The sequence below is a fragment of the Microchirus variegatus genome, assembly GCF_963457635.1.
Source record: "Microchirus variegatus genome assembly, chromosome: 6".
In the NCBI taxonomy this organism is placed as follows: domain Eukaryota; kingdom Metazoa; phylum Chordata; class Actinopteri; order Pleuronectiformes; family Soleidae; genus Microchirus; species Microchirus variegatus.
In genome coordinates, this window is record NC_139807.1 from 9909204 (window position 1) to 9970151 (window position 60948).

The 60948-nt window shown below is 40.7% G+C and overlaps 2 protein-coding genes across 2 annotated transcripts; both read right to left on the reverse strand.

Moving 5' to 3' along the window:
- Positions 1-6184: 6184 nt before the first annotated feature.
- Positions 6185-51068, reverse strand: ccdc88b (coiled-coil domain containing 88B; the record flags this gene model as incomplete). Its single annotated transcript, XM_083891442.1, has 28 exons — positions 6185-6222; positions 7493-7831; positions 9467-9618; positions 11224-11331; positions 14802-14947; positions 17974-18160; positions 19463-19606; positions 19767-20044; positions 21010-21171; positions 22402-22803; positions 23810-23969; positions 24135-24475; positions 26981-27160; positions 27946-28641; positions 29177-29245; positions 29551-29687; positions 29915-30101; positions 30457-30603; positions 33326-33484; positions 37541-37622; positions 38012-38157; positions 39954-40094; positions 40836-40919; positions 41521-41579; positions 41744-41813; positions 47695-47803; positions 49827-49963; positions 51009-51068. The coding sequence occupies 28 exons, from the start codon at positions 51066-51068 to the stop codon at positions 6185-6187; spliced, it is 4920 nt and encodes a 1639-aa protein (XP_083747568.1).
- Positions 51069-53322: 2254 nt separating this feature from the next.
- On the reverse strand, positions 53323-58309 carry rom1b (retinal outer segment membrane protein 1b; the record flags this gene model as incomplete). Its single annotated transcript, XM_083891772.1, has 5 exons — positions 53323-53565; positions 54645-54891; positions 55371-55558; positions 55975-56217; positions 58163-58309. The coding sequence occupies 5 exons, from the start codon at positions 58307-58309 to the stop codon at positions 53323-53325; spliced, it is 1068 nt and encodes a 355-aa protein (XP_083747898.1).
- Positions 58310-60948: the final 2639 nt, after the last annotated feature.

Below are 60948 nucleotides of genomic sequence, written 5' to 3' on the forward strand. Positions count from 1 at the left end.
AGACAACCCAACCATGATGTCAGCCATCCATCATCCATCGCTTCTGGAATCAGGAGTGGAGATGGCACTTAATCACTCAGTTTGTGCAAAGACTTTTCTCTCACTTCATTTCCTTCCAAGGTTTTTTTTGTCTGCGCTGATTTCGTTCCTGCTGCTTATTATGCACGCGGGGACAACGCCATCCTTCAGAATACAGTGAGGGATTGTACTGAATAAACAAGGGTCATTTTGCAATCACACACTCCTGCTTTTTTATTCATCCCTCTTTTTAAGTGGTACAATAGCTTGTGAATGTGCTCATCTGCCGAGAATTTAAAGCCTTCCCCTTCACTGTTTGTCTGTGGGGGCCGTCTGTCTGTGTGCCAGAGGGCTTGTGATTGTTGCGTCGCACTCATAATCAGCCTCTGAGTGACTGGCAGAACCAATATCTTGCTATCGCTGTGCCCTGCGCTCACTCAGGCGGCTCGGTGTGCAGTCCCCATCATGCATCTCAATTCCACATACACAGTGTTCTGAGCCGGGAGAGAAGGGCCGGCATTTTGATTAATGTCACCATGACAACTATATAATTCATGACTTGTATTAGGGATCCATTTGTCTTTTGCAAATCATAATTCGGGATATGTGTTTGGGGAGGGCTGGCTGCAGAGAATGAGCTACGGCCTGTGTTTATCCTTTGTGTCGTCATCTGCTGTCCCACATTCAAACAAAACAACTCCTACCACAAATTCTGATGCACCTTATTTGAGGCGGAGGCTCTTCAGAAGCCGTCTTGTGTCATGAGCGGGCTCTTTAAGCATCACCACCAACTCTCAGGTCTGCTCTTTTGGGACGCTGCATGCTAATGATCCCTCCTCTTCATCCATCTGCCTGTCTCTTGGTTGACAGGGGCCTGGCCAGTGCTACAATGGCACCATTTGGTGCAACGGTGATAAGAGTTAAGGAGGATTCTCATTAAAGCACAGCTCCATTTTCTATTGGATAAATGCCTGGATTTACACAGGAACCCTGAAGTGGAAGAGGTTTTGCAACCATATGTCAGTCACAGAAATTTGACTCACATACACTACTGTTCAAAAGTTTGGTGTCATTTAGAAATGTCCTTATAAGGAAAAGCAATTTTATATTCAATGAATATAACATTAAATGAATCAGAAATACACTCTATACATTGTTAATGTGGTAAACGACTATTCTAGCTGCAAACGTCTGGTTTTTAATGGAATATGTACATAGGTGTATAGAGGCCCATTTCCAGTGTTCTAATGGTACATTGTGTTTGCTAATCACGTTAGAAGGCTATTGGATGATTAGAAAACCCTGGTGCAATGATGTTAGCACAGCTGAAAACAGTTTTGCTGGTTCTTTTACCAATCTTTTCAATGTCTTTATATTTTCTATTCATTTTGCAACTCTTTCGATGAATAAAAGTGAGTTTTAATGGAAAACACAAAACAACTGTATATATGTGACCCCAAACTTGTGTTTAGAAAAAGGTAATTTTGGTTATAGGTCAACAAATCCAATCCAAATGAATAAATAAAGCACATTTAAAGGTGCATTGTGTAATAAATCTAAAGCAACTGGCCATAAAATCCTCCTTATATGTCACAGAGACTCAGGAATAATGTTCATATAACAAACTGAACTCACCAACAACAACAGTACAGACAAAATATTTGCATTAAAAAAATATTTTTCGGACCGCAAATCATGTTTTGGCATGTGGCGCCACCTACCGCCGTCTACCAATCATTGCAGTCAGTAGAGTCTCAGCTGCCGAGGAACCACGGGTTGCCAGTTACGTCAGAAAACGTTTTTGGCCACATTCTTACATATGGCACCTTTAAAAACAACAAAGTTGACCAAAGTGCTGTACAGTTAGACATATAGACAACACTGAGGCCCACTTAAAAGAAACAGGACATTAAAATAATAAAATCGTTAAGACCATTAAGAAAGAAAAAAGGATTAGAAGATGCAACTCTCACGCCGAGCCAAAAGCCAAGGAATAAAAGTCTCAACAAGGACATTCCGTGTTGTCCTATACTACGTCCGCTAACTGAAAATCCTTATGTCTGGTTTTAGGCATGTAATATATTGGCATTATGTTATAATTTGATTTAGAATGTATTTGTATACATCTGTTTATTTTCTGTCATGCACACAAAAAAACCAAGCTCACAAAAGAACCCATATGTGAGCCAGATGGCTGCTCTTTCCTTTTATGCTTCTCCCACCGATCAGATCCGGGGGTTTATCTTTACACTAATGCATTTATTTTTGCTTTCTGTGTAAATCCAAGTGTGAGAGAGATAATCTCAAAAATTGACTGGCATTGTGTCTTAAATAGACAATTCCAGGAATTATTAAGGAAATCATTCCGCCCTACATTTCCTCAGTACCTGCTTCATACTTCAACTTTTACTTTGAAGCAAGTCTCACAAAACTTTTTTTTTTTTTTTGGACTTGGAGTGAGCCAACTCAAAGAAGCCCCGATCAGAGGGAACAGCAGGGACACCGAACATTTTAGGTTAATCCTCTGAAGGTTTACAGAAGCTGTGCTGCACTGGCAACCTGTCCAAGGTGTACCCCCCTCCATGACCCTCAAGTGGAGGATAAAAATGGACGGTTTATGAAAGACAAGATGAGCCACCGCACTTTGATGCTGAAGTTAAAATTTACATACGCGGGTGTCGTCTTGTTCTTCTACCTGCTCTGTTCGTCTCTTCCAGCTGAAACTACATTCACATTCAGCCATTTGTCAGACGCTTTTATCCAAAGTAACTTACTACTGAGAAAAAAAACACTCAAGCTCCGAGGAAGCAATAAGTGCAGAATCTGTTCAGTAAGACAAAGTATAGGAGATCAGGTGAAGAGCTGTGCTCAAAGTGCAGCATAAGTGCTGGTTAGGTGTGTGTGGGTGTGTGTGTCCAGGTGTTACTAATGTTGTGGGGACCTAAATCTGTTTACAAAGTCACATTATGGGGACAAAAAGCAAGTCCCCATAATGTAGATGAATACATTTTTTTAAGGTTAGGGTTAGGAGGTTAAGACTGTTGTACAGGCTTACTGAGCTGGCGTGTGGTGATGGTGGTTCAGTCCAGGTAGTCACATTATGGAGACTTTTTTGTTAGTAAATTACTAGATTTTACGATGAAGATGTGTTTTATGGTTAGGATTAGGATTGGGCCAGTCGTAATTATGGTTAAGGTTAGAGTAAGTCCCCAGGAAATGAATGTAAGTCAATGCAATGTCCCCTGAAGTGATGTAAACCGAACGTGTGTGTGTGAGAGAGAGAGAGAGGAGATGCTCTTGGACGGTGAGTCGTCATTGAAATCTCAGATAATCTCTCAGATAAAGACTGATAACGCTGCTAGAGTCTGACCATCAGGTGTGCAGGGACAGCAAATCCTGAGAGAAACTGATTTTGGTGGCCAGAGGTAAAACATGTCTTTGACAGCTTGTCCTAGTCCAGAATGTACTCTGCATAAAAGGACGCCTGCTCAAAGAGAGCTTTGTAGGACTGTAGTACAGAGCAAAGCAGCATGACTGAAAGAAAGGTACGACATAGTCAGAATATAGACCGTATATAAGGGTGCTTTCTGGTCTACAGAAGCTTGTTGCTCTGAAACCAGGGGCGTTTGTCCCCTAGATCGCAGAGAGGGTAAACTCTCAGCTGTGAGTGCTCAATTTACCAGTCGTATCCAGCTGCATTTACCTACGAACCGGTGTAACCAACAGTGCGACTGCCAAAAACAGCATTGGTGGACAGTTCGAGCTACACATTGAAAAGAGACTAGGTTTATATATATATAGGCTATATAAGCTAACAGCTTATCTGATGCTTCTTTGGAATACAAACTGTCCTGTGAATAGGTCGGCAGTGTGTTTTCTTATCATCATCAGATATGTGGTATTGTTTTCTCAGTCGCTTGCTCAAATTGGAAATAATGGTATATCACCATCCAGAGAACAGAAAACTTCCCCACAAAATTCTAACCAAATCACAAAAATATTTTATAAGGACGTCGTGTTGAGGGCATGTCGAGTCTAGACAGCAGTGTGAAAACGAATTCAACTAAGGTTCAGAGCAACATTGTGACATTATTACTGCCTGAATCGGAATGAAATACAGGTATGAAAGCGCCATAAAAATGGAGGCTGTCTATCTATCATTTCTGCTCAGGAAGTAGGATGCTTTTGAATGGGTCTATGGGAAAATGGCTCCACTTCTTTTCTCTAAATTATATCGGTAAAAAGTTACGTTTAAGGTCTAAGAAGAGAACATGATGGCCCTTTTTATAAATGATGTTCTCATTTAGAGGAAAAAACACCAGTGTTATTGACAGCTGCTGTCTGATCTCAGGTGACGTCTGCAAGGTTTCACAATGGGGGTTATATACTACTATTTTTATAGTTTATACACTACACTCTTTAGAAATAAAAGTGCTAAGTAGAACCATAATAAGGTGCTTTGGCCTAGAAGAAGCCTTGACTCCAGGTAAAACCTTTTTTATAAAGGTTCCTCCTGGAACCGTTTTGGAGGGTTCCACCAAGACTGCTTTTAAAACCCTTTATTCAGGAAAGGGGTTTTAAAGGGTTCTCTGGATCAAAATGGTTCTTACTGGAACCATTAGTGTGACCAAGAAAGGGTTTTTCAAAAGCAAATGGTTCCAGAACCTCAGCCCTTGTAGAAGGATCATTTTGGAACCCTTATTTCTAAGAATGTACTATTGATAACTTATATATACAGTCTGTGTCAGAATAGCTTGTCCGATGCCCAGATCACCTGCAAACTTGTTTAGAATGGTAAACCCTGGCTTTTCCACCATGGGTCGTGTCGGCTGAATGACATCGTCATACCTGGCCGTCACAGTTTAGCCCGATAAATACAACAAAGAGAGCGAACATGACACAGAAAACAATGTGTAACAACTGAGGACATCCAGCATTATGTGTTCTTCCGCTCTCCGTCTCAACACACGGTTGATTTTATTCCATTTCCCGTTGTCTGGAACTTTTGACAAAACGCAAACACGTAACAGACCGGACCAATCTGACTTCAGAGACGTTCTCTTGACGGCGCCTGTTCCTTATTTGAGTGCATATGACTGATAGATAACCTCAGGCTCATTCCGGCACCCTGGGGTTTCCTGGCGGTAACGACAGGTATCATTGACTTAGCAAGCGATACGACGAGCCGCGCGATCCGATAATTGGACCTAAGTATGTCGTGCACATCACAAAGTAGTGCCTTGGGCTCTCCCTGCAGAGAGGAAATGAAATAAATATGTTTGTCCTTGCGATGACACATTGTAGTGAGAAAAGACTCAGGGGGAGAAGATGCAGTTAGAGAGGAGACACAGCAGGACGTACAGGAGAGGAACTTCATGTCGAGTGTGCTGCATATACAGTGTGATCGTGTCTGCTCTTCTTAGTCCTTTTAAATTTGACTAAATATAAGGTTGAGTCAAAAACAACAGGATTATATCAATAAATACCTTTTTTAATGGATTGTAGAAAAAAGAAGAAGCATTGTGCCTTTTCTTTGACATCTTAACAGTTGGTCCTTGAAGGAGACATTTACTTGAAGATAAACAGTGTCTTTAGATGCTACAGCAGTAATACATCATACAGTATGTGGATAGTTAACATAATGTTATTGTCATAATTAAAAAGCTATACAACTATTATTTTACGCAGGAAAAAACCCTGACTGATGCTTTATGACAACTTTAATGACAAATTTCAAAATAAATGTTTTTTTCTCACCTGCCACATCTACAGTACTGTTAAAGTTAAGTAAAGTTACGTCAAGGGGAAACAAAAAGGACAAGATAATGACTTAATAACTAAAATCACTGATGTTCCTAAATTGTGACTAAAAATAAAATCTGCTAAGAACAAAAAAGACGTTAATTTATCAACAAATATGTGGCAAAAGCAAAAAAAAAAGAAATCAAATTGACACTTTAATTTACTGCATTTTACCAGATTGGAGGCGCCACACTTGGTGGTTAATTGATTCACAACAAAGTGACACTTGTGTTTTTTGATTTATTCATTTTTATATTTTAAAAAAAGTAACTTGTGCTTAAAATAGTTGGACATATAAAAATGAGTATCAAAAAGATTTGTCTTTCTTTGTTCTTTATGTTTTCTACACGACTGTAAGTCTTTGTCAGGTTGTCGCAGTGTCATCGCTGGAGAGTAGTTTGTCTGCAAAGAACAGAGAGAACACATTAACTCTGCAGTCCAATTTGTTTGTGACATAACATTTAACTTGTTGACACCTTTGTTGTCCATCCATCCACACAAGTCTTTTATGACATCAGTGGACGACCTCTCCCACAGATAAAACACTAATCTGTTACCGTCAGTAACAGTAACAGTGATAATCCCAGATATATTGCACTCAGGTTGACTCCTCTTTATTTATTTTCCCTTTCTGGGTTTGTTAATTTTGCAGTACTGGTTTTTAACCCTTAGTGCTCATGTGGCACAAATTGCCATGGGAATAATACATAAGTCCTTATATGGACATCGTGGAGGTGTGTGTTTATAGGTAATGTATTCTTATGTGTTGTCGAGTCAAAATTATGATTAATCTGATATATTACACGTACATTTTGTCATTCTTGTTTTAAATGAGGGTTTTGTGCTATTTTAATTTTAATTTTTTTTTTTTGCGCTCTTTTTGGTGCTCTTTAATTGTATTTTAGTTTGTGTGCCTCTGCTCTTCTTCTGGAAGATATTGAGTCTGATATGGAGCAACTGTAATAAAACAATTTCCTCCGGGATAATAAAAGGATTCTCAGTAACATAGTTGGTGAAAATGAAAATAATAATGAATTTTATCAGATTGCCTATACACTCTTAGAAATAAGGGTTCCAAAAGGGTCCTTCAACAAGGGCTGAGGTTCTACCTGGAACCATTTTCTTCTTTCCTGAAGAAAGGGTTTTTCAAGGGTTCTTGGTAACACTAATGGTTCCAGTAAGAACCAGAGAACCCTTTAAAACTCCTTTCCTGAATAAAGGGTTCTTGGTGGAACCCTCCAAAAGGTTCCACCTGGAGCCAAAAAGGGTTCTCCTATGAGGACAAGTCGAAGAACCTTATATGGTTCTACGACTGGCGAGCTGTCCAGGGTGTACCCCGCCTACCGCCCAATGTCAGCTGAGACAGGCCCAGCACCCACCACGAACCCTCCAGTGGAGGATAAAGATAGATAATGGATGGATGGAAGACACTTTATATCACATGTTCTTATAGGCTCTGTATTTCTGTTTTAACATAGTAATGGAAAGTGTTGTCAGGGTTAATGATAATCATGTGTCTGCTCTGGTGTTGTTTGTCAGCGGCTCCACAGCCTCGTTGAACTCTTGTATCCGTCTCATAATGTGATTGGCTGAGTTGGGGCTCAGGGTTCAACATGTTTTAAGTGCTTCAACAGAGAACGACGTCTTCATCGCTGTACTCTCTCTTCCTCACCTTTCCCTTCATCCTCCTCGACACTCTCCTGATTGGTCAGAGGTGTGTCTGCTGCCTGGGATGCGTTTGTGTCGCCCTTCTCTTTCTCCCAGAGGACAGTGGAGGTGTTTTGACTGGAGCGCAGCCTTTGGCGGGGAGGTGTTTTTTTGTCACCAGGACTGAAGGATTGGGAAACTGCGGCGCCTCCTCTGGCTAAGCCCAGCCCCCAGCCATGACGGGAGCCCAACTTACGGCGGCCCCCGGAGACAGAATGCAAGGCTGGAGTCCCGGGAACTGAAATGTCTGTCTGTGACGGAGCTTTTCTCATGGCAGCGGGAGAGACTGGAGCGCTGCGAGGATCTGAAACAGTCAGAGGTTGAGAGAAAAAAGCTTATCGTTACTTCAATACCATATCTGTGTTAAATTGTAGATGATGTTGCCATTTTGACCTTCGGTTAATCATGTGTGATTTCATTCTTAGATATGAGTATAACCTGCTTGACTTCTCCACAGCAGAACATACTGAGCATAAAGAAGAAGTTGTTCTCGCTGTGCTAACACATTTTCAGCGAGTCTCACAATGGCAGGTGCAAGAATTAATTAAGGAAATGTGCGTGACTGTGGCTCAGATGGTGGAGCTCATGACCATTAATCATAGAGTTAGTGGTTTGAATCCTGGCTCCTCCTGACCACATGTCAAAACATCTTTGAGCAACACATTAGAACCTGAAAACTGTCCCTGACGACCGAGCGGCTCCACCAACATTATCAAGCACTTAAAGCCTTCACTTTAAAGATAACAGAGTGGAAACCCTTCAGATACTTCAGCTCTGCTGTGTTTGTTTTTATTTGTAAAGTATTCATGGTCTGGGTCAATAAGGTCTTTCTAAATAAGTCAACATTGCACATCTCCTTCAAAAATGCCTTTATTTTACCGGGAAATACATTTATAATGACCCTGGAAAAGAACCTGTGCCGTCACAAGAGAATGAATCCTTCACAAATGATTAGTGTGCCTTATAAAATATTAAACTGAGCCCCTCAGTAGGCTTATATTTATATATTTAAATGCAGAAATACAATAATGCAATATAAATGGAAGTAAACAGAGAACATTTATTTTAATTAAACTGTAATTAACATATTTAACCGCAAATTACTGCGAAATGAAAAACATTAATTGTCATTAATGTTTTTCATTTAATGACAATTAAACTAAAAAAATAAAATAAATAATTCATAGCCTGCAGTCTTAGTTCAATGAAATAGAAAATTGCTGTATTAACACTTGTTCTATTCTGATGAAACCAATCAGCTAAAAACTGACCAGAGAGCAGCGCTTAATGTCACGTCAGTGTGATGAATCAGGTCAGCGTCACGGGGGAAAAATCTTCTTTCTTAAAAACAATTTTAGGGTTTGAATTATTTTTCACTTTTACTTATTGTGTTATTACGCAATGAATCCATTTAAATAAATAAAGACATTTTACGTCAATTCAGAGATTGAATGTCCCTCTGGGACACGGCACTAATAAAAACCTCCAGGAACCAAAAGAGCCGGGGGAAAGCAGGGATGGTGTGGTGGTGTGGGGGTCAATGAAAAGGAAAAATAAAATTTCACCGTGCGCACTAATAGTATGTCAAAAAGAGAGATGAGCATGTCGTGAACGCAGGTTAGGGTTTAAATCCTGGCTTTGAAAACATCTCCTTCTCTGTCTCTTTCTCTGCCTGGAGAATTGTGGTTTAGCAGACAAATCCAGACCATGAGTAAAGTCTCTGCAGCGCCAGATCCAAGGAGACGAGCGGCGCTATCAACGCAGAGCGCACTTGGTAGTCATGAGATGATTTGTATGCATGCCTGTAGCCTTGCTTTGGCAGTTTGAGCATGTGAGAGCATATCTGTGTGAAAACCATCGCGCTTGTGTTTGTGAGAGAAAGTGAGAGAAAGTGAAAGGCAGGGCCGATGTGTGTGTGTGTGTGTGTGTGAGGTCTCACCAGGATGAGGTGAGTGTGTGTCTGATGTAAATTCACTGCTGTCAGCCAGGTTTTCCACACTGCCCACGGCGGTAAAGAGGGCGCGTCCCTCTCTTCCTCCTCCACGGGGTTTGATTAGCTTCTTCATCCTGTCTGCAATCCAGTTAGATTTCCTGGGAGGACACAGTGGACAGGGACCATTTACAAAGACGGATGAGACAACAGAGTGTGTGTCATTGTTTGTGTGTGTGTGTGTGTGTGTGTGTGTATGTGAGCCTCAGAGATAAACAAGTATCACTAGTTTCTTTTATGTTGTTTATAACACGTAAGGCTGAATCGATTAGTAATCGATTACTAAATTAATCGTCAACTATTTTGATAATCGATTCATGGGTTTGAAGCTTTTTTCATGATTAAAACAAATATTTCTGATTCTTTAAGCTTCTTAAATGTGAATATTTTCTCAGTTTCTTTGCTCCATGTAACAAAAGTGACTAAACATCATCATTTCCAGGTTAACATTTTCTGACATTTTATTACTCGATTAATGAAGTGAAAATAATCAACAGATTTATCACTTAATCGTTATTTGCAGCTTTAAAAATATATTTCTTTTAATTTACATTTATTTGTGCTCATCTTCTTTATAGCACCAACTTACGGAAGCAGCAATTTTAATGTTGCCGTATTTGTGCAATGACGATTCTATAATTCATTATAGTAGAATAGTAATCCTACAGCATGCGGTCAAGGAAATCCCTTTAAATATGTCATGAGTATAATGTTATTGCATAAAGCACGTTTAGAACACAGCAATGTCACGTGCAACACAGACCAGCGTCCACTCCAGTGAACCGGACTTTCTGTTAAAGGAGTCTTTGTGAGAGGATCGTCCTTCAAATGTCACTCTAAAGCTCAGTCTTACGTTGAATAATCCATTCTTTTTTTTGCATAATAAAATATACAATGCAAGGTAGAATGTGAGAGGAAAAACATCACCTTAAAGTCTCTATTCTATTCTTATGTGGAGAATAAGATCATAACATTCGTGACCGTGATGAGGCTGCGTTTCACACAATAGACTCACAGTAACTCTATGAAACATCAAGGGTTGAGGGTTAAACTTCAGACGCCTTCAGACAACAACGTGCATTTGAGTCGGTCCATTACAAGATAACTCTGAGATATATTTATCTCAGAGCTGATATTTGTTCCAGCTCAACAAAACATGAGGGAGAATGAGAAGAAAAATAAAGAGCTACGGTGATGGTCAGAATATCAATATTCTATGTGTTCTTTCAAAGTGCAGCATCTCACTTTATGGCTGCTTCACATCAGAATGTACAATTTAAGCTGTTTTTCTTGTTGTTGGTGGTTATTTGTTTGGTTCTTATTGTTCATCTTAGTGCTCGTGTGTAATTGTAAAAGTAATTCCCTCGTTTGAACGCGCAAAATTGGGTGATTTAAAGATTTTAGGGCTCAGAGCGGCGTTCCTGGTTTTAGTCTTACTGTTATTGCGGTTGGTTGTTGAGTGTTTAAACTTCTAGTAACACATTTAAAATCTAAAATAACAATTAAAATGACTTGCAATAACAGAACAAACACAGAACATCTGCCAAAATGTGACTAGAATCTTTCTCTTTACCTGTCATTATTCATCTTGCACGTGCAAAAACATCAGAAGATCCTTTATAAATACTGTGTACTAAAGTAACTGTTATAATTCTTTACTCAACTCTCTCTCCTTCCATATACAGTGTATAAAATATGTGTAGTACTTAGTCTTGGTGGGTGTGGGAAGCATGCTCGGCTCAAGGACTCGATACTGATCCATAATCTTCTCCACTAACTTCTGCTTCTCCCGACGAAGTTCGCTCAGCTTCTCCCTGAAAGACAAAAAAAACCAGAAGAAGCATGAGAATAAAAACTGAGAGGAGGATGAATCTGCAAAGGAGATTTGATTCATTTTCTACATTCAGTGTGTCTCAGGAGCAAGCAAATGTTTCAAGGTTTCATTCAGAGAATAAAAATCCCAGTCAGTTACTGGTTAGCGCAGAGAGAAAATCTCTGATGTGGGTATTGAACGTGTAATTGTAGAATCTGAACCAGGAACCTACACGATGATACCATACTCAGATATGATGTGCTCATCTATTTTCCTCTAAATGGGAACATCATTTATTGACATTTTCTCATGGAGAGAGAGAGATCTGAGATCTTTCTTGCAACCAGCAGTTGCCCCCTGGTGGCTATTAGAATATTTTCTTACTTCGGGGTTAGCTTCAACCGGCAAACACGTATTATACGATCTCTGGTGCAGAGAGCAAAGGTCAGGAAAGGGAAATGAAACATTTAGGTTATTATTAAGAGCCTCCATCACTGCAGAGTTCATTTTCAGAAGTGATCTGGTAGCTGCAGATCGGTATCAAACTTCTGAAATGACACTGATGTCAGACTTTGTTGAGCCCTGAGGGCCAGTTCCATTTATGTTTCCTCAGAGGCTTCCCCACATTTGATTAGAGAAGTAAAGTCACTTCATCATTTCAAGAGCAAAAGTCATTTTTATATTTTTGATAAACCAAAAAATTATGTTTATATGCCTCTGACCAGACTAATATATGTATTTAAAACTTAAAATGATGCCATGTGATGGACCTGAGACCCTCATGTGGAGGATAAAGAAGTAGAAAATGGATGGCCTTAAATTAATTTAATAAAAGGTATTACTGGAAAATTTTTGGCTGCATTTGTCCGGCTGCGAGCAGCATAACACGAACACTAAAGGATGGATTTTGATCCAATTTACCGAGGACGTAGGTCAAGGCCCAGGGAAGAAATGATTAGATTGTGGTGGTGACCTGGAAAAGGTATCGTCACTAGAATGTATAGACAAACTGGGGGAACTGAGCAGTCTTGGCAGAGGTTTGAGCTCTCTGTGTGCTTCATTTTAAAAGATATATCCAGAGTGAAGAGCAGGTGAAGCTCATCCATGCTTTCATCTCCAGTAGGTTTGACTATTGTGATGATCTTCTGAAAGGTCTCAACAAAAGAGCATTTCACAGCTGCAGGTCACGAAGAACGCTGTGACTCACTTTACTGCTGCTTTAAAGTCTTGACACTGACTCACAGTCAGATATAGGCCTCTGAGATCTACTCAATCAGGTCAGATAGTCGAGCCCGGAGTTTGCGGGGGACACTGGTGCCAATCTCAGCTGACATGGGGTGAAAGGTGGGGTCAAACCCTGGACAGATCGTCAGTCCATCACAGGGACACAGAGACAAATAACCATCCTCTCTCACACTCGCACCTACAGTCGTTTACAGACGTCGTTACAGACGTATAGTGTCCAATTTGCCTTAACCCCAAATCTGCATGTGTTTGTGTAGGAGGAAATTGGAGAACCTGGAGAAAACATGTGGGTTATACGTGAAGCACACTGCGTTGTAGCTGTGTATGAAATGTGCGACACAAACTAAAGCTGCCTCGCCTTGAGTTTCCCCTTCTCGTAGTTTCATTCTTGAGTTTCAGCCAAAAACATGATTTATGAAGTCACAAATACGCTGACCTTTACACCTAAACTGCCAGAAAGTGTAACTAGTTCATCTCTGAATTAAGGCGAAGGCTTGTGCCAAATTTAAAGAAAGTCCCTCGAGGCGTTCCCGAGACGTCGCGTCCACGAGAGTGGGGCAGACAGATGGACAACCAGTAAACACAGCGCCTCTGGCCACAGCTGTCACTGGTGCAGAGGCCTGAGAATATAAGACTCGTCTGAAACTGCTGAGTGTGTGGAGTCTTAAAATCTGCCTCAACTAAATAAAGTGTTTACGAGGCGTCTTTATCTTAAATATACACTTACAACTGTAAGCTATTAAAAAAAATCTGAACCAGATTGAGAATGTAATATTTGATGGAGTTTTGTGATTAATGTGAGTAATTTTATCTTCCCATAATGCACTTGTCTTTGCACACATAAAGAAAAAGCAGAATATCAGCCTCAGCCCAGGGCTCTGATTTGCACTGACTTCCCTCTTCGGTCTGGTGTTAGTTTGGATCCTCACTCCTAATGAGCCACAACAGTTTGAACTTTACACCCAGGATTCTGATCTTCAGGCCCTGGGATGATAATAACATGACGATTCAGAGGGAAAATAAGTGATCAGGGAATGCGGTGAAGTTTGGTTTAAAGCATTACAAACAGTGCATGAAACACTTGTGGGTTTTTCTTTGTATTTTTACTCTGAATACAATAATTTTTCATGCTGTAATGTTAAAAAATCTGTATTTTTTTGTTTCATACGTTTCTGCTCTGTCTCTTTTCATTGAGGTTTTTATATAAAAAAACAAAACTGACATCTCTTATGGATATATTTAGTAATAATCACATAACCGCAACCGTGCACAAAGCGGAAGGAGGAACAGTATGTTCTCCCTCTACCTGTACATTAGGCATGCACAAAATTGGACTTTTTGACTTATTTTTCATATTCCTGTCGCAGCAGATGTGGATATAAATTGTCTTCATTGTGGAAAAATAAATAAACAGGAAATAAATAAACAGGAAAAATAATAATAGCCAATTCAGCCTCCAGTTGTAGTCATCAGTCATATCCACAGATGATCTTGGTGTGTTTTCCAATATCCGATAATCCATTTCAAAGCCAATATCTGCCAATAATAATAATAACATCTTGCGTCCCCACGTAACATCTGACCTTTGATTGAATCTTTCTGCATCCTCCAGCCGCCTGTATTCTAATATCACAAAGTGAAGGATCAAGTCATTGGAAAACAAATAAGATGCAGCCTTGAAGGAGCAAATAAAAGCTGTGTGTGTGTCTTGTGTTTGTCAAGAAAAAAACTACCAGTGTGTGCCGGGGTGTGACGGACTACACAGATCTGTGAGTGTGTTAACCTCAAATGGATAATGTCAACAGTGATATTTAAATGTGTAATTCGAGGAGAGGGGAGGGGCGGGGGAAGCTCGGCAGATCAAATGTTGTTTTCAAGAATTGAAGATTAAAATGTTAAGCTGTTAAAAGATTTCGTGAAACACTGGACTCATTACTTGAAGGGTGAAGCCGACTCTGCATGTTCACCTCTATTTCTGGATTTATTTCGCTACCAGACGTTTAGTCATTTAAAAGGACGAGGGCTCTACCACTGTGAAACTGTAAACAGTAAAAAACCCTTAAACAAGCATCATATTATTTCCTTCCAGGCAACAATATGATGCTCGATTTGTCCTGACTGATCCTTAAACCTTTACGATGCTCTGGTGTGAAACCTGCTTTTGTTTGTGACACCACCAACACACTCTGTGCTAAACAAATCATCAGCTTTGATGTGTATACTGACTGGTACTCCTTCTGCTGTGAGTAGTGCTGGTCGCGGCGCTCCAGGCTCTGCTCCAGTAAGGCACGGTTCTCCTTCAGCAGACTCTGGTTCTGCTCCGCCAAGTGTCGGTTCTCCTCCTCCATGTTCCCCTTCAGCTGCGTCAACAGCTGTGAACACAGGACCACAAATGTCAGTCAGTCAGACATGAACAGCCTGGTAAAATCAATATATGCCTGTGAATGAATTGCCAACATAGTGTGTGTGTGTTGGACCTAGAACGGAAGTTCCAATTAACGCAGTTTTTTTTTTAGTGTGTATCTGCGACATTTACCTCGTTTACGAAGCCCTGAAGGTTCGAAACGTTAAGTTCAGCCACTGCTGAGAACGCTGTGTTTTATTGTAATCTCAGGCTCAGCGAGATCTCTGAAAAAGCTGGTCCGGTTATGTAAACAGCGGTTCTCCTGAACAGCAGATCCTCCTGCTCCGGGCACTAGTCCGGGCACATCCGGTTGCGGACATTGAAGCGCAGAAGAAGAATAACGTGCGTTGTGGAGGTGTTTCACGAGCGACAGTGTCTTCTGACTCTGGGTCTGACTCCCGGTCAAAGTCATAAAAGGGACTGTGGCGGGGAGTCGTGACGAAGCTATTTTTACACATTGTTAAAACAATGTTTTGATAATGGGTTGCAGTGCATCCACCGTTCCAGAGGGGGGAGCTGCGCTTCTGAGAGCTGGCATGCTGATTAAGTCACTTCCAGGTATTGGCCAATCACAAGACATTTGGGAAATCTCTCGCTGGCTGACCAATCACAACACACTCTCCCAGACTCACAGTTTTCTCGGGTGAGATTTCGGTCTGAAACGGCGCGACTAACGAGAGCTTCAGTGAGGAGAGATTTCTATCGGCTCATTTACAGCAACTAGGAGGTTTTTGACCATAAAAACAAGTTAATGTATGTGAGTAGACCTCCATAACTCACATAAATGTGCAACAGGACCACTGTATGGGAGCTATGTGAGTCCTTTTAAAGGATAGCTGTGTGTGTTTTATAACGTGTTCATGCTCACACACATTCACGGAAAACATTGAGAACTCAAGGGGGCAAAAAAAAAGAAAGATTAATCGAAGTGATTAGCAGTAACAAGTGTTTTATTATGTGCTTGGTTTTGAAAATGTCTCAAAACCCGAGACTTTATAATGCGCTAAGACCCAACCTCCACTAAAACAGAATTTAAGGCATGCGGAGCTCGAGCTAGTGTCGACATAACCTGGGTGTTCGTCACAAAGACCTTTGTCTTTTTTAAGAGGCTTGAGTTCAGCAACACTCGCTGACAAGTACAAACTATGGCCTCGCAAATGGCCGCACAAGTCATTCAGCTGCGCTCTGAATAAAAAAACGGTGCATTAAAAGGTTTATAGCGCTGCTTTTTCACAGACAAGGACACATGATTGGGTGCATGAATAGTCAGTGAATACACCGTAAGAAATGGCTGATCTTTGAGGCCTTTTATGCCTCTGAAAAAAAACAAAACCTCTAAATGCTTTAAACTTCTTTATAAAAACCTAAAAACCAGACTCATAATGACACTCATTACAAGGAGGGCAAAAACACACCTTTTTGAGAAAAGAAAAAAGTGTTTTTATAAGTTTGTACAGTTTAATAAGAAGCCTGTGTGACTGATAGCTTCACTACAGAACTGTAGGAGTCGATTCAGGATTAGCTATGAATACATTGTCTAAGGGGGAAGTTTGGAAAAGGTTGTAATAGCAGGCGACACTGCAACTGATACGGTGACTACATCACACCTGCTCTTATCTGCTCTCTGCGTAGACTCTGTATTTTTATTATTCATATTTTTAGGTATATGAGAGAAATCAGTGGACAAGTAATAGCTGGGCCAGGATCATAGATACCAATGTTGATATATTTAATTGTTAAAATTAGATCAAATTATTCATTTCTGTGGGAAAATGTAAATGATGTTTTGGGGTAAATGTAATATTATATGCCAGGAGTCAGAACTCTAAAGTAGGACTGAGGCGATAGCCTTTGTCATGTTTTGATTAAACCATAATGCTTTGGTGCAGGCGCTGTAAGAAAATATAAAATGCTGGGTGAGAATGACTCGAGCCTCAGCACAAAAAATGTGAGACTTAAAATTACCATGCTGCAAATATAGAGGCAAAAATAATACCGAAAAACACAACTTCAAATATTCTTTGAGGTTATTTGACAACTGCTCATTTGAGCTGTTTCCTGTTAATCAAGCTTAAAGAAATATCCCAGTTATGGGGGAGAAAACACACCAAATCAAAACACACAATCATTCAGTTGTTGTTTTTTTCTAAATCTCACACTTAATCATTTTGTTCTTCTTCAATCCAAACTAAAGTGAAGTGTAAAAATGTGATGTGTGTTGTTATTTATGGTCGTGAGCTGAACTATTTCTTGGCCAGGTGCAGTTACTTGATGGTGTCTCTGCTGGTTGCCATGCAACAGCTCCCTGACAAAAAAACAAAAAAAAACCTACATAAGTGTGATGGAGGTGCAAATAGGTGGATTTTGTCACATGTGGCTAACCTGGCTCCAGCCAACACAGACTTATGTGACTGAGAATGAGGAAACTCATTATTTTACATGTTAGTATTGTCTTTAATTTAAGATGTGGTCACAGTCCGACCACTTGACGAGGATCCAGAGAAACCAAAAGAGGCTGAACTGCACGTGTCTTGAGTTCACACTCAAGTTCTACACAAACAACACAACTACACAAGTTGAAATGTGCATCACCCTCTTTGACAGGATCAGGAGAATGAGCAGTGGTTTCATGAGATAAAGAGCAAAATCTGTTTCAGCCGTCAAATACTTGAAAACACTTTCTATAGTCAGTGTTTGACTGACAGCGTTACACAGATGTCCATGTGCCTTATCGGCTACTGTGTCTTCATTTTCAGTTTGGACCAGTACATTATTTTTTCACGTCAGAGTGAAACTGCTAAAAAAAAAACCTGCAATGAAATCCTAATAAAAATACAATTTTAAATTTTAAACCATGTAAAAAGTATGTTTTTAAGAGGGAAGAAGTGTATGCAAATGTTTCCACTGCAAAGCAGTAAATCCTTTTTTTTTTGCATGTAAACTGCAGCATGAATACAAAACACCTGTGTGTGTGTGTGTGTGCCTGGTTAATACCTGGTACTGGCTGGTGAGGCGGGCGTTGCTGAGGTCCAGGCTCTGGTTGGTTTCCCTCAGTGTGCTGAGCTCCCCCTCCAGTCGAGTCCGTTCCAGCTGGGAGGTGCTCAGCTCCCCCCTCAGCACCAAGCCCTGAGCCAACAGCTCCGTCTGCAGTGCCAACCACTCCTTCTGGTGGGCCTGAAGCCTGTGACACCCACATGCAAAGGCTTTTACTCACCACTGTCTCTGTTATGGTAAGCGGGCTGCATTCACGGAGCTGCTGCTTGTGTGTCACTCAAACATCAAACACTGACGGCACTGAGTGAGTGAGTGAGCAGCTCGGTGTGTGTTGTTCAAGGACACTTGAGAACGCACAGACTGTACGAGCCGAGGATCAAACGGCCGACATTGAGCGTAGTGAACAGCCCGCTCTGCTTTATGAGCCAAACGATAAACAATAGATGCATCAAACATCAGGCAAAATGCTTTAGAAAGACTGCGGCGCATCATTGTCACTGCGGTTTCAGGCTATTGCTTACAAATGAGTCACATTTTTTTGAAGTAAGCAATCATCTTTGTCTTATTTTGTAATTAGAACTGTAATGAGATGAGATGAAACTCGTAATGATCACTGAGGGGGGAAAATGTGCTAATATTCAGCAGCAATAAATTTCCTTTAATTTTCCCAGCCAGGATTCAAAGTGTTTCGGAATAAACTGTGAGTTCAAATGATGAGAAGATATAATGAGTCTTTGTTTACTATATCAGAATCTGTCTATATATTATTGAAGGCTGCATTTTAATATCATATTCTTTATCGATTAATCCAGAAAAATTATTTTAAGCATTTAGTGTATACTTTATTGTCAGAAATCTAAGAGGATTAAGGCCAAATGTAAAAAAAAATATCCGACTTCTGAGAATAAAGTCAGAATTTCTGAGATGATTCTGAGATTATTTGTTATTTTGAAATCAGCAGAATCTGTCAGGTTCCGAGAGAAAAGCGATTTTTCTCTATTGTCTTGTTTTGTATGAACAACAAGCTTACAATTAGAGAAGCTGGAGGGCTGTAAACACAACTCCAACATTATCGGATCTATCCTGATGGATGTTGTTTGGAAAGATTCTTATGAACCTACTTTGAGATAATGTCACTGAATATCTGATGAAGGCAAGACAATAAATTCACTCTCTTGTACCTTTTGTTGTTGGTTTTAGCTGATGTCGTACAGGAAACTGCTCTTAAATGAATGGACTTGAATGCGGATGCCTTCGGTTTCGGAATATTTTCCAAAATACTCTTTGAAAAGTTTCAAGAAAAGTTTTCCTGCACTGTGGCTTCCCTGCATCAAGCAGTTCTGTACATCACACGGATGCCTGTGTGTTGCTCATCATAATTCACATGTAGTCGACAGGTTAATGCTGCTGTTCCCTGTATTCAAGTCAACACGCCGGCAGTGAGCGGAAACCTCGTAAATGTGACGCCGAGGACGCCGGGATTCTTTACCTCTCGTTGTCTTCTTTCAGCCTCTCCAGCTCTCGTTCTCTCTCCAGCATCTTCTGGGCGCCTGCCTCCATTTCCTCTCTCTGCACCTTCATCTCCTGCTCCCTCTCCTCCATCTGGGTTTTACCATTGAGAAGCTCCTTGTGCCTTGAGATTGAGAAAGACAACATTCTGTGTGTGTTAGTTTTGTTAGTTATTTTTATATGTATTTCTGTGCTCAGGTCGTCACAAATACAGACATAAAAAAAGGCCTGGATAGTGATGATTTGATGTGTGTCTTGTTTAATGCAGTGAGTGAGTGTTATACCTGGCCTCCAGCTCCCTGTGCTGGGCCTCCAGGCTACGGTTATTGCTCCTCAGCTGAGAGTGCTTGTCCAGCAGCTCCTCCAGCTCCGCCTCCTGCTGCTGCTGCAGCGCCGTCATCCGCTCGTGGTCCCGCCTCAGCGCCTCCACCCTCGCCACCGACTCCTCCCGCTCCCGCACCCACACTTTGGACTCGGCCTCGAGAGTCGCACAACGAGCGTCGCACTGGCTGCAGCGCGCTAGCGCCGCTGAATGCTGGGAGCTCAGTGATGCTTGGTCCATCTTTTTTGTTGTTGTTGTTGTTTTCGTACAGAAGAGAGAATAGATAAGAATATTATTACCCACTGATGGGCAATTTGTTGTGCAGTCAGCAGTATTCACACACATCCAACAGACAGGAAACAACAAAGGATTAAAAAAAACATGAAAACACACTACAATTCAACCAGGCAAAGAATGAAGAAATTGAATAAAATACTTAAATAAATAGCAGTATGATCCGTATTAGGATAAAACACTACATTTGTGGGGGGGGGGGGAAAGCCAATAAAAGAACAATGATGAAATCACATGGAATTATTTAAGAAGCCAGTGGCAGTGGGAATAAAAGACACTCTCTTACAATCTTGTAATTCTTTGCTTAAATCTCAAATGAATCTTCAATTTAAACTGCTCTTTTTTTTTCTTTTTTTTTTACATAATATTGTCTGTAAGGCAAGGCAAGTTTATTTGTATAGCACTATTCATACACGGGACAACTCAAAGTGCTTAACAAAGGCAGAGAAATACATTAAAATTAAAATAGACATTAAAATCATGAGCGATAAAAATGGGATTTGCCAATAAAAGTGAATTTAAAAGACAAGAATTTAAGAAAAAGCTGCAGGAAACAATAATGTTTTGGGGCCTGATTTAAATGAGCAGATTGTCTGTCGTTAGTTTGAGTCTGATGACTGAAATAGCCCATATACTTTTACTATTTATTTATACATATAGGTTTATTTAGTATCTCATACAGTAGATGATAAACTGCTTTGTGCTTTTGAGGTGCTGGTTAATGACTATTGCTGAACCAAAAACACTAATTTATCATGCAGACATGAGAGTGGTACTGATTTTCTCCAATTTACAAAACATCCCCATTTCTTACATTCCTATAATGTAACAGGTCTTTCAAACAGATCTGATGTGGATTGTGTGAAGGGAATTCTCAAGTGTGCTGTGCTGCATGATCCTGCTGTGGTCACCTGCAGCTGAGTGTTGAGCGTCTGCAGTCGAGTGCAGGAGTCCTGCAGGCTGAGGGAGTGTCGATGCAGCGCCTCCAGCTGCTCTTTAAGGTGCTCGCTCATCTTCTGAGACTGAGACAAACGCGACAGCAGTGCCTCTTGTCCGTCGACCGCCACCGCTTTCTGCACGGACGGAAACATTCACAGCCACATTACAAGTGAATTTTGCAGCTGAACAATTACAGTACTGTGATTAAAAATGCATGAGATGAAATTGATCGTCTGTAGGTGAATATGGAGAAATATAAAATCTAATGAAGATTAGAAATGATGATGAGGGGGGTAAAAATGGTACTTTATAAATGAGCTGAAGGTGTTTTATCTTAAATTAAAAAGTCCTAGCAGCACAGCGCAAACTCGGCTCTCCTCCTGTTTATACAGCGTGAACTTGCTTATTTGAATATTTTTAGTAATGGCAGTGTGACAACACATTTCACAACACGTGTGCGTGGTTGAGGGGCTTCGTGGCTCGGCTCAGGTGTGTGATCGCGCACACTTTGAATTCCTTCACATGTTTCACGAGCACCTGGACAAATCACGCCGCTTCACAGGGGATTTTCGCTCCTATCACTCCATCTTTTTGATTTGCACTTTTTTTTTTGTCAGTATTTCACCATTTTTCCCAGCTTATGGTATGGTGTAAATTTGAAATGGTAATGCTTCAGTATTTCCGTTTGGTGCTACAAAAAAAACAAAGGAGTCAGACAAAGAAAAAGAGTCTGGATGCCACTGGGGGTTTCTTGATTAACAGCTCAAGGCCAAAAGAGGTAAAATAATCTAATATTTATTTATAAAAAAATAAAATAAAATTTGAGTGTGGCACTGGAGGAATTGAAGCATAAAGGTGACAGTTGTCATCTTATGTCATCATTCCTAATCTAAAACTTTAAATCCTGACAGCGTTAATGCAGGCTCATACTGAGCAATGCAGTCAATGAAATACCTGACCTTGGCACCGCTGGAGCCGCCCCTTACTGCCTGACGTAAGACATGAGACATAATGTGTGTGTGTGTGTGTGTGTGTGAGAGAGAGAGAGAATAAGAGCTAAAGCACGAGAGCAGCCGCGGAGATAAGGAAGATTAACAGTCGCCGAGGTGACATTATAAAAACTGATGAGCAGAGATAAAGCAGTAGCTTTAGAAATAAAGTGCTGCACTTGTGGGAGTCGACTGTGGGCTTATAGTCGTCAAACATCCCCAGAGCAAGAATTTCAACATACAACAGATACCTGGCTCTCTCACGGACGTCACACAGAGCGACAGAGACGCACCGGAGATGAGACTCAAAGTCTGACACAAGCACGTGTGTCTTATTATTCACATAAATGTATGTGTTAAAATACGGCTACACACCTCTTTCTCCAGCTCTGTCAACCTCTCACTCAGTTGCTTCTCTGTCTCTTTTGTGGCATAATCATGACTCATGGGAAGGTCATGACCTTTGTTTGCTTCAAGGGATTCGTGTCCCGGAGGCGACATGTCCTGGTTGTGTGTCTGACGAATGTGCGTGTTGTTTGACACGTCTGCATTTAAATCCGACACAGTGTCCACACCAGTGCTTGTTCTTCGCTTTTCCAACAGGAGGAGAGACTCGCTCTCCTTCAGGCACCGGGACAGCGACTCTGTCCTCTCCTGTGATTGGCTGAGGGACTCTGTGGCTACCTTTAGCTCAGCATCGGCTTTTTGTAGCTTCTTGCTCAGGCGTTTTACGTCAGCGGAGAGTTCCTGAGAGTGTGCACGCTCACTGGAAAGGTCCTGATAAGAGATATCGGTTGAAATACAGTGTTTAGAGATTTATTTATCCTGTGGAAAATAAACGGAATGTAAAGCACAAATCTAAACACCATGTTATGTTATGACCCAGTTCCACACTGCATACTAATTATATACTATACTAATATACACTACCATTCAAAAGTTTGGGGTCACTGAGAAATGTCCTTATTTTGGAAGGAAAAGCTCTTTTTTTCAATGAATATAACATTAAATGAATCAGAAATACACTCTATACAACAACTATTCTAGCTGCAAACATCTGTTTTTTAATGGAATATGTACATAGGTGTATAGAGGCCCATGTCCAGTGTTCTAATGGTACATTGTGTTTGCTAATCGCTTTAGAAAGCTATTGGATGATTAGAAAACCTTTGAAAACCCTTGTGCAATGATGTTAGCACAGCTGAAAACAGTCTTGCTGGTTAGTAGAAAACATTGTGGGAACGTTTCATAAATTTCACACTAAGAATTCAAACACTTCAGGTAGTGATAATAAACTCACTTCACATGTGATCTGTGACAGAACTGTTTTGATTCTTTCTTTCTTTCTTTCCTTTTTCCACCTGAGCAGATACTTTATTTCCCATGTGCTCTGCATTGTGGAACAACGCTGTTCGTCCTTTTCAAATGTGAACACACTAAATTAGTGCATGCTCTGTGATCTAAAGGCATTATATTACTGAGGAAAAATAGAAAAATGCATAGAAACATAATCAAATTGAATTGTTTTTGTGACTTTATGTGCACTTTGTCACAAACTGACTCTTTGTTTGCATAGTAAGCTTCTGCAAAAACATGGCAGCGCAAGATGACGGCCTCTGTAAAGCAAGGCCCCTGAGTATATTCCACGTCTGCCAATAAAACCTTCGAAATGTTACACACTGGACCTTCAATTTAAATTCCCACCATCTAAATCGGGAAGAAAGAAAACCAGATTCCTGCAGCCGTGATTACTGTCAGTGACTTAACTACCAACCGTGCTCACCTGGGACAGTGAGATAATCTTGGCCTGAGCGTCTGTGTGCTGCTCCTCCAGCTGCTGTTTACCCTCCTCCGTGCTGCTCAATCGAGTGCTGAGTTCTTTCTCCAGGTCGTGCAGCCGAGTGCAGAGCTCCTTAGACTCCGACAGCTGCTGACACACACGTCTGCACACCAGAGGGTTGAAATGAAATGACGACAGAATTGACATTGCAGATAAATGCATGATGCAGCACAGAGCACTCCCTCGTGCCTTGTGAACTTAACCGTGCACCTCCCCTCTTGATAAAGGTTAAATGTGTCTACAGGAATGTGTGTGTGTGTGTGTGTACCTGTGCTCAGCATCCAGGGCACAAGCTCTTTGGTTGCTGTGCTCCAGGGCCAGGGTGGTGCTCTCTAGCTGCTGCCTCAGTCTCGCCACCTCCCTCTCTCTCTGCCTCCCCTCCTTCCGTTGGCCATCCAGCTCCAGCTGACACGTATCTTTCTCCTGCTCCAGCCGCGTGGCCTCCAGCAGCGCCTGGTCTCGCGCTCTGGCCAGTGATTCGGCCTCCAGGTTCGCCTCACGGAGCTCTGCCTCCAGCACTTCTTCCCGACGGCGAGAAGTGTCCAAACTGCGTCCGTGTCGTTGTAGCTCTGCTTTGAGAGTCTGGATGGTGTGATCCAACTGGTCAGTCTGAGCAAGGGGGAAAGATGGATAATTTGTTTTTTTAATCCTCAGTTTAAAATAGACACATACTAATGCCCTGAATGGAAACCAGTTGGGTTGTGATATGTTGCAATACATTTTTACTATTTCTGTTTTCCTTACCTTTAGTTTTCTGTTCCTTCCTGTTTTATTTTGAAGCTTTTCCTTCCTGTGTGTACCTTGTCGAGTTTTGCTTCCTGTTCCGTCTTTCCCTTTTGATCGTCTGTCCTGCCATAATGTGTTTCACCTGTGTCTTATTATCCTTGCCTCCCTCGTGTATTTAGTCTCTTGTGCTCCCCTGTGATTTTGATTCAGTTCAGTTTGTTGCTGCAGTTTTTCCCCATGTGTTTCCTGGTCTTGTTGCCTGTGTTTCTACTCCCTGTCTTTTATTAAACACTTGTTTTGTTCATTTTTGCAACCTGCTTTTAGGTCCTACATTTTTTTTTGCACACTGTCAATATTTGGATAGTACAAGCAGGGTGAAATATGTAATTTTATTCCTCAAACAATAGTACTTCAGAAAATAATGCTATTTCCAAAAACAACATATGGTTTTCTTTGTCTAGCGAGAGGAGTGGAAGTAGGGTGAAAGTCAAATGGCTAAAAATCTGCTGCCAACTAGTAGTTGAATATTTATATACAGCATAAAACAAATAATAGTCAATAATATTTCCATGTTGATACTAACACCCCTACTCTATGCACAGGTAAAAAATAATGGACAATTAAGGAACATCTATTCACCATTAACTAGGTGCTTACGAACATGCATATATATAAGTAGCAAACTAGCCCTTTATTAGTAAATATTAAGCACATATTAACACCTTATTTAGGAAAAATCTGTACGATGTCAACAAGTGGCAAAAAAATTATGAAATAGAGACACAAAACAGACCAAATGTGTAGAACAATTGACTAAAAAAACTTACTTGTTCTATTATTGTTGCTATATTTCAAAATCATCACAGGGACGTGTCTGTGTTTAGTAGTTTGGTAAAGCTAAACAACAGCAAGCAAGCAAAGGGGCTAAAGTGGATATGTTTCAGCCAAAGTAAAGTTTACTCATGTCCTCATGCTCAGAATTTTCAAACGTAAGAGAAATATTACAGGAAACAGGTTTATAATTAACATTTCTGCTCGGCTATGCTGATAAACAACTTAAATGACAACAGTGTTGACTGGACGGGCGGATGGACCTGTGTGTTGAGTCTTTGTGGTTGCCAGTCCTCTTTGTTAAGTTTGTTCATGTCGTTGGTTTTGCTTGTGCTCGAGTTTGTCTCAGTCAGTTTTGCGTCTGTTTTGTTCAGCAGTGTTTCTGTGATGTTTGTCTACTTTAGTTCCCCTGTTCTACCCCCGGTTATCCCCCATGTCTCTATTTTGCTCTGGGCTTTCTGTTTGCCTGTCGACCTGCCAGCCTGCCTTTTGCCAACCTGAGACTCCAGGCCTGTTTATTTATGAAATATTCCTTACTACACATGGACCTTGGCTTTTCCAGAGGGCCCTGTAAAGCATAACCGCTACACTTGATCTTTCTCTTGCCCTTTCAACTCTCACAGTCCGTGGATACAGACAGCCTGATTCTACTGCAAGTTTTTTGGAGTTAAATGAACATTTCCTCGCCACTGTTGCCAAGTTGCTGCTTCTGGAGAAATGTTAGGTCTCAGTAAATGATATTGTAAAGGATAGATATAACTATAACTAAAAATATACGTACAGTGAATTTTGAGAGAGGGTTTTGGTTCGTAGACACATGGTGTGAATACAACTTCCACAGTAAAGGTGGAAAACACAGTAGCATTGGAGGCAGGGTTATGTACGACTCACTTGCAGTGGAGATATTCATGAAAACCCTTTATGCTATTTATTTAACGCTGACTTAGCGCTATTCTTCTCCTTAGCTTGCAATTTCTGTGATGTCTCACGCTCTTACTGTAACTAGCACATTAAACACAGTGTTTCCAAAGACCTGCAGTGGAGTGTTATGGTTAGATTTTTACTGAAACTACGTTTGGAAAAATACCCTAAATACGTAAATATTCTCAGGCTGCGACGTCTCCTCCGAGTGTGGAATTGTATCAATATGTAAATAGTGAAGTTTCAAAACTGACTTTGTTTAGTCCACACTGGGGTGTGTAAAGACATCCAATTCACTTCATACTGTCAGTTCCTCCTCCAGCTGAACAGTCCCTCTCTCTGTGGTTTAAAGAGAAATCTATCTGTCAAATAAAATCCCCGCCTAATGCAAGGAAGTGTGTTGTTGTTTTTGCTGTTGTTTTTTCAGAAAAACTAACATTATGCTCTGTCTTCTGAATTAATGAGTCAAGTTTTCCCTTAAAAAAATGTATTTCTATGTTGTTTTTTTCCTGAATTAAGGGGATACAAAGAAACCTATTCCCTTTTCTGGTTAGTTTAATCCAGTTTAACCTTAGTCTGTCCTAAAGTAAAGAGACAAAAAAAAGTTTGTGTATGTGTGTTTTTGGACTCGCCAACCTTGCGCTGGGTGGTGCGCAGTGCGTCCACCGTGCTGCGCAGCGTCTCCTTGTCTCTCTCCAGTGCTGCGCGCTCCCCCTCCAGAGTGGCGATGACCGTGGTCTGGATCCTGTGGAGCTCTGCTTGGCTCCGCAGGCGGCACAGCTCCTCCTCCATGGCCAGACCCTCAGACTGAAGAACCTGAGACACAAACAAACAAATGAATTGATTCGTCCAAAACACTCACACACGTCTGTACATACACACGGTTATCACTTTATTAGGTGCTGCCACTTGTTGACTTTGTTGCGCTGCTGAACTGTATTGCATCATACAGACGTAGGTTGTGTGTGTATCTCCACTCGTACTTGAAATAAACTTTCCCAGCAAAATATCTGACACTTATAGACAGTAAATGTTCTAGATTTAAATAAATTGTAAACTCCTGATTATAACTCCTGAGGAGAAGATCAGATGATTCTCAAACCACACTAAGAATCTACAATGACTCATTTCTAAACCATGATGATGCATGTTTAAAATCCTTGTATGAAACCCATTTATGCCGTATGTATATATATGTATATATATATATATATAGAGGGAATTATAGAGGGAAAATTGTATATATATGTATATATGTATATATATATACATATATATACAATTTTCCCTCTATAATGATGGTTGAAATTATAAGCTCCTGGCAAAGTGGTGAAATTAGTCCATGCTGTGGCAACCTGTATAATTGTATGAATCAATACCTTCATATATTTCTCATATAATTTCCAAAGCTGTTATAAAACCATGTTGAGAACATGTTATTTAACTTGATGAGAGACATTTCTTGGCTCCCTCAAAGCATGCTGGGTGTTTTCTTTTTCTCCCCTCATCCATTCATCACCTGCTGCATGCACCAGGTCTTTGACATCCACCACCTTAACTCCTCTATTAGCATATAATAAAATGTGTCCATCCATCCATACCTGTATTTGCCTGCGGGCCTCTGCCAGATTGTCTGCAGCTCTCCTGAGGCGCTGCAGCTCAGCCTCCAGCACCACCAGCCTCTGCTCAGCCTCCCACGTTTTCTTGCTCTGCTCTCCCAGGTTGGACTGCAGGTCCTGGGCCACAGTCGCCTGCCTGTCAGCCTCCTCCTGGGCCTTCTGGAGCTGCGTTACCAGAAGCTCCACATCAGGAGCAGGCAAAGGACATGCAGCCTGGTCTACTGCCTCCGTCTCTGGGTTCTCGTCTACACTTTGTGGATGCTTTGGGGACTCCGAGCTTGTTGATAGTGCGAGCTGGTCTTCCTCTTGCTTGCTTACTTTCCGCTGTCTCTCCCTGTCTTTATGTCCTCCCTCTGCCTCTTCCCTTCTTTTGGGCTTGAGCTCTCCATCACACATTTCATCCTGAATGCGGAGAATTTCCTCACCAACTCCTGCCTCCCTCTGTGTCCCAATGATTTCCCCTCTTCTCTCCCTCCCCTCTGTCACCTTCACCCTGCCTTCCCCCTCTCCCCGGCAGGACTCCGAGCCTTGGACTCCTCTCCCCTCCCTCTCCTCCTCCTCCTTTCTGACTGCCTTCATTCCTTCGATGTTTGTCTCGTCTTCAGAGTGTTGCAGTTTGCTCACAAATTGTTCAAGGTTCCGTTTCAAAGTAGCATTTTCATTCTTCAAGTTGTAGAACTGAAAAGTATAATGGGAGAAACATTTTAATGTCTTTCTTTTAATAAAAAAGTATTGAAGAAAACTGAACTTTAAGGCATCGTGAGAAAAAGCAAAACCCTTCCTTTCACAATTGATACAATAAAGAAGAATCTGACAAAAGAATATGAAAAAGCAAATTATTAACTGATTTGAATAGTTTTAAATTGGTCGATTATAAAGAACATGAAGTTGCGGCTCTCACTTTTCCAGTAAACTTATCCCTTATTCCAATTTGAGGTTCAAAGATGTTGCTGGTGTTGGAATGTTTGATTTGATTTTGTGTTTAATTGATGATGTTGTTTGATTTAAAGTAAAATTTGATGAGTGTAAGGACACTAAGCAATTTCAAGGCTTTTATGATTACTCAGTATTTATGTTTTGATGATATACTTTGTTTTTATTTTGTGAGTTTCTTAGCAAAGTAGCATGATGAACACGATGTATAACAAAAGGCCCACGGCGACCTTGAGTGTTTTGAAAGGCGCCTTCAAATATAATGCATTATTATTATTACCTCTGTGAGTATGTTCTGATGCTCCATCTCCAACCAAGCCAGCTCATCCTTAGTATCTGGTGAACCAGCCTGCATTGGACAGGAGATTCACACTTCACTCCAACAGCTCAGGGAGACTTATGGATGTCATATACTAGTATCACCATGAAAAGGATGCTACTGGTCAATGTATTTTATATACATGTGTATACAGTACATATAAATATATATATATATTATGTTCTAGTCTAACAGTAGATGTTCTGTTGAGTTAAACATTGTTTTCCAAAAGCTCTGAGTTTCTTCTTTCTGTATCGCTATTTATAAGCTGCTTTGACCTCAAACCTGTAGCAAGCGAGAGATAAACGGTTATAGATTTTCTTGAGAGTCATGACCTTCAAGGGCTGATCCTTGACCTCCTGCAGCGCCTGAAGCTCCTCCAGTTGCCGCCTCAGCTCGGCGTTCTCCTGCTCCGCTCCGAGCAGCCTCAGCGTTGACGCCTCACCCACTTCCACGCTCAGTGGCTGTTGATCTGAGACAGGGGAAGGAGTAAAAGAATTATTATTAAAAAAGAAAAAGAGCAGTGAAGAGAGGAAAAGGCAGAGAGATGGGAAAAGAAAGAGAAATGAATACATTAAGGGATTGACTTGATTATTGATAAGTGATCACCTGAGGGCCAGTAAAACCTCAGCACATTTTCTCTTATCAGTTAATTAAAATGTCTTAAATGGCAATGTGCAGAGAGGCAGGTGCTCTGACCAATCAATCCGCTCAGCTCCTCGTCAGAGTCCAGTTCTGATTGGAAGAAAATTCGGTGAACTGCAGCGACGGGGGCATGAACGCTGCCACCAATGCCGCTGCCGCCGCTGCAGAGCCTCAGGTCTGCCTCCAGGCTCATGTTCAGCTCCAGCAGTTCATCAACTCGCTGCCTCTCAGTGTCGCGATCCTACACACACACACAAACACACACAAACAGGGAAAAAAACTCTCATTAATACAAGGGCTAGTGTCTACAATTTTGAATTGTGAAAACTAATATGCAGCACATTCTTATAAAATGTGGAATACAATTACCAAAGATATTAAATCTGCCCAATCTTTAAACATTTTTCTTCAAGCTGTATTTTAATTTATCAGATAAAACAAATCAGTGAATCAAAACATATACACAACATGCATAAATATTTAATAAAAAAATATTTAACTGTTACTGTAATCAAACGTCTACATACACACAGCATCATATACACCAGAAAGCAACAGGACAAGCAAATAAATATTCCACACGTGTCAACGCTCACCGCTTCCACGTCCATGATTTTCTGGCGCAAGAAAAGATTGTCCCTCTCCAGCTCCCTTACAGACGAACAACGCGCCCGCGCTCCGGCCAGCTGCTCTTCCAGGAGAGCTTTGGTCTCCTGCAGAGCCGCACACAGCTGCTGCTGCTCCTGCAGGGGGCGCAAGGGCACAGGGACAGGAAACATGAAACTGAACGATGGCTGAACAGTACATCGAAATTTTAGCTAAATAGCGCAAAACCATTCCCTCTGATATTGTGATTCGCGTCGCAATTTCCTGTCAAAATAATGGCAATTAGATATTTATTCAGAATCGCCCATTGTGTTTGTATACATTATACAAAAGAGCTGCAACAGTGAATTGATTATTAATCAGTGAGCAACTTAATGGTCAACTAATAATCAGTTCATTGGTTTGAGTGCTCTGGTTTTTCAGCTTCATGAATGGGAATATTTTCTGGTTTCTTTGCTTCATGTAACAAATGCCATGTTTCCACTGACTCGACTCGCCTCAGCATGGCACGGTTAAGTTCTTAAATGAGCTGAGTAGGTACTATGCATGGCGCACATTCCAAACTTATTCTATTCATTTTAGTTTTTTAATCATACCTGTTTGTACCTGCAGGAGAATTAAATATATATATATATATATATATTCTGTACTAGCATCAAAGATAACCGTAATATCTTGTAATATCAACCAATTTAAGGGACTTTTCAGTGAAATCTCTTCGTCTTCTTGAAGTAAGGGTTGCTCCAATCTCTAAAACTTGATATTTGATGGTTTCATCAGCTCAAATTCAGTATAACTCTGGTCTTATTATGTCATTTCTCTCCCTTGTGTCGCTCAGTAATCATCGCAACCTCACAGGCACAGAGTAACTGCTGTGATCTAAACACACTAAAATAATAAAACAATAATAATAATAAACACAAGCAATCAGACGGTAAACAATTTCCCCCTGATCTTTTTAAGTGCTTAATTTGATTTTAATAAAAAAAACAACAACACACCAAAGACTATAAATGTCAATGTGTGTGAATGATTACATCTAATAATTACCAGAACTATTAAAACGAGGCTTAAATGTCACGATCTGGTGTTTTCATCTGCATATTAAGATGTAACGTTGGCTCGTCTGCAAAACTTTACTGTGAGTTTGTCAAAAATGAATTATGAATCCAAACACAACAGAAATTCCACCTGTCTTACACCTCTGGCTGTCACAGGGACACAAAGTAAATCATAAAAGACGGAGAAGGTGACAAAGAGGACACTGAGGAGTTTTACAAGAATATGAGCACATTCCCCCCCCCCCCTTCAGAAGAGTTATACTGCCACAGAATAAATCTCATTTGAGTGTAAAAGTTCCAATAACTGAAGCCATACTCCTGCTGTTTGTCAGAGAAGCCACTCCAGGCTGTAAATCCTGATGACATCACTCAATATAATCTCATTCTCCGACTTTGATCATAAACTCACTCTTGACTGAAACGCTCACAGCCGTGACATGGAATGTGCAGCTTTTCAGATTAAGTGGTGCTACGGACACAACGGCATATTTTTGTGAGAAACCTGGAACATTTTTTTTTTGTTCAGCATGTGCACTGCTCAAAAATGGAACACTGAGAGGGTAAATACTGTACAGTATGTTCAGTATTGAGAATAAACACATTATATTGACAGCATGCTGTGCTTTCAAATAATGTCCAAAAACAGACAGTGTTAAGGTCTTTATACTTTGACATAGCATTTGAAATGAATTCGAGATGTGAAAAGTCTTTTGGATTTAGTTGGCAGTGGAAAGATGAATAAATTGGTGTTTGGAAGCGAAAGCTTTAGGGATTTAAAAGTTTTTTTTTAGAGATGTAAGGTCTGCAGTTTGTATATATATATATATATATGTATATACTTTTTCTGTATTATTATTATTATTATTTATGGGACGATGCATATTGATAAACATTAAAATGTAAAATATGCCAGGTTGTAGCCTGAGGCTAATTTCCACCTGTAGTCCGTTGGCAGGTGGGATACAGGGGATAAAAATGAAAATACATTCAGGGAAACCAAAAAATTTGGACATGAGAGCTCACAAAAATACAAAGGTTACATAAAGGAAGAAAGCTACATACATATATACATATATATATATATATATATATATATACATATATATATATGTATATATATACACATATATACATATATGCATATATATACATACATGCATAAAAAACAGCTGATAATAAAGTACCCGTGACATGGGATGACAGTGCAGTGCTTAATGTAGAGGGGTAGAGGGAGAGGTCAATTATTGTTCCCAGTATAGAAAATATAAAGTGCTCTGTAGCATAATGGCTCGCACTCTGGTGGAAATGGTCATTAATGTATTGCGCAAACCCTCTTTCACGTCATTTCAGAAAATGTGTAGCTGCACATGTTTGGTGCGGCTTGAGCCTCCTCTCACTGACGGTGGGACACTGTTCCAAAACGCACTAAGAAGAAAAGTCACCAGAGCCACTGCTAGACTTCTGTTTAATAAACTCTGTCAGTGGCAGAGGTGCTAATCCGTGTAAAACTGTATAAATCAGGCAAGCAGGTTGTGAGGCAGTGATGATAAGGAATATGGTTTTTGAGTGTGTGGAACTGTGTCTTTGCAAACGTGACGACTGTAATTGTGTTTGTCTGTTTCAGTAAAGGCAGTGTGAATATGTTTTGCGCCGCATAGATTACCATACGTGACATACTGCCAACGCAGTTTGAATGTACATTATTTTGTGGTATATATCACACACTGTGCCTTGTTAGCTGTGTGCTTGAATGTGTGTGTGTGTGTGTGTGTGTGTGTGTGTGTGTGTGTGTGTGTACCTTCAGTTGAGTGCGCGTGAGCTCCAGGCTTCGCAATCTGTGCTTACAACTCTGAAGCTCAGCCTGGAGCTGCTCGGCGCGTGTAGCTCGCTCTCGGGCGCAGTCCAGCTCATCCCGCAGTGCACGCATGCCCCTCACCTCACCCTGCAGAGAGCGGTTCTGCACACACACACACATTCAAACAGCAGTGGATGAGGTCAAAAAAAGGTTGTATACAGATCTAGGATACGCAGCAGAGCAAATGTTGACAAAGTCTGATATAGAAAGATTGAATGCGTGTGTGTGTGTGTGTGTGTGTGCTTGCACGTACAGTAGCAGAATGAAAACAATCCTCACAAAGAGCAAATGTATTTTGTCGTTTTCTGTTATTTTTAATGAGAATTTACTGAGCGTTACTTATGGGTTTCTTCATCTCCATTCACTGTGCATTTCTTGCCTTGTCAATTGCTATTGCAACAAAAAAAAAAGAGTGATTGACAAAATATTTCAGCAATTTGAATTAGGATAAAGAAATAAAAATAATAAAATTTCCTCATTTGTACATATTTGGTACAATACTGTCGGACCGTCCAGACCTTATACACAGTCTGGGCGCTGCTCATGTGGCGACCGGCAGTAGGATCCTTTGTTCCTGTGGTTGAGTGTTTTTTATGTACTGTTCGTCTCACATGGGCTAGATTTTAGTCCCAATTGCTGTTGAGTTGGTGTCTGGAGAGATGGAGATTTTATTTCGCCTGTTTTTGGTGATCTTGTCCATGAACTTTGTGTGGAGTTACGGGCATTCACAAACAATTCGATACACACGTGAGTTTCTTTTGAATGAAAAATGGATTCACCAGACCCTGGATCCTAAACTTTTCCCAACTCAGATCTCCAATATCAGTCCGGAGATATGGAATAATAATTCTGAGATCGCAAGGACTAACTCCCAGAAGGTGGTCAACAAAAGGAAAAGAGGGAAGAAAGGCGGAGTGCGTCAGCGGCTACGGAGGCAACTTCATAACAACCGCATCCCCCTGCCTTCTATTATTCTCGCTAACGTCCAATCACTAAGGAATAAAATTGATGGGTTACATGGGCATGTCACTCATCTGCGGGAATATCGGGATGCTTGTCTTTTGGGCTTCACTGAAACGTGGCTTTCCGCCTCGGATTCTGACGCTTCACTGGATCTTACTGGCTTCGGAGCTCCAATTCGACTGGACCGGGACAGCGAGGTAACACACAAAAAACAGGGAGGGGGTGTGTGCCTGTACATTAACCGAAGATGGTGTAACAACTTCACCGTGTGTGAGAAGTTGTGCTTGCCGGACATTGAGCTCCTGTCAGTGTCTCTGAGACCCTTTTATCTTCCGAGGGAATTCCCTCGTGTCTACGTCACTATTGTTTACATACATCCCAGGGCAAACGTGGAAGTTGCAGCCAATACCATCTCGAGAGTGATTCAGTCCCTCCAATCAAATTCTCCTGATGCTCCCAATATAATTTTGGGAGATTTTAATCGCTGTAACTTAAAGAAAACACTGAACAGTTTTTATCAGTATGTCAATTGCCCTACGCGTTATGAGAAAACGCTGGACCTCTGTTACGGCTCCATAAAGGGAGCATATAGGTCCGTGGCGGGTCCGCCCCTCGGATCTTCTGACCACAATACGGTACATCTTCACCCTGTCTATAAGACTGTGCTGAGGAGGGAGAAGGTGCGCAGTAGGCAGGTGATGCTCTGGAACGAGGAGTCCTCTCTCGCCCTGCAGGGGTGCTTTGATTGCACCGACTGGTCGGTTTTCACAGACTCTTCGGACGATATAGATGAACTGACGGACGTGGTATGCAGCTACATCTCCTTCTGCAGAGACAATGTCATTCCAACCAAGGTTGTGAAGGTTTTTCCTAATAATAAACCTTGGACCTCGTCAGACCTTAAAGGCTTGTTTCAGAAAAGGAAAAACGCTTTTAAGGAGGGTAATGTTACTGAGGTTAGAGAAATCAAGAAGGAGATTAGATCTGAAATTAAAAGGTCCAAACTTGTGTATAAGGACAAAATTGAAGCTGAGCTTGGCAGTAATAACTTAAAACAGGCCTGGAATGGTATGAAACTTATGACTGGGTGTACTGATAGAGGTGACAGGAACATTGCCCTGACTGGTTTTAATTCTGATAAGCAGTTGGCTGATGAGTTAAACTGTTTTTATTCAAGATTTGATAATCATGACTTCACCGATACGGTGAATACATTAAAGGACACAACAAGAGTTCCTCCTGCTTTTTCTTTGGATGTCAAAAATATCGAAAGATACTTAAAACAAACTAAAAAGAGGAAGAGTCCTGGACCTGATAACATTTGTGGCCATACTCTCGCAACTTGTGCTGAACAGCTGAGCAGCATCTTCCATTTTATCTTTACCCTATCCCTCCAGCAACAAAGGGTCCCTAAGTTATGGAAACATTCCACTATTGTCCCCGTTGCAAAGATAAAAAAGCCTTCATCACTAAATGATTTCAGGCCTGTGGCGTTGACATCTCTAGTTATGAAGACCCTAGAGAAGCTCATTAAAAATGAAATTTTACTGCAGGTAGAGGAATTACTGGACCCCCTGCAATTTGCGTATAGGGCTGGTAGAGGTGTGGAGGACGCCACTGTCACATTGTTACACTTTCTTTATCGTCACCTTGAGGAATCAAAAACTCAGGCCAGATTGTTGTTTATAGATTTTTCTTCTGCTTTTAATACTATCCAGCCACATCTCTTGGCAGAGAAATTAATCAGTCTTTTTAATCTGGATTTTAATCTTGTTGGCTGGATATTAGACTTTTTAACAAACCGTTCCCAGTGTGTGAGGGTAAATGGCTCCCTTTCAAATCAGCTGCAGTCCTCCACTGGATCTCCTCAAGGATGTTGTCTCTCCCCTTTATTATACATATTGTACACGAATGATTGTCGCAGCAACTATGCTAACAGTCACATTATTAAATTTGCTGACGACTCCGTCATCGTGAGTCTTCTTGAAGAGGATCAGCTGTTGCATGGGTCCGTCATAAATGATTTTGTATCATGGTGTGATAAATCCCTTCTTCATATTAATGTGTCAAAGACGAAGGACATGATTATCAGTTTTAGGAAGTCCAAACCTTGTCCTGCATTAACCAGCATTAAAGGTGCAGAGATTGAGCTGGTGGACAGCTATAAATATTTGGGAGTGGTCGTTGACAATAAATTGTGTTTTGACGCTCATGTTGCCTCCACAACAAAGAAAGTACAGCAACGGCTTTATTTTCTGAGGAAAATGTATTCTTTTAATGTCTGTTCGGAGATGATGACCCTCTTTTATAGAAGCTTCATTGAATCTGTTCTTATGTTCTGTGTGGTTGCCTGGTATGGAAACCTGACTCTGGCCAATAAAAACAGGCTCGCCAACCTTGTTAAAGTGGCCAGTAAGGTTACAGGGAGGAGTCAAATGCAGCTTACTGATATGTATAGCAAGCAAGTTCTTAGGAAGGCTCCCTTGATTCGGGAGTGTGTGGATCACCCCCTCCAGTCTGAGTTTATATTGTTGCCCTTAGGCCGTCGGTGGAAGGTGCCTGCTCTTCGCACCAAGAGATTTAAGGTTTCCTTTGTCCCCACGGCCATTCAGTTGCTAAACAGTAGATAATTAATTGTATGTATATACAGACTGTTTATGGCTGTTGTAACCTGTTGTATTTGCACTTTAGGCCCCTGCTGTTTATTTATTATTTATTTGTTTGTACAGTGTACATTATTGGCATTTTGAATCATATCTTATCTTGCAGTAGGTCCCTTTAATCTGCCCATGATGATACGTTATATGTTACATGTTATTTGGTGTTGTCTATTTGTGTATGTGTTTGAATGTGTGGATCTTCCCGGCTGCAAATCAATTTTCCCTGTTGGGACAAATAAAGACACTTTGACTTATATGATCACGACTATTCATGGCTGTTCTGCTCTGGATTATAAGTGTTATAAACTGTCAGGTTAAAAGAAGAAATCAGTTACGCTCCAAAGGACAAAACTGTAAATGGCTGCGACTATTTTTGTCCGTTTAATACATTAGAGAAATTAACTAAGTGGCTGTTAATTATACCTGTGTTTTGTGACGTTCACTGTACCTCGTCATTTTTTAAGCCGAAACCACTGAATTACAGAGAATTTCTATACACAACGAAAAAGATGAATCTTAAATTTGTGGTCTGTACCTCCTTTTGAAGTTTCTTGAGCTGCTCCTCCATGGTTTGGATTTCCTGCTTGTAATCCAATATCTGATCACCTTTGTCTTGCCTAAAAGAGAAAGAAACACACAATTAAACAAAGCAGTGTTAAAATAATTTGGTTTTTTTATAATTTTTTAATTGAGGTGATAAGACTGTGTTTGCCAGAAATATTAATGAAAAATAAAACACATGTACATCCAGCACTGACCTTTGTGATACAGACTACACTGAACACACTGAGTGAACTGGATAATTTTTTAGTCAATACCTGATTTGTGTCTCTCTCGTTGCTGAGAAACAAACCAGCATTTTTTTGTACCTACCAGTAAGTGTGACAGAATCATTTGCACATTTTTCACGCTGACCTTTATCTCCACTTTATTTTAAAGGTTCTCTTGAGTTCTTCCATCACACACACACACAAACACACACAAACACACACACACAACCACTCACAGTTGCTGTTTGAGGCGGCGGACTTTGGCCTTGCTATCGGCCAGCTGGAGTGCCAGACCTTGGGGTGGCTCCACGCTGCGACCGCCCAGGGACTCGGTGGTCGAGTCAGCCTGGGCCTCCCGCTCCCGACACAGCTCTGCTGTCCTCTGGGACACAGAGGGAGTCAGAGAGTCGTCAGTGGACATGGCAAGGGACAAAGAGGACAGAGGAAAGACACATCTGAGAGAGAACGAGACATGGAATGATTGAGTAAGGGAGACTTTCAGGAGCGAGATTGCAAGAAAGAAAGAACAAGTGTGTTAGTAACACAGGGTTTGCTATGAAACGCTTGTTCATTTTGAACTGACTGTAGACACATTTTAGTGTTTATGTGTTTTCAACCATTAATGGTTCCACAAAACGAATATAAAATAGCTTCTCTCTTTTTGTAATTGTCCCTTTGTGGACTATTTGACATTCTGCATGACATTAAAGCGATGGCAAATACAAAATTAAATTGTGTTTTCATGCGTTACTGGATTCAATTAAGACAGCGAGGTGAGTCTTTCTCATCAGGGCTTATTTGACTCACTGGAGATGATTTATTTATTATGTATGATTATTTATTCAAAGTTTTACCTCTTGCTTTACTTTTCTTATATTGCGCTAATTTATGTATTAGTCATAATAAAGCCATTTTATTGCAGACTTGGAGACAGACTTCATTTGAGACGTCATTTGGATTTCCATCAAAATTTTGTCTCAATGGCACACAGCACAACAGGAATAAAAAAAAGGAAATAAATAAAACTATTTATATATATTAAAAAAAACTGTAGATAATATAAATAATAGCACTGCTGGTGCTGCAAAAAGGTTGCTGGTTTGATTCCTGGTTTGACCTTTCTGAGCGGAGTTTGCTGCATGTTCTCTCCCCGTGTGCCTGTGGGTGTTCTCTGGTTTCCTCTCACAGTCTAAAAACACGCTCTAAACAGACTGTAGGTGTGAGTGTGAGTGTGAGTGTGAGTGTGAGAGAGAATGATGTTGGCCCTTTGATGGACTGTTGACCTGGCTGTACCTCGCCTTTTTGCCCCATGTCAGCTGGGATTGGCTCCAGGTCACTGCGACCCTCATGTGGAGGATAAAGCGGTAGAAGATGAATGAATGAACTGGCTCCACTCGCTCTCTGTGCATCACAGAGTCATTACAGAAGTCACTTTATTCTCTTCTAAAAGGCTCAGTGGTCTCACTCGGTCAGTTGATCTGCTGCTCCTGGTTGTCCCGGAAACAAGGCTTGAAGCTCCCAAAACATTGAATATGCTCCCACTCAGTATTAGGCAGGTTTATGAATCTCTTCTTAAATGCACCGCAATTAACACAATGTGAGATGTCGCTTTGTTATGTTTTTATATTTTTGCTTTTTATGTGTATTCCTTATTTTACTGTCTCTTATATTGTTTTTATCTTCATGGTATATCTCCTATACTTTTAATGTAGTCTGTTTTTAACTCAGTGGAAGAGAGCACCTCGCGTCCATCGCTTTTGTTTTCTAATCTGTTCGCCCGACGACCCATCTGAAAGATCATTTTAATATGAGCTCCTACTGCCTGCAAGCCAGAATTATAACCGCTCAGTGGTAAATAATAGCTCCAGAGTAAATGTAATATCCAAGAGGTTACAGATATGAAATGTTCATCAATGTGGCCCAATGAATCTTTAATGAAACGATTGCTGTAGTTATGCATATTTTACTTTTATGTCCGTCAGATTTTATAACTTCATAAAAGGAAAAGTGCGCGTTATCGTACTGAAAACATCGCGCACGTCTCAGAAGAAAGAAATATCAAACATAAAACCACCCTGTGAGGGTGGCATCAATCTTCTCATCTAACTTTGGACAAGATCATTTTATAAAGATTGAATGTCAAGCTACTCCTTTGAGCGTTGTGCGCACATCCAGTACCTCCAGGTGTGTGTCTCTCTGTGCCAGCAGGCTTTGGATCCGTTTGGCCATGGAGCTGAACACCAGCTGTAAGTCTGCACCTTCCACCTCCACCAGCTCCTCCCACTGCAGCGGCAGCACCACCCGAGGATCCTGTGTCACCTGCACCAAGGACGGGAGTCTCAAATATTCTGTGATAACTTGACACAGAATGGCAGATCTGGAGCCAAATGATCCAGAAGGTTTTGAAGGTTGTGTGAATACCAAGCAGAAATCTGATTTAAGTACAAAAAGGAATGTGTCTTTTCATTTCTATGTGGGAAGTGTGACCACAAATGCCAGCCTAATGCATGCAAAACTAATAATCATGTAAAGAAGCTTGAAATATCCTCGGGTAAAAAGCATATTAAGAGCACACAGGAGGTGCACAGGAAGAGCACCTCTCACCTCATGATTTATTAGGCCGAGAAGCCTGGCACAAAAAAACGATGGAGGGGAAACATGCTGTTACTGTAATTCAGACATGCTGGGTTGCAACATGCTGTTTTTGTAATACTGGCAATTATCCACAGGGGGTACTTTCAAAAGAGTACAATTTGGCATTCATGCCTTATTGGAAAAGACAGAGGAGGAGGATGACTGAAACCAATGAGAGAGGCAGGATGGTGTGACAGAGGCAGAGAAGGGGACACCCAGACGTCCTAAATAAAAACTAGAGCCCAGCACACTCCCAGGCAACGTGCCAGACAGTGAGGAAATTCTCTGCTAAATCATATTTAGGAATAAAAATAGTTTTTTCCCTTGGTGTCTCCACTTGGACATGATCTACTCACCACAGACGATCAGCGGAATTCATTTTTATACTTAGCGTATTCATTGGATTAATTCTCCACTTGAACGCACCTCCTGAATGCTGCTGGCAAGAGCTGCCTGGGTCTCGATGTCCAGAGACTGGATCTGCTGAATGAAGGTCTCTTTCCTCTCACACTGCAGACATTGTGAGATAAGGGAAAAAAATCATTGCAGTGTGTGCGTGTGTGTGTAGATCATATACTAATTTTTAGGGCAGCAATGATTAGTTGAATATTTATGATCATTCATAATAATGAAAACTAATTCACTCCTGAAATGTGAGTATTTTCTGGTTTATTTGGTCCTCTACTAAAAAAAAAAAATAAAGGATATTTTTCTTTGTGGACAAAATAAGACATTTTGACGATGTCATTTTTTGCGTTTTGGTTTTTGACATTAATTTTAAAGATGCTAAGCAGGCAGGTATGCTGTCACGAAGTGTAAGGTCATTCTGGGCCTTTTGATTGATCAGTGTTCATTCTTCTGGAAACCAGGGAATTCTTTCTGTGTCACATTTCATTGTTGTCCATTCAGCAGATATTTTTTTTTACTGGGAAGCAACTCTTTGAGCCAAAATAGATCAGAGTGATTGCAACACAAGGCCAGCCGTGACAAAAATGAAAAATACTGAGTAAAAAATACAAAACATAGGATCCCCACAGGCTCAGTAAAATAACATTATTGTCATTATTACATTTAAAAAAACAATGTGGTAGTCATGTGAGTGTGTCATCACCTGCACAGCACATCCAAGTAAGAGGAGCAGCAGTCGCCTGAGCTCCTCCACAGCTGCGTCTGAGGACACAGAAATAACTCATCATCATCATCATCATCGTCACCATCTCCAGCCCCCGCCACCATCTCTGTAAATGTGTTCCACAGATACAGCAGCGATACGGACTCTTCATAAAAATCATAATGACTTTCTCAGCACTGATAGGATCATGGTGATCTTGTACCTGTTAGCGGGTCCTGCCCCAGGATGGCAACATTTGGGAGAGACATCATAATCAACTGTTGCAGGTCTTCCTGCAGAAAAAGGAGTCGCACGGGACCAGTTATGTAAAAGAAAAAAAATGTATACAGTGATCAGCTGGACAATTTCACCTGGTCTGCCCACAGTGAGACAGAAATAAACAACAGCAACATTTTCCACCGGCCTGCTGCAGTTTGTGGTCTAAACAAAGAGCCAATATCTGAGTAAGTGTGCGTTTAGTCTTTCAGGGTCAAAGAAGATTTCCACTGATTAGCTTCTATATACTTCAGTGTCAGTTATTCTGAGGATTATCTAAAAGGAGTAAAAAGCAGGGACGAGGGTCTGATTAACGGATAACGGTCCTCAATATTATATCCTCCCACATCTGCAGTGTTTATTGTTGTCCGCACTCTTTAAAGACGCGGGTCATGTGGGCAGATCATGTAAATGACCCGTCACACAGACGTCACACACCAGCAGAACCCTTGACTAACAACAAACCAAAGATAACTACTACTTACAAGCTACTTGTATTATGGATCATTTTGATTGAATGCAATTGAACAATGTTTGATAAACACTTACTTTTAAGTTTGAGGTCACAACACCTCTTGATAAAAAAGGACTGTGTCCACAGTGCATTCTGGCCGCTTTACAAGTTGAATACAGTGATCTTGAATTCACATTAAAACTTAATGTCACTTAGTAACACTGATTTTGTGAGGAACCGAGAGATAACTGATGAAATGCCTACAAGAAGCTGATTCAACTCTTCTTTTTATACACGTGTGTTTTTAAGTGCACCGTTTGATCGGAGGCCAAAATACAAAAACACAAAAATAGAGAAAAGCTATTTTGGATTTCAAACACAAAATGTTACCAAGGAAAAACTATTAAATTATTAACAAAAGCTACTGAATCCTACAGATGAGAAGGCACGTCCTTCCTCAGGTTAAATGCTTTGACTGAATTGGTCCTCTGTCCTCTGTTAACAGGCACGTTAAGCTCGTGAACCTGGATGTGCCTTGGGCTAGAAAGTATTTAGTTAAATGTTGTTTCACCAAGTTGTAATTTCTGCTTTCTGGTTTTGGACAAATTTCACAAGGTCTAAAGGGGCGTTAAATCAAGCAGACGCCTCTGACTATCTCTCTCTGTTCGGAAAACTATTTATCCTGGCAACGAAAACTCTGCGTCATGCGGGGCCTGCAGTGCTATTAAGTGTAAAACCAGTGTAGCAGGTCATCAGCCTGTTTCTTAAATGCTCTATTTCAATTAGTCTTAAACGAAGAAAACATCTTTGCAGCCCCCTCTTCTTCATTATAAAATGCTTCCGTCAAAAGCACTGCACACTGCAATTTGGCGAGCTCCTTTCCCAACTGTCGCGAAAGCCTGTCCACATTCTCCACTCACAGAACCGCCTCACACTTACAGCTCTCCATCTCGCTGTCATTTACAAACCATACAATGAGAGCGGCGGTGCGCCGAGAGACAGGCGCGAGTCTGGCATCACAGGCATGTACAGCCACAGTGAAGTTTTCAGATCCTTCAGGGAATGTAGGGCATTATATCTGCTGAAGCTTTGTGTTGGTCAGCGTTCAGCCATTTGGTTCATGGTGCCAAATAGACTTCTGCAGGAGATTAGCCACACTGGATATTAAATAGTAGCTGCTGGTTGTTGTTGGCAGGCAAACAATTAATTCCTTCTAAAGCATCACACTGCCAACAGACTGGGTTACAGTCACCTGCTTAAAGGACATTTGTCTGTGTAGATGTAATCACATCAATTTGTTTTTTAAAGTTTGGTGTTGGAATGACATCCTTTCTGGTATGGGAAGGCCACCGTAGCTCCCTGACGCACTTGGGAATTTGTCACAAGGCGCCAGATTTGTTAAGTGTTTTTGTTTTGTTTAGCAGTGTCCGGTTAAGTTTTTTGTTTTATGTCACATTTTGGTGCTGTGTTTGTTTTCACTTCCCCTTTTATTTTGGTCACGCTGGCACTTCATCTGCCTTGACACACCTCCCCTAATTGTCTTATGCACTTCACCTGGTGATCCTCAGTAATCACTCACACCTGCCCTTGATTCCCTCTTCCCCTATATAAATGTTCCCAGTCCCTCAGTCTTGTGCCACTGCGGCGTTTATGCTTCCAGAGAAAACCTTGTGTCCAAGTCTGTCTCGCTCTTTTGCTCAATTAGCTCCAGTGCTAAGTTTTGTTTTATTTTCTACTTTGAGGACAAAGTGTTCCTGATATTTTGTTGTTGATTTTTCAAGATGAACAATAAAGACTCTTGAACCTTTCGTCTTGCCTCTGCTCTCGGTCCAAGCAGTGTAATCGCCTTCCTAACAGAATTAGCAATATGAGTAATAACCAGTACACTTTCTCTAATTTTTATGATTAAAAAAACAACAAAAATGTTTCATGAACTTGCTGAATGGCAAAATCTACTACTTTGTCTTTTTCAAAATCAAACTTTTTCAGTTCCTTTGTTTCTTTCTTTGCCGTTATGGCCGCGTGCAAACCAGATTTCACCTGTAGTTTTTCACGCTCTTGTAACTCAAAACGATTTCCTCGACGGACACAAACAGCTCAGTCGCTGGGCTGCAGGTTGTGCTGTGTTGAGTCTTTCCGTGTGTGTGTGTGTGTCAGTGGTTCGCTGAGAATCAGGAAGCGAAACCTTATTTTGTGTGACGTGCTGAGCATTGCACAGTCAGTCCGCTCGAGTGGGAGTTGTTCTTTTGTCGAGAACAGAAGCCTTGCCTCTGCCAAGAGAAGAATAGTCATTTCCTCAAATGTCACAGGCACACCTACAAAGCACATTATATGAAATGCGTGATACTCGGTGCTGTTTGATTGATTTTTTTTCATTGTCTTCTTTTCCTCAACCCCTATAAACATAAAAGACTCTGGCGGTCACTCCACCATTTGCCTGATAATAAGCGGGGAGATATCTACTGAGGATGGAAATGTTCTGTGTTTGATTTTCTTTTCACCCCCTGCATTCACCTTTAACTTTCTATAATATACTGAGACTGACGCCTGAGCTTCATGTCCTGTGTCTTTACTACCCCGACTGTGAGATTCCTGCTGCTCAAGGCTCTCTCTCTCTCGCCGATGCCATTTGGTTCTGATTTAGAGGGATATTTCAGCAGTTTCAATAAAAACCTAACTATAATAAACACCTTTAGAGCAGTGTTATTGGGAAAATCAGTGGCTGGATAATGCTTCATAAAGTGAACAAGGCTGCTCACAGTGTCTGTGCTAAAATGCATCAGACAAACTCAATCCAGACTTTCCAAATGATTAGTCTTGGGCTACGTTTACACTAGCATGGGTATTTTTAAAAACGGAGAATTTCCCCTGCGTTTGTGCCTTTCGTTTACACACAAACAGCGATTTCGCCTCTGAAAGCGATTCTTTCTAAAAACTCTGGAAAAAGTGGAGATTTTGGTAAAACCTGTTTTCGCGTTTGCATGTAAAGTTTTAGGCAATCTACGCTCCAAAAATGCGACCTTTTTTTTTACATTTGGTTATGATCATTTTTACATGTTTGCATTTGCAAATACAGCTCCTATATTACGTAGAGGAGCAGAGACGTGTTAGGGCTCGGAGGTGAGCCAGACCACGTCACCGTCAGCTTCGCCGGTTTTGGGTCCGACTTGGGCAGACTGCTGTCTGGTGGGAGAAGTTTGAGAATGAGATTGTTGTCCCGGAGGAGTGGCGTGACAATTTTTGGATGTTGCGATCATCGCTGCTGTCACTCGGTCACTTGTATAGTTACGTCCATACATCGAGGGTGAGAGGTCAGTCGTTGTTGTCGTCGATGAGGATTCTGATTGGCTTGTATGGCTTTCTCCTTCTACCTACACTGCCGCACACAGGCTTGGCGTAGTTATGATGGCTCTCGACAGCTTATTTATGCGGGTTAATATAAATGGAAACTTTTTTTTAAACGAAGATGTGTGCACAAAGTTATTTTGGAAAACGGAGGGAAGAAAATATTTGTTTTTAAAAATATCCAGCTAGTGTAAACGTAGCCTCAATCCAGACTTTTCAAATGATTAGTCTTGGTTTGCCTCACCATTACTTCTCAGGGGTCAAAATACTGTCCAGTTCAGAGACACACAGACACACACTCGAGTGGTGTCACAGTTTTCGGGCAGCATGGGGGTGTTGTATTCTTCAAGCAAAAGTTAAAAATAAGAGTAATCATACCGTGTAAAGTAAATTTGAGCTAAAGCTGTCAACCAAATAGCCTGTCAGCGCCTCTAAAAACTCCCTAATCAACAGCTTGTTTTTTTCTGAATCCAAATTAAAAAAGGAAAAAGAAACGTGTAAAAAAAAAAAATCACAAGTCGTGGCTTAACGTGAGGAAACTATGTGACAAGAGACATTTTTTTACAATTTATATTTTTTTGAAAAACAACAATATAGAACTGGTCATTATAGTGGACAGAAATGAAAGTGATAGCCAAAGAGGAATATTATGGTATTATTCATAAAATATTGACTTTTTAAAAGCAAAACATTAAAACTAATCACATTTCCATGTGGCCAACCCTTTGTTATCTCAGTAAATATGTTCATATCTATAAATCATCACATTGGAAACTGCTGGCTCCGCCCCTCCTAAACAAACAAATGGTTTTGCATGCAGACAAAGATTAAGAAAAGAGTCATTTTTCATAGGAGATACAAACTGAGGAGCTGCCAAACACTTCAGAAGAAAGTATTGCTGTTTTTTATCTGAAAGTAATTTGTCAACAGCGATGGATATTATTAAGACTGAAATTAGAAAAACTTTTCCAATTACCAATTAAATGTTGAGCGCTTTGACAATTGACTGATTGATCTTGGGAAGGAAACTAATCTTGTACTCACATCTGAGAAACAGCGGTCCAGAAAAACTTGCAAGTATACGTGCAAATATCTATTATTTCAATCCAATCCAAAAAAGTTAACTAAATCTCAATTGGATATTAAAAAAGGTTGTGATTTTACTATTCTGTATACAAAGGCAACGATGTGCGGTGTTTCATTAGACGTTGCTCTCTATTCTACAGTGAAATACTGGAGGCAGAGGTCAGACCACAGTATAAGACCATAGGTCACAGCCAAACACTGCTGTGTCATCCTGGTGTGTCTGTGTTAAAACACATCAACACTGTTATTTTTACCAATTTTATGATGTTATGAGAACACGATCCTCGTGTTTTAACCCTATGACACGTGAAAAAACATCTTTTTGTGGTGGTTTTTGTGCCTAAATTTCAGGAAATGGTTATCATCTGTTGGTCCTGTGATGCTGGTCCAGAAATGAGCTCACAAACATGTGATCCTAGCAACTTTGCAACGCAGGGACAACTACGGCAACATCTTTGCCTTGGAAAGTATTTCTAAATTCAAAGTATCCTTTTTCACCTTTTTCAGAGCTTTCATATACAAGAACGTGAGATGCAGATACAGGTTGGAGAGTTTGCTATCATTTTCTTCATATTTGGTTGGTTTGTATTCAGAATGCTCAGTGTTATTTTAAGTTGCAATGTAGGTCTGAATTATTCATTGCATGAGCCTCGAAGAGTATGTTTTTGGACACGTTTGTCTGACTGCTACCAGCAAAACTCAAAAAGTAAAAGACGGATTATAATGATGTTTTCTGGCGATGTAGGTTCTGGCCTAAAGAAGAAAGTGTTAGATACCACTTCAGTGTGTTGACACCGTGCGACACTGAGTGACCTTGGCGCATGTTTGTGCTCTTGAGTGCTTTCTCTAGTCTATAAAATACTGTCAAAGTGCACATGTCAAAAATTCACTTCAGTGCAAAAACAGGCTTCACTGTGCATTCAGTGGCGTGTCAGAAAACCTACACATGGTCTGTTGATTCTCTGACCTAACTCCTCGACCATACCCTGCTCCCTCCTGTGACCCTGCCCTACCTGGTAGAAGGCTCTCAGGTGTCGGTTTAAGATGGAAAAGTTCTGCACTCTCAGCATGTGGTCATCTTGCCCACTGTCGTAAAGACGCTCCATTTTGGGGTTCGGGTCTCTGAGAGGAATACAGAAAAGACAAGGCAGTGTATTTACTATAGTTTGATCAAACAGCCCCGACATCATTTCTCTCCAGATAAGAAATTCTTATGCAACTGTGCATTTTAGCAGAGAGTGAATAAACATTTTATGAGCCTGTGAAGCAGGCAACAAAAATCCTCATGTAGTTATTTGTTGAAATGGCGAGCCTGAGGTCAGGCCGTATTAATCAGATGTTTGGCAAATACTGACAAGAACATGGTCTTTCCATTTCAGAGAGAAAAGGTTGTATTCTGCTGAAATTTGAACAGGGATATAAGAAATTTAGCAGAGGCAACTAATAGGGCAGCACATATGCAGAGCTTCATTTTTAAAATTCTGGCAAATATGCACAGGTCATGTTTTTATGCCATTCTTTACACAGGATCCACAAGAAAGTTTATTTCAAATTTTTTGCAAGTATGAAAAAAAGGGTGAGCGCATGGAAGCAGATATGTGAGGTGATGTTGTGTGCTGTCTCATTTGAAGTTGCTTTATATTCGACTGTGAATTTTTGTTAGGCAAAAATCTCACAGATCTGTGCATACATGACAGAGAGAAAGATGTGATCCTATTTTAACCCTACCACACATTGTGTTTCTAATGAAGAGGATGTTGATGCAATGAGGAAAGACCATGATCTTTTTATGACCAGGTGGTTCTTATGCCTAAATTTAACCACTCACTTTTAACCCACGGTTAAACTCACGAAACAGTTATCACTTGGTCGAGTGATCTTGGTCCAATAATGAGCTCACAAACATGGCAAATATGGATCCTGGCAACTGCTGTAAAACATAGTTTAACAAGAATTTCCTGGCAAACTTTGCAACAAGGGGACAAATATGTCAACATCGTGCCTTGGAAATAATTTCAAAGTATCCATCTTTTTGCTATCATTTTCTTCATATTTGGTTGGTCTGTGGTCAGAATGCTCAGTGTGATTTTCACAAAGTAAAATATGGATTTTTGAAGTTTTCTGGGGATGTAGGTTATGGCCCAAGAAAGAAATTGTTAGATTTTGTTGATATCACTGCATTGTATTGACACAGTGAGAAATGGAGTGACCTACTCATGCTCTTTTGTTTCTCAGCACATAAATCCTGATTTCCATCCTGGTGAGCTGACCTAACTTCTTGACCTTACATTAAAAATATGCTAAAAATAGATGCTAGCGGGTATGTACTGAGCGGGGCCGTACCCATGTTCCCCGGGTCCTATGTTCCCCACTTTGTATGTGAGCAGGGAACATAGGACTTTTTTTGGGGAAAAACAGGGAACAAAGGACCCTTTTTTAGGACCCTTTTTTTTTAAAAAAAAAGGGGAACATAGGACCCGGGGAACATAGGTACGACCCCTACTGAGCTAGCTTGCTGATGTGCTAACAGTAGCAATGCTAATGAGCTTATACTAAATAGGTACAAAACAACAATACGATAACGATAGAGATATAAGAGTAAAATTAAAATTGAATAGAGTCAGTGATAGCAAAGATAAAGACTGTAATAAAATGGGTTAAGCTACAAATGTTTCACATCATTTTTGGTCACAATCTCCACGCTCCATGCTAATATTAGCAAAAACAAAAACAAAAACATCCAATGACTCTGATAATGTCATTAGTGTTGCGGGTATGTGGACATGAAATAAAGAACTTCACAAATATAAACAATGACCCTGTGATAGTACTAAACTAAGGGGAACACCAAAATGATTATATTTCATCTTTAATTGGTCTGTTTTTCTGCTGTGGCCGGTTTTTGAACAAACTGCAAGGTTATAGTAGTTTTTTTCCTACAACCGCTTTAAAATGAGCTCTTTGGACTTGTTTCTAATTTAAAATTTAAGTGCTCATCTAATATTGAAGACTCACTTGAAAATGTCCCCATATCAGGATCATCAAACTGGCTCATAGTTTCCCATTGTCTAACGATCATTTTTATTGCGATTGCCAATGTGCGGCAATGAAAATTGTACAGCGAGAAAATTCAAATGAACCTTACATGACCCTCATGACCTCATTGAGGAAAATCCCGTTGGTCAGCCTCAGGTAGCGATCCTGGGTACTCTGGGAAATTGAGTTCACTTCCATATACTGACTGCCATTCTTGCTCTCAACCATCTTCTCAAACAGCTGAACCTGTGAGAAAAGAGCGAGAGTATAACTGGAGGTGGACGAAACAAGGAAGACGGAGACAGGTGCAGGAAATGGGTCCACAGAGAGAGAGAGGGAGACACAAAGAGATGGAGAGGTGCAAATGTTTTCACACAGGAAGCCACTTGAGTCGGTGCACCTGTCTATACAGGTGGGATCTGTGCCTTCCCACTGGGAAGCACTTCACAGTGACAGGCAGCCAAGCAGGATCGCAGCCAAGGTCCCTCTCTCTTTGCTCCAAAAAGAAAGCTGTGCCAATGCAAACTGCAATATAATGAGGTTTATTCCCACCTGCGCCTCCTAAAAACTGCACTGTGGGTAAACATGGACTGAGGTGATGCAGAGAAGCTGGTGACCCTCGTCTGCGACAGAGTGGCACAGCATTGGCCGTGGATGTCCTTCAACATGTGTGACAACTTTTGTGTTGTGCTCAAGTGCCCTTGAGCAAATGCTGCAAGATCCTGCTGAATGTGACCTCTGACCCCCTATTTGGAGAATGGCAGTAATAAAACTGAATATCCTAACATGATTAAACACATGTACAGGTAAAAAAAAACAAAAAAAAAACTGTTCAATGACCAGAAGGAGAACACGTTCCCTGGGGCTGATTGGTTTCCCATGTGGAAACCCCTGCTAGTACAACGTCTCAATTGATTTCACTGAGACTCTTTTCTGTTGAATGCACTGTACTTAACTTTGTATTATTCTCTAATGAGAACCTGCCCATGGACACGGAAGTATCAAGGCTGGTAGAGGGACAAACAGGGTTATTAGCAGGCAAAGGAAGCTGCTAAAAGGAGAAGTTGACTAAAACAAAAACACAGTAACTAGGCTGTTCACTTATTATTCCACACCTATAATAGTTATATATTTATTTTGGAGCTGGAAAGCAGTCTGCTCTAAAAGACACAGTGAAATAATAATAATTCACCTTGTTTCTAAACAGAGCCTCGGTTTCATTTTATTCTTTTTGCCTCCAGAAACGATGACCTTTTCTCTAACTGGAAGTGGTGAATGATAAAGGACGTACCCATTGAGCCAACGCACTTTCCATGAATTCTTCTATTATCTCCATAATGTTGGAGTCCATTGTTGCGTTGGGAGAGCTGTGAAACATCACGTTTGATGGCTAATTAAAAATAATAAAAAAGATGCATTATAAATGGATAAAGAATCACAGAGAGAGGATCCATCTCGCGTCAAGTGGAGCAGTTTGACATTTGTGCGGCCCTCCCTCCCTTCCTCCTCCCCCTTCCTCTCAGTGATTCTGTTCCGTTGCAAAACCGCACCGGAATTTTCAAAATGTTGCGTTTTTTCCTCTTCCTCTCACGACACACGGCAAGAGGCCCACCCACTTAATACAACAATTACATCATCAACAACAATAATATTAATGATAAAAACTGAAATATAAAATCCCACGTCTATACAAAAAAATTAAATACAGCGATAAAAAATAAATAAACCAGTAAAACATGGGCAAGAGTCACCATGGGGGAACAATAATTACAACTACATTTACGTAAAAATCCACAAATGCAGAATGATAAAATCACGTTTTAAGTAGAAATATACAGATAAGAGGACATTTGCTCTCATGTTTATGAAACTCATACAAATTGTCAGCGGGCCACCGTATCCATGTCAACCCACGGGCCACTCATCCAAACACTGTGCAGTGGCGACCTCTGCTGGTTGAAAGTCAAACTCCTATTTGCTCGGTATGGGGTTTCGTCAGCATTTTCATTACTAACAGATAATACTCTGGTTACATTTCTATAGACTGATATAACATTTTATTTTCTATATTTATATTATATTTATTCCTGTATATTCTTCTGTATACTCTATTTGCATAAACCCCTAGTATTAACAGTTGTGTTGAATTCACATTTGATTAATAAAGCAGTTTAAAATAAATGATATGTATATTATATTATATATTATATTTCCATCGCTTAATCATTTCGGGAAGTGCAACCAGGTAAACAGGTTTGATTTATGTACTGCACCATTTTTTGAATTTTTTTACCAATGCTCTTTGAAATACTGAGACTGGTTAATGTTTTATTAGAATGTATGTATATATTTGAAAGTTGTTTGAAAGATCTCAATCTTAAATGTCTTTTACTTTGATTTTACTTTGAACATTTCTTGGCTTTACTATTTTCTCTTAAATGTAAAAAAAAAATCATTTGCGGCAGGTCAGGGACTTTGACACCTGGATTTTGAAGTTATTGGTTTAGGGGATTTTTTTTGTATTTATTCAAGAAACATTTTACTGAATAGAAAATATTTATCTCCCTTTTCAATCAAAACTCTCATCCTCACTGCATCGACCTGTGCTCGTGTTGCATAATTGGAGATATTTTGTCTCTTGCTATGAATAAAATAAAACATTCACTAATTCTGTTGTAGAGGTTTATTTGATAAGAATAGAGAGAGAGACACACACATGCCTGTAGCTTTAGGACACATCACTATGATGTGTTCTTTTTGGATGAAAACACACTAAAAACAGTTTGGATTCATTGTGTGTTGTATCAGTATGTCGTGTGTGTCTCAGAAAGTGTGTGTCTGTGTGTGTTCCTGTGCGCTGTCTGTGTGCGCTCATACCGCTTGTGCAGCAGTTCTGGGATTAACTTTACAGAGATTATCAGATTGTTTCAGAGCTAGCTGCCAGAATAGACAAGATGATAGCTTCATATGGGACACCACACTCACATGCACACAAACACACACTTAATCCCACTCTCCTTGCTTAATGCCGATAACCCAGAGCCTTCTCTAATATTACAAAAGGAGGCCGACACTTCAAAGCAGTTAAAAACATCTACCTTTAATGTGTAATTCAGGTGCATTTTTAAATTCCTAAGCACGTTGTTGCACTTTAGTACAAACTCATGTATACATATAATACAGTGCACAAATTTGAGTCATAATATTTAAAATGTGCTTACACGCTACATCCATATGAACTGAATGTACTCTTTTCTAGTTACAATAAAAAGTCACTACACATCTCCTGAGCAGATTCTCTGATGTTTACTCATTCATGAGCTCCTGCACAGAGGAGATGTTTGTTTTGGTGTCTGTGCAGGAACACCCCCGTGTGATGCCTTGTTTTGGCCCTGTGTGTGTGTGTGTGTGTGTGTGAGGGAGCTGCAGCTGCTGCATCAGTGGAGTATATAACAAAACATGTCAAAGCCAAACAGGTGCTCTACCTGCCACCAGCCAACTCACATAACCAAGAACCATCACATCGCACCCCACCCCCACGTTCCCCCCGTCTCCGCATCCTTTCCTCCAACATCTCATCTGTGATTTTTGTTTTTTTTCTCCTTCTAGCTTGCAGGAGTGGAGGAGGCAGCTTTCTCAGCATCTGCTGCCTCTGGGGACTCCTCGCCGTTAGTGGGGTCGACCTGCGTGAACTTCAGCATGGTGAGGACGTTGGCTTTGACGTCCTCCAAGGTTTCTTTCACTCCCTTCTGCAGGAGATAACCCTCACTGTCGCCCTCTGGGTTCTCCAGTGCCATGGCTCCTTCCACTGCAGTCTGCAGGTAACGCAGGCTCAGGAGCACTGACATCTACACAGAAGGAACAAAGAGGCTCTGAAAACTCCATCTGAAAGACCTGTCAGCTCTTTTTAAAATCATATAATGAAGGGAAATATTGGTAATTTTTTAGGTTATTTTATCACATCATATCATATTAAGAATTCTAAATATATACAGTAAAGGTTAGGGTACATATTTGTCTTATTTTGCCATGTAATAATGGATTAATAATATAATATTACAATATTAATTATATAATTAGTATAATTGTAACATCATAGAAGCAAAAATCAAAGGCATTTCAATTAAAGAATTGACATCTTTCACTCCCTTTTCATGCTTGTGTCCCTGTGAAAAGGAGTTTTTCCTCACTCGATGTGAGGGTCTCAGGACAGAGGATGTCACTTTTTAATCGAATCGAATTGAATTATGTTTGATCTTGTTTGTTCCAGCTAACTCGGCGTCTGTTTACCTGGTTTGGTTTGCTGATTCCTCCAATAACTGCCTGTCCTGCCTCACCTGCCTGGGCTCAGCCTCCACCAGCCCACCCTCTGCCGACTATTTTTTATTAATTTTTTTAAAGTATGCTCAATAAATAACCTTAAAACATTGAAATGCTTCTGAGTCAGTGTTCTGCACTTACTTTGGTGTCCATAAAATACAAACTGCATTCAATAACAACCAGCCTGAGGTTGTGTTTGTTATGTAAGCCGAGTAAGCTATCGATACTTGGCAACCTAAGAATGCGTGTTTGATTAAGACAGAAATCAATGTGTGTCAGTCGTTTGTTGGTCATCTTGGCTCTGTGTGTGTCTGTGTGTGTGTGTGTGTGTGTGTGTGTGAGTGTGTGTGTGAGAGAGAGAGAGCAGGGACCCCTTAATTGAAATGATGTTGTCAAGGGATCTGTTTACTGTACATTGTTATATACTGTGGACAAAATCAAATTAAAAAAACATTCATTCAGGATTCATTTCTCAGAGACATAGTCTAACCAATGAATCCTTAAAAGCTGTAACGGAGCAGAGATTACAGCAAATACTTCGTTAAACATAAAAATCCTGTGCTGTGACTTTAATAATATGTAATACTCTATTGTTCATGTGACCCACCTGTATTAAGATGACTGACAGCACCCCAGGACCGGTTGAATTCATTAGGCCCATGTAATAGTCGGTCAGTGCCTGCCTACAGCCCTGGCTGTACAGGTTGAGCTCCTCTGACTGGAAGTCATAGTTGAAGTGGGCACTGTTGTCTGTCAGGTGTTTCTGCAGGCAGGGCCGAGGGGAGGCAGGGTTACAGCAGCTGAAAGGAACGCCGTCCAGCAGGTAACGTCCGTCCACATTACTCCGGATACGACTGGAGACGGAGAGCAGGACGGGAGAGTAAATTAAGACACAGAGAGATATAAGTCTAAGCAGGCATCGTAAATGTCAACTTAGCTCAATAAACACTTAACATTAGTGAGGAGCGGGCAGTGTCTCTGAGTAAGTGTCGTCATGTTGTATCCTTTCTGCTTACTCATTCCTTTTCACGTGTTTAATCTGTCTCTGCTCGCTTCACAAACCAAACGTTCCACCCATCTCTGCCCTTTGTTTCAAAAACTAAAGGCCAGGTCTATATTTAATCCACTCCTCCTCTGCCGTCGCATCTTTATTTTCCTATCAGCCTCCCTCCATCCTTGTTTCTGGATGTGATGTCTTTTTTATCCCTCCTTCACTTGAACTTCCATTTCCACCTTATTTAATTCTATTCTTCTTTCCTTTTATCTCTAGTTCATCCTTCCACCCTCCCTGCGTCTCATGATTTACTCATTGCTGCATTGAGCATTCACTCACTCTTTCACATCTTTAGAGGTGAAGTCCAGGTATCTGCCGCTGACCCACTGAACCTCAAACCAGTCCCTGAAATTGTTGTTTCCACAACAGCGAAACTCCATCTGCAGATGATCGATGGTCTCCTTCTGGAAACAGCGGCCTGGTACATCTGTGTCCTTGTAGAAACGAATACCATTCCTGAGGCCAATCTGAAGGCGAGGACAGAAAAGTGAATAGAAAGACAATGGGACAATGTTTTTTAAATCAGATTTTATAGGATTTTCTACTGTAATTTCACCTGCGTTGGTATGAAGTAACTTTTCGTTCCTATGTGTAAACAGAAGACACCCTTTCCCTCGTGTTTGAGGGATAACAGTTTTTTAAAGACTGATAAATCCATAATGTAATTTGCTGTGTTAGAGTACTTGCTTTTCTTTTTATTTAATATCTGCAACCATTCTTCGATTTGCAGGATATGGAATTTCTGTCTTCTTCCTAGCCCAAAACCCAGCTGCCATCTCAGCAAAGAGGGAGCAAGTTGTGTTTTGCCTCCAGACAAGAACACGCTTGTCCTGATATGGAGAATATCTTTTTAACCATAGGGCCTTTCTCTGTAAAGACCCACCTTCAGTGACTCCTCCAGGCGTCCCTGCAGGGCATAGCTGAGCACCACCACGGAGACGAGCAGACAACAGAGCATTGCAGCGACAGCAAACCAGGCCAACAGGAGAACCTTCCAACGGGGGAAGCGGCTGGCATCCAGGGAGTCCTGACACACACGAGTCGCAGCCCAGTTGGTGCCGATGGAGGCCAGACCCACCATCATTAGGATGTTGGGCACCACGTGGATCTCTGTGTTTTCCATCACCTCAAGTAAGGAAGTCAAAGATAAAATTGTCACCAGGGCAGCGGCCCACTGCAGGTCACACTTTCCTCTGCTCACTTTCACTAGGTAATAATTCTGCTTTCACTTATCTGTTGTAAAAAATATATATATGACAGGCCACCAAAAGATTCTGTTATCTGCTGATACGCCGGATACAAAGGCTTCAAGAGTAATATGATGACACATTTAATTATTTGCCCTGGTTACAAAAAAAGTAATTTATGGATGTAATAGATTCCTGGCTGAGTTTGCAGGAAGCTGCCAGTTGTGTAAGGTCCATTATTAAAATCTTGACCTGGAACTGTTGAATTCCTCTAATTAATTTCACATCCGCGCAGCCGCATTTTCACGTACACACATTACTTTCCGAAGCTCTGTGAAGAATAATCTATTTTATAAATGATGTGTACATGAAGTACAGTGCTATATGCGCGCCTGAATGCAAATATGTTTCTGAATAAGAAGTAAAATGGAGTAACAGCTCTTTTAAATCATTCTGAAAAGCTTCTTGAGCTTCCTGACATCATCACGCTGGCCACAATGCAAGAGTTACTTCTTGTATTACAGTCATTCACTTCCTCTCAGTGCCAGTGTCAATTAGTCCTTGGCTAAACAGGAAGGATAATTAAAAATCTCATTCTCTCATCAAAGATCGATACATAGCTGAAGAAAGGCTTTCTCGAGCAGCCAAATGGATATCAATGCTTTCAACCTATTCAGGTCAATCAGAGACAGTGGTATGACCTTGTTCTGCCATTCTCATAATAAACACTGACTTGGGATTAAACCAATTTTGAAAAGAGAACATGTTTTGACATGCTACATAATCCACCTGGTTTAACATGCACTGGTGTGCTTGTTTGTATTTGTATATTTAAGCTCCTTTTGCTCAGTAAACAACCAGGAGCAAAGGACAAAAGCTTTAGCTCATAGACGCTCATATTTGTGTAACCTCGACAAAAATCATCGCAGTGTTTAGTGGCGGCACCACTTGGCTTTTCATCCCATATCTAAAAGGTGATGTTGCATTATTAAATGGACTAAATTAGTAAACAGTTCCAATTACATAGTGCTTTTCAAGTCATCATTAAAAGTATGTACACACATTCATACATAACTCCACATGTGTATGTGTATGTGTATGTGTATGTGTATGTGTGTGTGTGTGTGTGTGTGTGTGTGTGTATGTGTATGTGTATGTGTATGTGTATGTGTGCGTGTGCGTGTGCGCGTGTGCGTGTGCGTGTGCGTGTGTGTGTGCGTGTGCGTGTGTGTGTGTGTGTGTGTGTGTGTGCTGTTTTATAAGCAAATGGCATAAACATGAGGTCCTCATGAGGCAGTTTAGAGCTGAGATGATGAATTGTGTTAAGGGTAAGGTCATGCATAAGATTAGGGATAACGCTTTGTTTAAGCTGCCCAAATGAATGGAAGTCCTAAGCGTCCTAAGAAGAATAGCTGCACAAACCTCTGTGTGTGTATTTGTATTTATATCTTTACGAGATCCAAAAAAGATAACTTTAACTGGCCATAAAATCCTCCTAATATGTCACAGAGACTCAGGAATAATGTTCATATAACAAACTGAACTCACCAACAACAACAGTACAGCCAAAATATTTGCATTAAAAAAAATATTTTGCAGACTGCAAATCATGTCTATGTTTTGAAATCATGTTTTGGAATGTGGTGCCACCTACCGCCGTCTACCAATAATTGCAGTCAGTAGAGTCTCAGCTGCTGAGCAACCACAGGTTGCCAGTTATGTCAGAGAACGAAACCTAAAATACCTCTGTATTTTGAATTTGAATGTAGTAACTGTTTTTGGCCACATTCTTACATATGGCACCTTTAAGACTTAGGGTTAGAACTGGGTTTAGGTTAGGGTGTGTGTGTGTGCGTGTGTGTGTGTGTGTGTCCTCTTCTCTACCTCATCCCTACGGAGCAGCTCTATCTTCAGGAAAACCCCCAGACAGAAGATAAAGGCCCCGCACATCACTGCCAGCCATGACAGCAGCCACAGTCCCTGGGCCAGACGCACCCGCCTCTGCTGGGTGAACTTCATTTTCAGCAGCATCTTCAAGGGCTCGCTACTACGCACCAATCCAAACGAAGACAGGAGAAACGAGTAAGAGAAGGAGAACGGGGGGAGAAGAGGACCAAGTTCAGTGAATTCGGATCAAAAACGGACTCATTTCAAAGATGGCAAACTGCAAGTAAAAAAAAGAGCAGACATGCAGTTGTCAGTGCAGGCTTTGCACTTGTTTGATCAGTTATTAGCAGGTTGAGCTCATCTAAGTTGTTCCAAGTGGAGAGGATAAGTAGGCAAGATCCCTCAGACGATAAACGGCGCAGTTGACCTTCGAGGATAATCCAAGAGCTTTCACCTGAATGCAAAAAATGTCCCCAAACGATTGTTTATGATCCAATTCAGTCGAGTAGGACCTTGGGAAAATGTGAGAAAATGAATTTATCGAAAGGAACTATGGAGCAAGAGATATTCCGTTTACACGAGATTACAAGTTCCCCCCCAAAGTTGAAAGGTCGCTCTGCTGTCGCCCCCCTCTTCAAGCTGAAACCAACGATTCTGACCTCGAGTCGTGGCGTCTGTTGTTGGTACCCCTCCGGGACTGTGCGTGCGCGGCACCCCCCTAAACCGCTGCACCCATGGTTGCAGGACACTGAGACTGACCAAAGTTGAGAGTTTGGAGCTCTAATCCCCCAACCGAGTCCTTGGGATCCTATTAAAGTACAGGGGCCAATGGGAAAGCAGGCCATTGTCTGATCAGCAAACTTATTCTGATGGACATGCAGTAACCTATGAGAGGCCTGAGGGACTATTATGACAAGTGGACTGACCTGAAACCAGCATAGCCTGCAGCGCCATCAATGCCTCACACCAACAGAAAATACAGTGTTATGACTGTTAACAGAGGTTTTCGTAATATCACATATAAACTATCTGCACTAAACACAATTCAATACAAATTTTTGTGTTGTCATATGAACTGATTATCGTCTTAAAGAACATGAGTGTCCCCAACATGATCTCAGGGACACTGATTAAAGTAAAGTAAAGTATGACAATGTGAGGGAGAGTTCTGCTGTCATGGGATTATGTATAAAGAGGGTGGGAGGGAGGTTGGTGGGGCCGGATCAATAGGATTATTATAATTACTCATGACGGCTTGAGTGAGAGTTACAGCAAGGTTGAAGCCAGATTGCACTTCCCCTTTCTCCTCCCTACACGTGAACACGCAACATTTGAGGTTAGGGCAAAAATGTAGGGTAAGGGAAGTATTGGGACGGGGCCTAAGTGTATATACCAACAGCACAGTGGCGGGTGGGGACAATACTATTTATCCTGTCAAACTGCGGAAGGACTTGTATTTTAAAGTTACACACTACAGCTTTAATTGCAGATATTCTAATGCAACTGATTTTGGAGACACATTTAAGCCCTAAGTTATGTTGAGAATGGTTACATTGTGGTGAACTGGACAAAAAAAAACAATAACAATAAAAACAGTGAAAATAAGTCAGCAATCTAAGGCATGGCATTAATTCATTATCGTGTTTTTATTGGTGGAACAGTTGCAATGACACAGTTACAAATTCAATCGAGGAAGACTACGAGGATTCACACTGATGAGAGATGGGGGCCTTACACATTGAAATAATATTAATACGCTGCTGTTAAACATTAGTTCATCTACATATCACATGGAATTTACAGAAATTCAACACTGAATCTGAAAAGTACATTTGTGTTCTGCCTTCTGAAGTTAACCTTTAACCCTGAACTACAGTACTACTGTTTCAAAATGTTATCTATTATATACACATACACGGGGTAACTAAATTATATTTACACAGCAAATGTAGTAATTTCACAACAATTTAAAATTATATTCAATGCAAGCCACTAAATAATTTAAAGATTTTAACTATTCAAGACAATTTTGGTTTGGTCTGTACTGAAAATATTTTACCAATCTGCTTTGTGAAGTTCAAAAGTTATTACATTCATTAAAAGCTAACAATTACAAAGAAGAAAATATATATTATTAGATAATTTCACACTGATTTATATGTAGTGTGAGTGAGTGAGTTTATCAACATAGTTCTATACTTGAGTCTAGCTGGTATTAGTGTTAATAATATTGAATTTATTGATACATAAACTCTAAAATCTACCATGACAACAGGAGTTAACATAATCATATTTATCATATGTACCAATATGTCTACGATCAACTGCAGCTAATGACCTCAGTACTGTACCCCATATCCTTAAATTCTCTTTGAAACATAATCATTAAACACAGAATATTGCATTAAATATTAAATATTATGAAAGACAGAAACCCAATTCCCGCTATTATTGTGTGTATGTCATAGGTAATAACTAACACAGGGGTCTCAAACTCAAATGACCTGGGGGCCAATGCGCATCTATTTTGGTCAAGAGGGGGCCGGCCTAGAGAACAAAAAGTGGGAAGAAAAAAAACAGACATTTATTTTAAATTACATTAATAATAGTGTGGACAACTATAATTAAAATTCGTACCAGGAGCCATTTCGGCCACTGCCATTCGTGGCTCGGGCCCTAACAAGTGTATTTATATATGTAATTGAATGTTGTATATGACACATTTAATAATGGGATAATTATGACCAAATGTCTTATTATTACTCTTATAAATAACATTGCTA